General features: G+C 39.1%; 3 long non-coding RNA genes across 3 annotated transcripts; all 3 read right to left on the reverse strand.

The window, feature by feature from the left end:
* Positions 1–23,124: 23,124 nt before the first annotated feature.
* Positions 23,125–43,920, reverse strand: LOC116783468. Its single transcript, XR_004355699.1, has 3 exons — positions 43,810–43,920; positions 26,919–26,924; positions 23,125–23,136 (listed from the first exon to the last, which is right to left on the reverse strand). It is a non-coding gene; the product is annotated as an uncharacterized LOC116783468 (long non-coding RNA).
* Positions 43,921–45,582: 1,662 nt separating this feature from the next.
* On the reverse strand, positions 45,583–50,679 carry LOC116782158. Its single transcript, XR_004355158.1, has 3 exons — positions 50,558–50,679; positions 46,339–46,470; positions 45,583–45,639 (listed from the first exon to the last, which is right to left on the reverse strand). It is a non-coding gene; the product is annotated as an uncharacterized LOC116782158 (long non-coding RNA).
* A 9,559-nt stretch (positions 50,680–60,238) lies between these two features.
* LOC116782700 lies at positions 60,239–62,751 on the reverse strand. The gene is made up of 3 exons (XR_004355320.1): positions 62,272–62,751; positions 61,807–61,906; positions 60,239–60,353 (listed from the first exon to the last, which is right to left on the reverse strand). It is a non-coding gene; the product is annotated as an uncharacterized LOC116782700 (long non-coding RNA).
* Between the last annotated feature and the right edge of the window lie 9,338 nt (positions 62,752–72,089).

Genomic DNA, 72,089 nt, shown 5'->3' on the forward strand with positions numbered 1-72,089 from the left:
ATCTTTTAGGAGTTGCAGAATGCTACTGGGAGAGCAAGATGCAGGGGGTGAAGAAACCCCAATGCCCCTGTCCCTTTTGCTTATGAAATTATTATCTGTTATTAAACGTAGAGTAAGCTACAGTATCTATGGTGTGAAGATGTCTAGGATGACTGGAGGTCCTTTCTCTTCCCTAAGGAGATAATCAGGAGCTCTCATGGCAGATAAGATCCATGGAGCCAGCATAATTTTACTTTAGAGGGGAAGTTCCCCAGCAGCATGTCCTCAAGAGAAGGAGCAGTAGCACTGCAGAACCTTCTGTTTCCATCAAGAGGACAGAGGCAGTTCCTGCTTTTTCAAGAACAAATGCAGAAATCAGATTTTATTTAGCCTTGGTTTTCAAATTTACAGTCACTTATTATAAAAAATGTGTTTGATCTCAAGGCAAAATGAGAATCATATTGACTAACCTATAAACTAATCAAGCTGGGAAAAGAAAGAAAGGAAAAAAGAAATGAAGGAATACAATGTTGGTTTTGGTTTTTAATACATAGAAACTACTTAGACACTGTCATAATAAGGAACCACATAAATAGAATATAGATAGATAGATAGATGGATAGATATATAGATAGATAGATAGATAGCCAGCCAGCCAATGGAAGGAAAATGAGTAAACACTGCAGTGTTTGCTAATCAGGTCTAGTATGAACATAGAAGCTGATCAAGTAGTGCATAATTATCAGCTTAAAAATTATTGCATATAGCATTTGATTATTCATGGAAAGTTATGGGCTCAGCTGAGTGTGAGATTTTATTCATGTCTGCTGGAACTGGTTGTTTATGATGTGACATTCTTTAATGGTAAAATGAAAAACAGCACAGTTCTGTGCCAGGACACGAGAGGGTCATAGGGGGAATGAATATTTATGAAGCAAAATAAATATGAAGATGGAACTTCCCTCTCCTTTTCCCATCCCCCACTTCTATTTTTTTTACTATACAAAGTCCATGACATGTAATATACATTGGCTTATATACACCCTGGGGTAGCTCATGTCTTTGCGTTTAGCTCTGATTATGGTATGATGTTACAGGTACCATCTTTGAGAAGTGGGTGCTGTTGAAGGCATAATTTGGCCTTTACTGCTTTTAGAAGATTCATGTACTCCTGAAATGCTGCAATAAGCCAGTTTTGCAGAGCTATAGTTCTATTTTATCCATCTATTTTAAGGAAACGTAGATACCTCTTCTCATTCAAACCTCTTGCCATAGCATTTCCCTGTATTCCATACTGTGATCTGTAATGTACTTTCAGGAAGACAGGCTTTTCTACTCATTTTACAAGTGAGAACCAAAGAAGGAAACAACTAAGGTTTTCAAAACCAGACCGTAGGGTAAGAAATCAAAGAGAGATGCCTTACATCCTTAGCCTGTGCATAAAGTACCAAAGTGGATTTTGTCGTTCTATTGTTCTTTGATGCCCATTCTTTGGTGTTCCTCATCCACCTGCCAGCATAGGTGGTATTTAGCATCATACCTCAGTTTGTCAGGCTGTAATTTGGGTAGGTTTTATGCCATCTGTAATTTTAGATGCATAACTGAAGGGCTAAAGACAGCTTAGTGCACTGAGATCCCCTCCATAGAAAATGGAGAGAAAACCATACTGCTGGAAAATGTTTCAGCCCTCCTAAGTTTTGATTTAACTGTGAAGATGACAATCTCCTTTTCAAAAGCGGGAGGTCTAGAGTGAAGAGCTCCCAGGATAGGGAGACTTCCATTAGGTGACTGAAGTTGGATGGTATGCATGCAAGTGGAGTTTCTTAACAGTGAGACAAAACCTTGATGTCCTGTAGAGCCTGAACAGATCATGATGCATTATAGCAGTAATTATCAAAGAGAACTGCTCTAAGGAGAGCAGTGGGTAAAGTAAAAGCAGGGAGACTGCTAGCACTTATCTTTACTTATTCATTTGAGTAGGTATTGTACAATTTTGTCAGAAACATCTCTTTCCAACAAGAAGTCTGTTTTTCAGTCCTGGGCACAGATAGTTGCCAACTTATCAAATAATGAGGTGATTTTTGTAGTGTGCACAAATGAAGATGCAAAAAGCACATTCCTTGTAAATACATTCTCAGAGGAAAAAGAAACCAGAGTTCTGGATGAGACATGACACATGAAAGCACTCAGTCTGACTCATATTACCACTAACTCATCATCACCTTTCCCAATAAAACCAAGCTGCTTAAAAAATTGTGTTGAATATTTTTTTCCCAGGGAGGAACAATATTTCAGGTGACAGAGACAGAACACAGTAGACAGAAAAGAATTCAATATAGATAAAATACTGTGGTTTTGCTCTAGTTTTTTTCTTCACTGCAATTTGTTTTCTTCTGAATTCTTTATGGGCTGTGTTCTATAGGGGAAAAATAGCCCAAACAAAATAAGCTTTAAGAAGAAAAGTGAGTTTCAAAGACAACCTGAAATGAAGAATGAACATTCAAACAACTGGGAGGAACATCCCTCCTTTGAATTCTGGGAGTTAGTATAAACTGGCAGTACTTTCTTTCAGACCGTTCCTCACAATCATGCACAGAACTGATGAAAACTCAGAGAGGACATCAACAATGTAACCTGGAAAAAGATTGAACCCATAATCGAGCAATCAAGAGCTAATGCTTTCTGAACATGGGACGTTCGCAGAGATCAAAAGCATTGCTTCAACAGTCTGTTTATTTACTAGCAAAGGTACTTGTATTTATTGTGCTGCTGAGAACAAAGGACCAGTGCTGGTACCTGGTTGTTTTCTTTCTACAACTCTGCTGTCATCATCAATAGCTGAGACGAGTTCCTCAACAGAAATGAAAAAATGGGCTTGCTCGCTTGCCCACAGCTGGAGGAGTTGAAGAAAGAGTATTATGGTGTAACCTTTTCTTCTTGTCTCTGGCTCTCTCCCATGAAAAGAAAGAGAGGAGCCCATCTGAACTGCTCTCTTCCTTCACTGACCTAAATTCCTTAGAAAGAGTAGCAGAAATCCTCCTCTGAGATGTTGCAGTACAGGATCTCAGTTTGTGTGATCTTGGTGGGGAAAATTATAGCTGAGAACTTTCAAAAGGTGAGGTAGTTTTGTTACATCACACAGATGACTTTTATTCTCAGGAGAAGGGATTCTAATGGAAATTTTTCCCCCCATTTTATATATTCTGCATTATTGTGTTTCTTGGGATTAAGCAGAGATAACACATATTTGGCTCTGTTTCCTTGTGCAATTCACAGAAAATCAATCATTTTCTGGCACAAAACTGAGAGGACACAACTGTCCATCTAATTCTGCGTTTGGATGCTTATGAACAGTGGGTGTGGGGCACAGGGACACATGGGTTTAAATCTCTAATTCAAGAGACCACTAAAGGACATTTTCTTTTAGCATGTGACAAATCTGTTGGAATTAAGAACTTATAGTGGGTTTCTATGGGTAGGCTTGGTATTGGGGGGTGTGGGGGTGTGGGCTACTGGGGTGGCTTCTGTTAGCTAAGCTCCTAGAAACTTCCCCTGTTAGGTGGAGCCAATGCCAGTCGGCTCCAGGACGGACTTCCTGCCGCTGGCCAAGGCCAAGCCAATCAAGAGTGGTCGTAATGCCTCTGTGATAACATATTTAAGAACAGAAGGTTCTTAAAGTGAAGAATTCCAGTCAGGGAAGAGTGGAGTGAGAACATGGAAACAACAATGTAGACACCAAGGTCAGTGCAGAAGGAGGGGCAGGAGGTGCTCCAGGCACTGGAGCTGAGGTCCCTGCAGCCCGTGGTGCAGACCATGGTGGAGCAGCTGTGCCCCTGCAGCCCATGGAGGACCATCGGGGTGCAGAGACCCACCTGCAGCCCATGGAGGAGCCCATGTTGGAGCAGGTGAATGCATGAAGGAGGCTGTGACCCCATGGGAGGCCCAAGATGGAGCAGGGTCCTGCTGGGGACATGCAGCCCAATGGAGAAAGGAGCCCATGCTGGAGCAGGCTTTTCCTGGGTAGGACTTGAAACCCCTGCAAGGGACCCACACTGGTACAGCTCATTCGTGAAGGACTGCACCCCATGGAGAAATGACCCATGGGACAGCAGTTTCATGAAGAAATGTTGCCTGTGGGATGGACTCACACTGAAGAGGTCCATCAAGGACTGTTTCTTATGGGAGGGACCCCACAGGAGCAGGGGAAGGACTCCTCTTTCCGAGCAGCAGCAAAAACAACTGACTGTGACCCCCATTCCCCTTCCCCTGCACCGCTGGGGGGGAGGAGGGAGAACATGGAAGGAAAGAGGGGTGGGGGGGAAGGTGTTTTTAAGATTATTTTACTTCTCACTCTTTTGCTCTGATCCTGTTTGTAATAAATTTAATTACTATCCCCACTTTGAGACTGTTTAGCCCTTGATAGTGATCAGTAAGTAAGTGACCTCTCCCAACTCTTATCTCAACTCATGAATCCTTCACTTTTTTTCTCTCCTCTGTCCAGTTGCAGAGGGCAGTGAAACAGTGGCTTTAGTAGGTACCTGATATCCAGCCAGGGTCAGCCCACTGCAGAGCTTTAGTGGATGGGGTCAGAGCTCATCACCTTGTTTTGATCAACTGAGTGGGGGGGCTTAGGGATGCATCCATTCACTACAGCAGCATCAGGCAGCTAGAGTCTCTTGGTGAATCTCGTTCATTGTTTTACATGCTATTTATATATTTCAAAGTGTAATGAATGGAAAGATCATAAAATCATGGTGAGTGTTCATAGAATTTAGGGAAAACAAAATAAACAGTCACAGGCCCTCAGTCAAAAGAATAATAAAAAAATCCACAATTCTTGTCCAACAAGAGATGTATTTCCATGATGTACATTCTTAGTATAATTCATATCATATAAAATGAATAAACACAGGGAAAAGTCACAATGTGAACAAAAAAAGAAAAAAAAGAAGAGGAATGACTCATTCTCTGACAAAGAACAACCTTAAGAAAAATTAGTATCTGCAGGACCTGTCTGCAGAGCCTCTTCTACTGCTTAGATTCAATAAACAAAGATTTTATCTTTTAAAGTAAAACAATTTTTTTATCATGAAAAATATCCAAAGACACCAACCATGACTTATTAGGGTTTTATCTAGATAGAAAAATTAATACTCAAGGTATGTGTCAAGGTAAAAATTAGGTTTCCCTTATAACTTACACTTATCCTGCATTTCCATCTTTCCCAGTTTATTGACCTACTGACCTTACTCTAAGCAACTTACTCAGCTCTGTATGTCCTTGATATTTGAAATGATCTTCAGGATGACATCCAACATAGAAGCCAGTCTGACATAGCAGCTGAGTGGTCATAAGCTTGTCCTGGTATATATGGGGTATTTTGTCACTTTTCTGCCCATTCTAGGACATTCCACACAGCAACTGAGCACCTTTGTGTTATATCAGCTAGAACTAATGAAGTTTATCTCACCTGTCATGGGGTCTTCTTTAATTGGGGAAGGAGTAATATTTTATTTATTTATCCACTGATTCTTTGAGTTTCCTTTTTAAGGACCTCTTGTCTCAGAGGGCCCTAATGAATCTTGGAGATCCCTGTGCTGACAAGTTGCTGTCAGGGTGTTAGCCTTGTTCTTTTAGAGGCTTACCATGTTCCCTCTAGCGTGACTGAACAGCTTTTTTAGCCAATTCCTGTTAGTAGTGACTGACGAGGCCTTGGTTTGTTTTTTTTTTCTTTCTCCTTTCTCACTCTCCTTTTGGCAGCCTTTTTTTTTTGGGGGGGGGTTAAATAGAAGACCCCATGTCCTTGTTCTTCCTGTAAGTATAGGTGTATGCTAGGGCATAGCCAGCTGAGAGCAGACCCTTTGAAGAGGTTCTTGGGGGTCTATTTGTCACCTCCCCATGCCCAGGAAATATGCACCACTATATTTGTTTGCTTTCTGACAAGGTACAGTGGGACAAAAATCTCCAGATCTCTAGCGATACTGTTGTAAGCAATGATGGAAAACCCCTGCGTATCTTGGTGCTCACCACACAACCAGCCTTTTAGCAAATCAGTCAAGTAATAATGGACATAAGGAGTAACATTTCTTCCTAGAATTGATGGGAACAACCTACCCAGGCAAAGAAATTGTATTCAGGTGGAGGTGATAACTAATTTTGATCTCCCTCACTATAGTGTTTTTTTAAATATTTGGCTTTTTTGGTATATTTAACTTTCCTATTATGCTTTCTGTCATGTTCAGGAGTCTATGTGAAGAAAGTAAGGAATGTTTAGTAAGGACATTCCAGAGAAAGTGGGAATGAACTCTTTCCCAAGTGCTTCAAACATCCAAGAACATCCCTAATACATAACATGGAAATCACTATTTTGGATACTTGCAGAGAGAGAGAGAGCATTTGTAATGTATCATACACACCTTTGGTCTCCGAGAAAACAAATAATGTGAAGAGCAAAACCACATGATATAATCACAGTTCCAGCCCTATTCTGTTTCCATATTTTTTGTGGCTCCATGGGATACTTATGTTGCTGTCTTGAACGTGTTAAGTGTTATGCATGAAGTCATGTGACTTGAATTCTGGGTCAGACATAGATTAATTGATTTCTAATGGAAAAATGCATGCCTGATGCTATTCTCTCTCAACACATCCTTTCCTGTCTAGTGAGTAGTAATCTTTTATCTATCTGAAAGTTAAATCTGGAGCATTATTTACTCTTGTTGATAAAAACTTTGCAAATATAATCCTTCCTTTTCACCTTCATCACAGGGTAATATTTCCAATCCCTTTGATTTCAGTGCACAACTCCTAATTTTGAAAAACAGACTTGTGAAGAGCTGTTTCTGTGGCAGACATGCTCTGTGCTGCTTCTGTTGCATTTTTTACTAGGGTATGTACAGGTGCATACATCTAGCTAGTAAACAGAATAAGATCTTATGTTTGTCAGGAACAGACTGACTACAGCAGAGTGCGCGTCTGCTTTGGGAGCTGATAGTGAGTGTGCCACATGGTTTGCCATCGGCTTACCCCACTGAGGCTGTGCATCTCCTGCTTCCCTCACAAGGCCATTTAGAAGTGGGCTAAGTCCACGTCAGGGCTTTTCTCAAGCCTTTCCCAGCACATTTAAGATGTTAATATCTGGTGTATTGCTGTTCTTACCCTTCAGGATATGGCTGACTAGACTGGACTGAGCTGCAGTGGGATAATGTTTTGATCATTGACATGCCTTCATCATGATGTGGATTTGACAGATAAATGTCCTGACTTTGTCCTGCTGGACCACTTCTCACAGGCTGTGAAAAGTTGTATAACAAATAGACATATCTTCATTTTGCTTTTCAGTTTCATTTTGGTATTTTGCTGCTTTTAGGTCTGTTTAGACAATCAGCTCTTCAATGCAGGAGCCTGCTGTTCTAACACATCTGTAGAATATAATTTCTGTCAGTCAAAACAACAAATGAAAAGTGTGATACTTCTGATTATATTCACAGAGCGTACCCTGGTCCGGTGATAGACACAGTGCATCTGAGTCAATTGCACTGATATGTAGTACATGTAATTCTTGAGGTTTAGGCCATATCCCTCTGAAGTATGCTTGGGCAAAATATTGCTTCTTTGGCAGTGACTGAAAGAATGAGTGTTTTTGGCCTCTCTACTACTGTTCTCATGTTGCAGATCTGCTTGTCAGCAAATAACCATCTCTCCTCCATCTTTGGTGGTAAAAACACTAATAGTCAGACTTCATTTCCTGAGGATACCTTGTGATTCTAAAGAAACTAAAATGGAATTTTATTTCTAAGAAAATTGGGACTTCATTTCTTTAAAAGATGTGGTCATGGTATGTAGCTCTGGAGAGAGGGTTTGAGAGAGATATGTTTGAGGAAGCAATCTGCTTTCAAAAATGTTTACCATATAGGAGGAAAAGGAAGTACATTGTAGGATGAAAAGGAAGTACCTTCATGACTTTCACTGCATCCTTTCCCACCTGGATTAGTTTGTTCCTATGTGAAAGGGTGCAAGTCCTGTAATGGCATATGCCTCTTCTCCAGCTTTCATTACACTGGGTACAATCCCAGTCCTGATGATCCTACTTTTCTTGTGAAAGATGTTCCAACCTTTTTAATAGCTAGAGTTCAAAAGACGCTTCTGCCCCTCTGACTTATCAGTAATTGCTCTACCCCATTTACAGAAGTGTCAAGCACAGTCCAGAGGCAGACCTAAAGAAGTATTCTGCCAACACCATTCCTAGTAAATGCATGGATTTAGTTTAACCTATCTTTAGAACACACATTTTATTTCCCAATAAAGTATTCTTTTTGTGACCTCCTAATTAATAAGATTAAGGGAATTTAGCCCAGGAAACTGACAAAAGGCAGCATTCTAGGACCCTCACTGAATATTAATATCCATCTTGTAGCAAAAGCAGAACACTTGTTTGTGTATATTGGAGCCCCACTGGTTTAGGTCTTTACTAGGAAAACAACAAAGAAGAGTAAAAAAAATAACAAATTACAGCTGAAACAAATCATCAGCATTGCTGTTTTCAAATTACTATATTTCTGGGGAATTTCAGTCAGTTACATGAAAAAGAAGACACCAGTTTCAATGGAGCTTTGATAGTCAGGTTATGTTAATAATGGGAACTCATGTAAAATGCATAAGGTATACCTTACAGATGAAGAAGATTGCTAATAATTATTCTGTATGCTAAGAGTGTAGCTCTTTCTGAACTGATACATAAAGACTCCTTTACATCCCAGTCTAATTACTTATAGACAGTTGAGCACAAAATTACTTTCATCTGTTTGAACATGTGGAAGGAAAGAGATTAGAGAAGTACCTTTCAAAACAGCTGGTTGGCATGTTAAAGAAGAAAACCTACTGGTTCTTCAGTTCTGACTGAAAAGTGCATTTCTTTATAATTAGACCTATTAAAGTAAATGTCATGCAGGGGGATCCTCAGAGGGGGTGACTGGGGTTCACAGCATGAAAAGTCAGTTGCTCTCTTATGGCTGCTCTAGAAACTGGTGGAGTTTTCAAAGCTGGGAAAAGATAGGACTAGGTGTTTTGACACCTTGTGTTTTTTCCTGGCCATTTTGGTATTTCTTTTGGTGCACTGGTTCCCATGAAATAGGACAGGAAGTTCCTGACATGACAAATGGCTGTAAGCAGCCGCTACTCTGACCCTTCTTGTTGGCCTTCTCTTGCTGTCCTTAAGGAAGAAGTCAATGTGAGTAGCATAGAAAATAATCTCTTACACAGGAAAAATCATATGGAGTGTCACAAAGGGGCTGTAGGCAGATGCGTGATTAATGTCAATTTTCTATTTGTTTGCTTTAGCTGACTTCAGGGCAAGTGTTGTAGAAAAGTAACATACATACAAGGGGCTTAATCCTGTACTGACTCTAGAGCATTGAAATGGAATAACGTGCATTTGTATCAACATCAACAAGAAAAATCTCTCTCCACCTCTAGGTTCCTAATTTTGTCCAAAGCATTTTAGTGTGTCCTGGGATAATAGCAGTAGCAGCAAGTTCTTAGGAGTGCTCTCATCCAGACTTCTCTGAGCATTTCCTGAAGCAGAGACATATTGCTGTACTCTGTGCTGAGAGTGGACTCAAGACTGTATAAGACGAAGGTGCTGCCTCAGAGTTACACACAAGAACTCCAGGCTGAGTATGAACACACTAGACACCTCTCCTAATTTTTCAGGTATAGAGAAAAATAAATAGCCTCTGAAGCTCCTACACAGTGCTCTCCAGATCACTATAAAGAGAACCATGTACCTTATGTAACTTTCTCTGTGTCTGAGCCATGAGATAACTTGCTGTCTCCTGTTTGGTCTCTGCTCTGTGAGATCAGAACAGCTGGAATTGGGTTAGTATGTATAGGTTGATGAGGAAGCCAAGAATCTTCACTTTAAATCACTGTGAAGATTGTTCCTCTTCACACAGCACTCATTAGGCCACATCTAGATATTGTGTCCAGTTTTGGTCTCCCAATACAGGAAAGCCAGGGACAAAGTGGAGTGTTGGAACAGGCTGTGAGAGCTAGTCTGAGTCAGTCTAGAGAATGGAATGTCTTGGGGACACCTAACAGCCCCCCTATTACCTAAAAAGGGTCACTGAGGAGATGGAGAAGGGCCTTTCAGAGCAGTGCATGGTGGGAGGACAAGAGATAATGGCAGAAGTTGAAATAAGAGAGATTCAGACTGGGTTTAAGGAGAATTTTTTTTCCCAATGAGGGCAGCCAGAAGAGATTTAATGATTCTGCTGCTTTCTACTACATCTTCTATGAGCACAAATAGTGCCTCTAGAGCAACTAATGAGTGGTCATCATGTGACTTTTTGAACCTGATTGGGAAGTTTTGTCAGACATAACTACTCTAGGAGATCTTGGCTGAATGTGGATCTGCCTTTGAGAAAAGCTGAAAATCAATACTGAATGGTCAACCCTAAGCACAACACCTTCTTCCAGCACCTACCCTGATGATGCCTTGGGCTAAGCTTCTTGTTTCAGAAATCCAAATAATGATTGACTGATCATGAACTTCAGCATATAAAACCCTCCTGTGTCCATGTAGGATAGAATCATAGTATCATAGAATCATCAAGGTTGGAAGAGATCTTCAAGATAATCCAGTCCTATTGTCCACCTAGCACTACACTGTGAGGAAAGTTTGTGTTGAAGCCTATTTTCCAGCACTGAAATGGCACTCTATCATCTTTCATGACTGAAGTTCTTTATGCAAAAATGCTCTGGACATCAGAATCACAGAATAATTTTTGTTCTTCTGATCCAGATCTCCAACAGGTTGTTCATGTCCTTGTCCTGTCAAGTTTTGAAAATCTCTAAGAATATCTTAAAACAAAGTTTCAAGAACAAGGGAACAGATAAAATAACCACCAATTTTATCTGGTATCCTGTAACCACCAGTTTGATCTGGTATCCTGTATCCTAACACTGACAGTCACAAGTGGGTAGTATTTAGGAGATGATTAATGAGAAAGTCTGAAGTAATCCTTCCTGTTGCGTGCCTCAAGTCAGTGAGTTTTGGCTTTATTTCATGCTTATCTGGGTTCTGTGGCATGTGTTTTTTTGGATCATAAGAATTAACAGTTTATGGTAGATATGACAAAAAGGGTACATAGGCAGATACGCTGTTCAGCTCAGGCTCTTTTGCATTTCTTCCCAAGATTAATTTTCCCCTACATAGTGACAGAAAATTATAGATAACACTTTACAAAAGACTGCATCAAATAAACAAGATGTGCATGGCCTTAGTATGTACTATTGCCCCTTTTCATTAGACCAGGTCCTGTTTATGTCACGAAGGATGCCTGCTCTTTGTGTCCATCTGGGTATGCTGGTAATCAGACACTGCATGCCTGCGTGAGGCATGGTCTCTCAGCTGACACTACTTGAGGCAGTCCTAATGAAACTTCCTTGTACGGTGGCTCACAAATCCCAGCTCTTTCTGATTCCACCTTGCTTTCCACAAAGGTTTTGGTGAAGTTATTTTGCTGCTATTTGAGGAAGGATATCCAGTGCCCTCCTGAGCTTGTATCAAGAGGCTTAACCTCTTCTTTGAGAAAGCAAAAGGCAGTGTGGTACCTTGCTCCAAAGATGACTGACCCTTTCATTAGTGAAATTAGTGAAGAGGACATGGTGCAGCAGGGAGCTTGCTGAATGCTTCCTGCTAAATCTCTAGGGCAGCATAGGAGAATTACTGCCCCACAGAGCCCTGATGCTACCCAGGGTCCTGCAAACTCAATGCTTGCAGAGAAATGAAGATAACTGTTACAACAGCAGTCATGTTAATTCATGAATGAGTTGGCCTTTGTCTTTATTTCTAACTTGGTTTGAGCTTGCACCAACTTTGAATTCTTTATGGATAGAAGATACTCTTGATTAAAAGATACATCTTGATTTAAAGGACAGCTAGTGCGTTGTACACATAATACATGGCTACCAGGAGCACTACTGATTGCTGATAATTTAATTCCTATAACAGACTAGAGAAAGCTTATTACCTGGCAGCCAGTATTCAATCACTATTTTCTGAAATAAATAGCCTATCAGACAGCTAACAATAAAAAAGCAAACGTGATGTCCTTAACTTTGTGTATTTTAAATGTAATATACTGTGCTAACACAGACATTCTAAAAGCTGTCTCCCTGCTAATCCTTCTCAATGGCTTTTCCCTGTATTTGTGGTATGGTTTAAGTAAATGGTATTTCTACATTAATTTTAAAATCTGATGTATGGGCTAAAAAGATAAGTATAATAGAGTATGAAATGCACTAAAATACTGTCTTCTGTGTTATGCTTATGAGGATCATAGTTGGTTTTTATTATGCTGTAGAAAAAGAAGCATTTTAAAATAAGTAAGTACAACTGATTGTGTATTTTCTTTCATTGTCATTGTTCCTGGAACCATAGAAACAGCTAGAGAAGCAAAGACTATAGAAACACTCAGGGATCTTGGCTGCAGAGAACTAAATACTGTAAAATAAAATAATTCTCCCCATTTCCCCAATAACCCCAAGCCACGTATTCCTCTGCAGAAAACCTGGTGTTGTAATATGACAAAATGTAATAAATGGGTTAGCAGTGAGGTGGATGGAATTAAGAGGGAAGAATCTCATTCATTTTAATTAATTAATAAACCAAACTACAGCAGATCTGCGGAAAAGACATCAGTCCTTTCAGTTATGTATCCTTTACTGATATAGATTGAAGTGTGATACGACATTGGTTATAGATTAAGTATAGAGCTGCCTGTGAATTTTCAGCGTGATGTTTTGAAGAAACTTTTTTTTAAAAATCAAAACATAATTTTTAATAAAAGTCTGAAATTGTTCAGTATGCTATAAGTAAAAATTGACATAACAATTAGATGAGGAATTAGAATAGCTCAAATGAAAACATTTTATTTGTGTAAGAGATTCAAGGTATTGCATTTGAGATGAGTTGAACATAAACCTGTGTCTGCCTAAGATAGCCCAGAGAAGCAGAGGAGCTGCTCTTTGGTGTAGCCCACATTCCTATATGCTTCTAGTTGGGATTTTTGGCTAGTTCCGCGAAATATCTTTGCTCTTTCTCATTGCCTAAGAAATATGTTCAGTTGGAACATAAGTTAATCCATAGATCAGTCCAAGATTTCTTATTTAAGATTTAGAGGAAGCAACCTTTCCAAAGAAAAACAGAATGAATGTACTAAATTCAATCTAGATGTTCTAACTTTGATAATATATGATATACAATTATTCCACTGCGATATATGTACATTGCAAATATGCAACATTTTCTCTATTAGATTTAAAATTATTGTAGTTGAAAATGAGGACTGAAATCAACTTCTTCCACATTTATAACCACTTTAAAAAAATACAATGAAAGAAAAGAGAGGAAAAAATAGTGCAAATGGACTCAGAGATGGGAATATATTGTTGGACAAAACTTGTATGCAGAGATAGTAATGGCAAGATAGTGGAGTATTTCCTTATAGGTATTCTAAGGTGATGGAGATTAAGGAATCTGTCCCCTTTTACCTTCACCTTCCTTTAAAAAATCTACCTTGGCTATAACATAAAGCGCTAATAAACACTAAAGGCATTTTAAAATAAATCAAATCATAGCTTCTGCTTCCTTTTGAGTGTCCATCTGAAATAATTAGTTGCAGAAAAGTATATACATAAATTTTTATATGTATATATATAACACTTTTGGAAGAAATGGCACAGCTGCTGCCAGTTATGCCCTCTGGCACTCTGAGAGGCAGAAGCTCCTCCTGGGTTTTACAGCATGCTCTGAAGTGGAGTTGTGTTTTAATTGCTCCATCCATCCCTATTAATGGACAGGCAGAAAAGGAAAAAAAAATATGAGAAAACAGATATTTTATGCACATTGCTGTAAATACCTGTGGTTAAAAGAATATTAAGGTTGTTAAATGAAGCACAGAAAAACCAGGAAATATATGGCTTCTGGTGTAACATTAATTTAGCTTCTGCAGCCAATACCACTATGCTATGGTTCCAGGGGTCCCAGCTTCCCCAATGAATGACTGACTGGTCCTTCATGACTGTTCTATTCTTCACAGGTAGTATGGAGGTCCAAGCTTTATTTAACATATAAAATACAAACCCTGTTCTAAGTACAAGGTTATTAATTTCTTCACAATTTTTCATTTAGCCCTTCTACTACATTCTGTTAATGGTACTCATAGTACTCATGATTATAATATTTAAAGCGTTCAAGAACATTTAATGCATTTCTACAAAGTCCTGGGAGGTGGTGGGTGATTGCTGTTTTTTGTTATATGTGTTACTACACTCACAATATTCTGCATGAACAAAGAGGAAACACACTTTATATACAAAGCCAAGAATTTATTGTTGTCATAACTAAAATCTTTACAGTATGATTCAAGAATCATTTGTCCAAATTTAATTACTTCAGAAAAGAATATTTTAATACAGAAAGTCTCCTTAATAATGTAGTTAAAATTGTTATTCACACAGTGTCCTCCCCTTTTTCTGTTATTATGCTCAACATTTTCCTGCTCCTCTGGGTCCCAAGGCTGATGGTTTCATTTTGCTGTTAAGGATGTTGGGGGAGCAATGGAGACTTGTCAGCATCTAGAGCTGTTCACTGGAGAAATATGATGTTCATCTTGATGGTTTCTTCTTCCTCATTGAAGGTTTTTCTACATGCTCACTAACTTATAGTTACATATTTGCTCTTTCCTCATGGGTCTGCAGCTTTAAGTTATGTCCAAATTTACTATATATGTGCCCTTTTTGTAGGCTAGATATTACATTTTTATTGTCAGTTCTACTTAAACCCAGTTTTGTCCAGTCCCAGGTGTGCATTTCTTTAACTGTTGCTTATAGCTGTGGGTCTTGAGTGCCAAGCGCGCGACATATTTCTTATCATCCCACATAGGTATTCCTTTACATGGCATCCTGTCTCTCCTCTGCTGTCACACCAGGCCTGCATTTCTATAAACTACATCACTAGATGTTAGACTTGTAAAATCATGGAGGTACCATATAAAGATACACAAAAGTAAAACAAATTAGCCAGAGGTACCTGTTAAATTAGAAAAATTGTTGTTAATGATAAATCAAGAAAAGGAAAGTTCCCAGCTAGTCAAGAAAAGCCCAGACAGGGCAAGCCTGACAAGCTTCAGGTCTGGGAAACTCAGTGTGAAGCTGATAGTTTGCTACTAGTAAGAACTATGCCATATTACAGGGACTGAAATTACAGTGTGCATCCTGAGAAATAGATTAATTAGAAAGAAAATGCTACTTTTCTTTACAGAATGATTACTTGAACCCGTTGAAGCCCGTTTTTTTCAAACTTCAAGAAGTGTTAATTGACTGAAAGTACTTTTAGTTCCTAATTAGGTCATTACAATCATGCTGTAAACAAAGGCGATGATGAACACACACATGCTGAGTTAGGATGTTATGTCTAGTAGAAATGGACACATTAGAGGATTTTGGAGTTAGGTTGCAGCTCAAAGCCCAGAAATTCAGAGTTCCACTGGTATTGGCTGTTTTGAGCTGCTCTGGGAATGCAAAGCAGCCATAAACTTGACTTAAATGGCCAGTAAAGTGGGTTTTACTGCTGCTTTGTGTCACCAAATTGCTCCAAAGCAGCTGGAATATCCCATGAATCTGGCCCCAGATGTTTATGTGGAGTTTATTCAAACTATTCTAACCTCTTTGACATGAAATCTGCTGGAAACCTCATGAGAATAAGCTCTCTCTCCTTCTCCTGGTCTCAAACAGAAATGTCAAATGAACAGTCAGCTTTTAGTTTCATCACACTTTTGATCTGGCGAACACTGCAAATGGAAAATAAACCCACCAGAACTTACTCGAGTGTTTCAGAATTCCTCCTCAAACATAAATTAATTTTAATTCTAAGAAGATCCAATGTGTTTTGGTGGTAGTGACATAACTTTACCTATACCTAAATTCTAGTTAGTATGTTGTCTACTGCTGTATTCCAACAGGTGATCTTGTGTGGGATTGATTTCACAGGAGCTCAGACATCTGCAGCTGAGTTTAGTAACTTTTCATTCTCCTTATAGCTGATGGTGCAAGAGGTGCTACCACATCATCTCACTCATCTGGACATCTAATCTATGAGTTCAAATCAATGTTAGAATTGTTTTATAACAATTTTGAATGGAAATGTCATGCAGAAGTGCTTTCACTTCTAGTGAAATTTACAGTACCTTCATTCACACTAAATACAGACTCGTATTAAGCTGGCCCACTCAAGTCAAGGAACACCCCTGCAGAGTAAGGTACTTCTCTGTGTAAGACTCTCTCAGTCTGTCCTGTTCTGGTGCCAGCTCCAATATTGGCCTGTGCTTCTCTTATAGTGAAGTTCAAGTAGCAAGAAAGAGCTAGCTGACCCATAATCTGCATAAGGTCATAGACTGCTGTGTTGTTCAAGATAGTCTTTATCATGACACCTATGTCATCTTCAGGACTTTTCTCCTTATCAGAGGCAAGTCCAGCTTTTCATAAGATATAAATATTGTAAAATTATATAAAAATATTTCTGGCTTGAATCACTTGAAGCACAGCCAAGCAAATCACTAGGGACTGCATTGGAAGGAATGTCTTTTATTTTTTGGCAGCACAGATGAGTTAGCTGACGTAATAGAAAATATCTGTAATATATTTGATTAAAATTCCACAGCTTTTGGCAAATATTCATAAAAATGCTGAACTTTAAGTTTACACTTTACAACATACTTGAAGAAACATCCTGCAAACACAACTTTTCTCTAAATTGGAGATGCACTAACAGACAGAAAAAGGACTGCCTTTTGTGGCCAAGGTGAAGGCTAAAGTATATATTGATGAGAGAGAAGGTTTTATACACCAGTATGCAAAAGAAGTTAAAGTGGCATTTTCTTCAATGGGAATATTCAATCTAATTCTCTTTTTATGCTGTGATTAGCTGCTATATGTTATTTGATTTGCAATAATAAGGTCTTTGTATAGGTTGCATAATAATGCTTTAAAATATCTACTTGAAAAGCATGACCTTAAAAAGGAGACAGGAGGAATAGAATAGTTGAATTGTTAACAAATGAATAATTGGTTTTGAGAAATGTCAACAGAGCCTGCTTGTCTACACTACAGCCATTCCAGGAGAGGTAAATAGAGGTAGTCTTTTTGCTGAAATTATATGTGCAACATTCAGAGGAATTCTTCTAATGACTCACATGCCTGAGATTACTTGGTCTACAGTGGGTTGGAGCCAAATATGAATCCAGTAGCACACTGCCTAGTGACCAGGTTATTAGTCAAGGAATATGTTTATTTAAAATAAAAGCAGCTCCAAATTAGGTGACAGTTATTTTCTCAGTCTCTGTGTTGGACCAGTAGATAAGACCATCAGATGAAGGGAAGAATGTTCACATAGAGTTTTATGAATATTTAGCACCCAGCTGATAATAAAAAGTTTAAGGCATTCATAATTTGAAAATTTCAGTTTGGAGGACCTTGTTATGTGGAAGTTGAAAAGACTCAGCATCCCTGTACTACAGATTTCACTGTGTAAGTGGTCACAGTGGATGGAGAGTGGGAGAAGATATGGAGTGGTGTGTATAGTCACACAGTAGAAGGGGTGTTAGGACTCTCAGTGTCCTTCATGCAGTCATTGCCTGATCCTGCAGTCCACTCTGCTCTCTCTCAGATTGAATAACTCAGCTCTTCTGCTCTGCAAAGTCCCTCTATGTAATAGACTTTTTACATATACTCGAAGCAATAATCCAGTGGGTCAGGCATCAATCTATCAGTATTCTACTGATTACTGTTTTATTGAGAAGCTGGACATAACTATTAGGGATTCTGGCCCATTTTATCACTTGAAGATTAACTTATGACCTAAAATGAATCAGTTATGCTGCAAACTGTGGAAATCATCTTATCTAGTTGAAGTACCTGTCACATGCTTTTTAGATGACAGGCTTTATTTCAAAACACGCATTAGGAGAAATTGTTTGACACATGGTTTAAAAGGCTTCCAGTGCTCCTTGCTAGTTTACCCAAAGTGTCACTAGTATCTGAGTTCAGACAAAAGAGTCTAGGGTTGCAGACTCATATGCTGCATTGTGCCTTTGTCTACCAAATATCCTCACAGCCACCAGCCTACTGTGCTCTGTGTTTATGTTTTCTCTCTTTCCTGTTATCACTCAGATCAACTGCCCACCAGCAACCCCTGCAGTATCCCACTTATCCCTGCTGTACATCTGCATTAGGCAAAGTAGAGATACTTCAAAAATGTCTTTTGACTATCAAATTAGGCCTTGACTCTCATGAGGACTCCAATTTCAAGATTACACTTGTTCAGTATAAGGTCCCACATGTAGAATTAAACAGCAGGCGTCAAACAGCACTGTGTGAGAGATTTTCCTCACTCAGGACACATAGGCCATATGTCAGGACCATGACCCACATTTGTACTTTTTTACACACCTTTGTCCCATGAAAGTGGGCACATATGGCTAGTAACAACTGTGTCTGTATACAGCAACTACTGCCTGTACAGGAATCTATGTGTATGCCATTATTCTTACATAGTATTCAATATAGGGTCTTTCCATCTCTTCTGTACCTCTGTACCTCTGGAATTACCAACTGGTATACACAAGCAAGACACTAACAGTTTTTGTTGCAATCACTGAGATTTTACAAGCTGTGCAACCAATGCACCTTTTACCTTTTCACCAAAATGTTTCTATCTGAGGGCACTATGGGATGAGTATTGTAACTGATGTGAAATGTGTGTTTTGCTTTTTAATTTCTAATTGATCACAGTCTAAATATGGTAGATACTTTATATTGGATTTAATTGGTGCAGCATAAGACTCCAGTTAGAGAAAATAGAGTTATAAAAAGAATCCTACCCATTCAGTCCTAGAGACAAAGTGCCACCTATTTTTACACTTTTGAATCTGCTTGACACTGTCTTCAATTAATTAATTGATGCTTCTTCCTGATTCATGCCCCAAGATCCACTAGGCACATAATGTTTTTCCTGGTGTATTTTGTTTTTGCTTCTGAAAGACATCTCTTTGCTTGATATTGGCAGTGTGAACTGTTTGATGGGGTAGCATTTATAAACGTTATCGTTTAGAACTCGCACATCTGGCTGAAAACAATAGTTCATGCTTTCTCATAGAAGTGTTTCCAAGGCTAAAAAACTTCCATGGCATTTCTAGTTTTCTGTTTCCTAGAAAAATAATAATAAAAAAGAAAATCCTAGATATTACTGAAACAGCTTGTATTCTACTTCTCCTCTTTCATCAGTATTTATTATTTGTCATTGTCTTCACAAAATTAGGCCAACATGTTGCCATATTTGGACACATCTTTAAAGTAGCACTGAATGTTAAAAAGAGAAGAATTTCTGGATTTGAAAAAGTGTCAAGAAAAATAAAGGTGGTCTGAATAACTTTGGAAATAAATTGAAGATTCTGGATTATTAGGTTGTCTTAGGTAAACAGACATTTTTATGTTCAGCTGTGGTTTTTTAAAGGAAAGAAATGCAATTGCATAAAAATATGCAGAAGACATGTTAGGGTAGCTGCATAACCTAATGCTGGTAGATAGGCTGATTGTGAGGTGGGCAATGTTACACAAGTGTGTAGGGATATTTCTTAGTATAGTGGGAGTCTCTCTGAGTCATCCTGATGCCACACTGAAGTCAAACTGAGGTGTGCACCAGCTCTTCCCCACACATTTCCATCAGCCTTTTTTTGATAAAAAAAAAGAAATGGGGTGTTCAACCAAGAGATTGCTCATTTAAAGAAAACCAAATCCAAAGCCAGAAACATAGATAATGTGAGTGTGTTTTCTATATAGCAAGACTGAACACTTACTGGCTCTTAATAATTTGATATTAGGCAGGTTATTCTCCACAGGGTGACATGAGAATCAGTTGAGTATAGACGTGTTTTGGCCCTGAGCTAAAGTTTGAGCAACAAACAGAACTCAAGGGCTCTCAAGTTTTCCTTGGCTATTATCATGACCATTCATTCAGGGGGTTATGGAAATTTGAGCTGCACTATCTTTTGGTGTTTCCATGAAGCACAGTCATACTTCATACAGTTGGTTAAAGGATTCTCTGTGAATTAGAGTGAACCTCAAAAGTTGCTACAGATAATTGACTGGTCATCCCACAGGGACTCTGGAAATACCATTAGGGAACTGTCCAGCTAAAATTTCTCCCATGAAGAGTGTTTCACTGTGGTGTCCCTCTCAGTGCTGTTACCTGGTGCAGACAGAAAGAGCAGGCTGAGAACTGGCCATAGGTGTGCTGAGGGAGAGAGTGTAACTGCTTGCTCTGGGCTATGCCTTTCTCTCTCTGCCTAATCCTGCAAGAAACATTTGTCCTTTAGATCAGGCAATTGAGGTACATTCAGCTCCTAAAGATAGCTAAGAAGGGAATGAATACATGAGGAAAACCAAACCTCGTTTTCATTTAACTGACTAATGGAACGCACTGCCTACCTTAAAAGTGCAAACCCTGGGTGTTGATGCATGCTGGATTGAACATTAGAAAGATGGGAAGGCCACTGGAGATAGGAAAGATGGGAAGGCTATAAGTTTGGCACTTAGCTCAAGTATTCGGTTTCCCTCTGTCCATGAATTCTTCTGGTCTTCCTTGGTCAGAGATATCTTTTTCAAAAACCTTTCGTAAGTTTCAGGTGAATGTTGATGTGAAAGAGGTCTACCTGTGTGTCAACCAAAACATGAGAATTTTGAAGGAAGACTTCAGTATTCAGTCTTAATATGAAGAATTCTTTGCACACCGTTGGACATTTTGACACAAAACATATATTCTGCTTTCTTATAGGAATATGTATGTAGTGGAAACTGTCTTTTTATCTGAGTTTTCCTTTGATAATACATTTACTATTCCATTTTTTTGCCATTTTACTTCTACCCCCTTTTGACTCTGTCTATGTTCCCCTGCTTAATAATAATGTGCTCAATGTTTCTGTCTACTGCATCGTTTACAATGAGACCTTTCATTAATATCCTGTTAGACACCTTCCATGAATACCTAGAGATGAGCAACAGAGGTAGCTGAAAGAGCACACAGGCAATTCCAAGGCAGAAGTGATGTATGACAAAGCGTCTCCACTCTGCTTATGTAATTGTCTGAATCTTGATTTAAGTTTCCACTGCTGCCAGAAATGAATTATGCCATAAAATCTGTGCTCTTCCCATTTGAACTCTGGATTGCCATTAGTGATGATTTGTGCCAGATATCATTAAAATTATGCATAAAAAATATAAACTATCTGCAAAGCATTCAGAAGCTTACAGTTCCAGACCATTTTTTTGGTCGTCCAAGCTTTCTGTGTTTTTCATGTATAGAAAAAAATCCTTGTCTTGGCTCATTGAAGCTACTTTGAGGATTTTTTTCCCAATTTATTTGCCTTTTCTTCAAAAATGGGCAAGTTATTTAGGAGCTCATGTCTTATTTAAAAACCAAGTGAATTTGGTGCCCAAGCTCTTTAGCAAATCTTGGCCTGAGAGCAACTGAGTTAAGTGCACTTGAAATATGTGACTATTACTGGAAGTGGGAATAGCCAGTACTTCAGAACACTTGTCGATAAGTTTTATTTCTATGACGTATTTAATTCAGTAGAAATGTGACTGCTAGACTTGATTTTAACCAGCTATCTTGTAGGCAGATAGTATACAAATTTCTCTACACAAGATCTACTAATGTATCTTAGTTTGAATTTGTAAATCTGCCAAGTTTCACTCATTCGGAGAGAAGCTTCCTCATTTGGGATTAATTTTAAGACTCTCTTACAAAGTGTCTCAACTTGTGATGAAACATTTTGCTGTATGTGAATGAGATGTATAAAGTCTCATTCTAAAGGCCAAATTCATCTCTGGTGTACCTTCTGGGGAATTCCCATGATGCTTTGAAATCTTCCTCATTCAGATGATCACAGCTCAAGGACTCTGAACACTCCTTCAGTTTGATCCCTGTGCATTTTGCACAGAGTGCCAGTCATACAGTAGTTTTCTGAAATGTTCATATGGAGTGAGAGATGAGGTAGTCACAGATCATTTTCATTTTAGCCTAAGCCAGGATGAAAACTCTACTGATGAAGTGAATTTGACATACAGCTTAGCTATTCATACATAAGAATAATATACATTTTACAACATATATAAACACATAAAAATAGTAAAACTTCCCATTTTTCTTTGTTCCTTTCTCCAAAATAAACATATTAAGAAAGTAGCTAGTGAAAGGAGCTGCTGCTGATGTAAAGCCTTTATATATATAACTAAGACATCCACCTGCCTTTTTGAACACAATAAATGACCAGCAACAAAACCAAACAGAAAACAAAAATCAAAAAACAAGCCCCAAACAGATCATGTTTGCTGATAATATTATTCAAGACTAAGGATTCCTTTTGTCTTCTGTGTGATACTAAAACACTCTCAGGCTGATAAAATCAACAAGGACAGGGCAATTGCCATTGCTCATTTTATGACCTGGGGCATTGCTCCAGTACCTCAGACTTCCTTGGCACCATTAGTCCCTAGACTGCTTCTGCTGATCTTAAAGAGGCTTTTGTTGGTAATCAGCACAGACTCTGGAATCCCAGGACACTGCTGCTAGTTATGCTGAGCTAAAATCATAAGGAGTGCAAGCAATAACAAGCACCAAGGCCTGTGCTGACCCTTAGCAGCTGTTTATATCCAATCATAACTGAGCAAATGACTTTCCAAACGAAAAGGCATGTTTTTGGAACTGATAATAAATCAATCTTTAAAGAATGAGAAATAATTATTAGTTTTATTCTCTGCTAGGTTGTAAAAAAACCAAATAAGAACCCCTGCCTTAGAGCCAGACGGCTTTCACATATATAGAGAGATTTAAAGGGGTTGCACATCAAAAGGGGGCATTTTTAATAGTGCTCACATGACAGGCAAACACTACTGCATTTCTGAAAGTGATACACTCCAGCTTAATGAAAGGTAACTTTCAGAAAACCAACTAAATTGCCACCAAATCTCTGGCAATTAGTAAAAATAAAACTTCTAAGTTCTTAATGGGGCAAAGGAATAATAAATAACATAATTCTGATAGTGTGAATTTCAGTGTCAGGGACAACGTGGTAAAGCTGTTCTTACTTCAAAAAGTTTGAAGATAATTAATAACAGAAGAGATTTTTATAGCTGCAGGCAAGAGAAGGTAACAGTGCTCTGCATGAAGGGAGAGAGGACGCGCTGCTTCAGTGCCAAAAACCCTGTGCTGTCCTACTCCTGGCTCCTTCCAGAAGCCTTGGTGGGAAGTTGGTGCCCGTGCCTGGCCCAGCAGCATGGCTTCTAACAGGCTCCAATCCTCCTTTCCCAGCTGATGCTTCACGGGTGATTCTAGTGGGTGAGGAAGTGGGTGGACAGTCACCTGTGACCCCTTGATCACAGTAACCCTTTCCCGCCAAGACTCTACATTCAGTATTTGCAGAAGTAGCTACTTCTCTTTCTCTTCCCATGCACCAGCTTTGTAAATTAATGGAGCTTATGAGGAACATAAGAGTGAAGGCAGGATTCATGTGTTTGAATTAGTTGTTTATGTCTGTGCTGGCCAGTTTTTCTGAGAACAGTTTGTCTCAGCCTGAAGAAGATGATCTGTTCAAATGAGCTACAAAATGGAAGTACAGTCCTTTTGCTGACCTTGAAGGGAACTGATGGTACCTATTCCAGGCATAGAGATCTGTATGGCAGACATCTTGAGCTTAGGTGAAACAAAACCCCTCTAAGAGCCATCCTCATGTTTTCCTTTTGTTGGCTATGAGTCCTGGGTCAAGAAAAGGTTGGGAATATTAGACCAAGATGAGTAATATCAAGTTTGTAGCCACGGTGTTGTTTTGAACTTTTGCAGACAACTACCACACCCCTCTGATGTTTTCTTCATAACATACCAACTGCTGAGAGATTGGCACAACATTGTAACATTAATAGAAGAAATCTGGTTTGAATTCCCTTAAAGTCAATGTTCTTGTAAATCTAATAAGTACTTGGATATTGATGTGCTAGTCCCCATCTGCAGAATTTAAAAATCTGAAATTCATTTAAGTCTTATAATTAATAAACAAAAGTCCTCAGACTAAAAATGTGAAAGACATCACTAGTTACACTATATTTTTATGGTGCTATTCCTAAAAGGATATTAAAGTGCTTCAAAAGTGGCCAGATCCCTTATTATAATGTTGTAAGAGGAATGTTTTTTATCACCATTCTACAGAGAAACCAAAGAAATTAGTGATACAGGCCAAACCTTGAAATGCTTGGATATTTGCTGTATTCCCATGCTCATTGTAGGACATGAAAAGATGAGAGAGACACCACAGCAGTGGTGCAGGTAGAGCAACCTAGTCTGTGGGTCCAATGCCAGGAACAAGCACGTGTGACCTGTGCTTGTAGCTGAAGTCCAAGTGTGCAAAAGGTGCTTCAGGAATGCATTAGCAGGTGCTTTCAGGGAGTCATTTAGCAAAGCAGCCCTGAAATGTATGCTTGCCTTAATAGGTTGGTGGAAGAGGTAAGGCAGAGGCAGGGAGCACCACTGGACACTCCAGTCACCAAGGAGAGTGGGCACATTTCCTTTCTTCCCGGCAAAATTTTCTGTGGACACTGTCAGGTGCCCAGTAATAATTAGGATATGCTAATTGGCAAATGAAGTATGCTACTGATCAGATGAAACCGATGATAATAAGATTGGCAGGGGTACAGGTACCCTGACAGTTGAGTAGCAAAAACAATAGGAAGGAGAGGGTATGGGGAGGTGCCCAGTTGACCTCTCAGAAACCCTTTGTTCCCAAAAGCAAGATTGTAATTTAGAGGTACGTATGTGGGAGGTGGTGTGCTCCTCTATGGTAACCTGAATCCCTCTCATCTGGAGTTTGTCTGTAGAATAAATGCATTGTCTCTAATGGGCATGAGCTGCCCTTATCTGCCCAGTGTGACTGGCTGGGAAAATCAGACATGTGGTAGCCATAGGAATATTTGGTATGTCAAATAAACCATTCAGGAAACACAAGGGGTCATGTGGTTTATTCTACTCATTGGTGCTATTACACATGTGCAACGGAGGGACTGATCTCTCCCAAGATAAAAAAAGTATTAATGGTCACAAATGGGTATTTTCTAAGAATGTTCCAAAATTTATTGACAGACTGGAGGCCCTTGTGGGTGGCCAAAGAAAGATTTGAGAGATACAAATAGGTAAGGCAAGTGGGAAGTACTGTGGTATTGTCATTTAACTTTGATATTACCTGTTGATATTTTCTACCTTAAAAAGCCCCAGCTCACCAAAAGAGTCTGTGAGCCCCAACAGTTTACACACCTTTGGGTGTATTAAAACAAATAAATAAGCCAACCAAACAAAAACAAACAAAACAACCCCAAAACCCCCACCCTAAACCCACAACATTTTTTCTATTTGGATATTTTTCTACATTTTGTAGAATTAGCTGCAAATTACAGGTTTACTGCTGGACCTCTGGAGTGAGGCTATTTCTTAGGATCATTGAGGATTCGGGAGGCTGCTGTTGAGGTTCTTGTTCTAAATCTCTCTTACCTCTTATGAAGGTATGTGCATATTATGCTCTACGGAATTTCTGTTCGCATCTTCTGATTTCACCTCCAGAAATTTCTATGGTCTTAGTAAAGAGTGTAATGCTTCGTTAGATCATTCAGGCCAAACATAAGAATTTTTCAAAAGTGCATTCAGGTACTCCTGTCTAATTCCACAACCAGCCAGAACCTCTATGAACTTCCCTGTTCGACTGGAGGGGTCCCCAGAGCACAGAGTCATGCTTTTCTATGTGTTCAGACCTGGTTTGATCTTTTTGGGCTCATCAGCTACTACCGTACTTTGGCTTCACCCCAACCAGCTGCCAGAAAGTGATATTTCCCCATCTCAGTTCTTCTGAGGACTCGAGCTGTTTTATAGCTACCTTACAGCTCTCTTGAAGAGAGCTTTTAGCACAGGGAGGTGGTAGCTACTGCTTTCTTTTCAAAACCAGCTGGAAGAGGAAATGGTAGGGATCTGTTTTTGAAGTAGCATTTACCTGAGAACCAACAAAATGTGACAATCCTCTTCTTTTACCTACAGGAACACCTACTTAGAAAAATAGCCCAATCACCAAATTATACAGTTTGGGAAATCAATCTTCATTCCACCTCTTGAACAAAATCATGCTGAAAGAGAAAAAGAAAATTATAAAACTGAGAGGGAATAAATCTGCACTGAAGTGTTAAAGAAATTCTATACCTTGAAAGATACTCCAGCATGTTTCAACACCCCTATGTGGACTTTACAGCAGGAACCCTCTAGCAGCTGTAGATACGCTTGTGCGTTCTTCATCCCATCATTTTAGTCAGTGCCCAAAAAATAAACACTATGATACCAAAAAAAGATCATTACTGATTTTTAATCTCAAATATTTTAGGAATGCAAGAACTGTTGCAAGTTATTGGCACTGAATTTTCCTTAGCTGTTTTTGAATCCCACCTTTTGGGATGGCCTAACATGTATCTTGCTTGCATGCTTCCCGCTGGGATTTGTATCAGGTTTTAAACTGTCCCTGGTGAGGACCGTGGATTGCTAATTGTCTGTGAAGTTCTTACTGTGTGAAGTTTCTGCCAGAATTGTTTCTATCTAAATAAGATTATCCAAGGATGGGTGCTGAATTCAGTTACTGAATCCTGAAGGAGGAGCTGCTAACATTACTTCTTTCCAGCTGAGAAGCTGGAGACTCTTGTAAGATGTATAGGATTGTTCATGGTCCAGGGGACAGTGACAGCTTCAATGGGATAAGCAGGTTTTAGACTGGTGAAGTAGTACTGGGATTGCAGAACACGTCTTTCTACTTCCATTTTTCAACATGATTTTGGTTCACCTACCAATGTTTCTCCTTTTGTTTTTCCTCTATTTCACTTGTGGAAATTGAGCAGCTGGAAAACTACTTTCTTTATGCTTCCAGTGGATGACCAAAAGTGAGGTTCTAGGTGAAGTAAATATAAAAATTCAGTGGCTTAGTTTTAATGAAAATATTAAAAATTAAAATATGTATCCATATCAGTAGGACCTTGATTTTGAATAGGGTGTGTTTTTTGAGGGAGTTGAGTTATATTGAATAGTTTAAGCAGGAGTGGATGTTACGACAATGTTGTAACAATGCATTTGGCTGGCACATGTTGGGTATGGGCTCACCATCAGTGTGTGACAGCGCTGAACGGTGTGATTAGGTGGCTTTGGAGGGGAAAAGAAGAGGCTGAGCACTCCACGGTAATGTTCTCATCCCAGGACCAAGCCCAGGCTGCCCACCCATGGATGATGTCACTGTCTTTTGTGACAAAACTGGCACCAGAAACAGTTCTGTAAGCTGCAACTTTCTTTCTTCAGACACTGAGCCTCCCTGTTACCTTTGGCGCAGTAGGGCTTACAAATATGGACATGGAGGTGGACCAAAGGAGGCTAAACAACTTTTAGGGAGTCAACGGCAAAGTGAAAAAGAGTATAATTTACACAGGCTTCTTTACATTATGTTGAGAGTCTTTGTTCCTATCCCCATTATATCTAGGTGTTAAACACTGTTCTCTGCTGCATTCAGCTATGATCTTTTTCTTGTAAAGAAATAAACTATGTGAACAAGGTTGAAGACAAATTTTAAAATTTTAAACGCTGTCCTTCTTCTCAAATCTAAATCTCATGTTAGTTGTTTACATACATAATTTAATAACTTGCATATATTTTTTAATATGTTATTCTGACAGTAGAAAGTGAAATCAGATTTAGGAAAAATATTCTGGTACATGGAATCTCAAAATACACATTTGCATTGGTAAGGTACTAGTGTATATTTTGTAGGGCTTATATTGCTACTCATTGTGGTTAGTGGTTAGTATGACTATCATGTTTTTGGAGTATTACGTATCTGAGAAAATGTAATTTTTTTCTATTCCTTTTAAAATCAAATTACAATGTGACATTCAATAAAATATCTTTTGTGCAGCTAATAAAAATGAGATCCCATCTCACTGCTTTGACAAATAAACCACACAAGTCAAAATACTGCCTCTGATACAGTTTATAGCTTAAGCTTTCATGTCAGCCTTTCCTATAAAAAAGACCCATTATTTATTAATAGCCTTCTATGTCTTAAAAGTTTCTTTTTCTTGTGCGGAGAAAAAATCATTTGCCTTTTAATGGGGTGTCAGATTTGTTTTCCAAACCTTCTAAAAGGTTATCGTTGTTACATATGGACAAGTGCTTTTTTCGGAATCAATGTAAACTCTGTTACCAGGGTAATTTACTGCAGTCCCCTGGTAGCTGTACGGAAAACTTAATTTCACCGTTTTGCAAAGTGGAGGGGTGGGACTCTTTCCTTGTGGTTAACTATTTTCACATGAAGTGAAAAGAAAATGCATGCTTCTAGCACATACTAAATAACTGATGGGTTCTTACCCCCTGTTTGAGTTCAGGGCACACTGGCAGTCTGGTAGGGTTCATGGCATAGAAGGATGACTGACTGAATTAGATATACCATAAAACCTTTTAGCAATTAACCCCCAACTAACCAAAAGATTTAGGCTAATACTAACAGTGGATAATAAAAGCTAGTTAAATTTCCATCCATTACCCACACACATACACACACAAATATCTGAGCCACATTTTTTATGACAGAGAAGTCTGTACAGAGGGAAGAATATTCTATGAAGGATCCAGAGGTGTCAGGTTTGAGTCTGTCTTGCAGTTTGAGTTGAGAAATGACATGAGACACAAGCAAATATCAAATTCAGGCTTGTGCATTTAATTAGAGCTTGCATTAGCAGCTGCCTTTTTCAGGCAATAATACCAGTATTTTTTCTCTAATAAACACTACTTAAAAAAACCTCCAAAACCAGAAACCACTAGGAACTACTTATGACCTAAACAACATTTTTAGATTAAATTAGTTACTTTTTACTTGTAATTTCTATTAACTTGTTTAACTGCCTAAAATATTTGGGGATGCTACCTACATCTGCACAGAGAAGAGTGGGTTTCACAAAACAGACATCAGCTCTTCAAATGTGACATTTCATAATTTTTCCATGCACATTGGTGGATGTTCAACAGGCTGAAGACAGTTCACCACATCTGTGCTGTGCTTAAGAGGTGATCTCTGCTGGTGATCTCTGCTACTGGACTGAGGCACAGATGGCTCTCGACTTACCAAATTTTGAAACTTGCACTTGTTTTGCACAGGGGAGTGACATGCAGTGCAAAGCTCCTTCTGGATCTCAGCAAGAAAGATCTGTCAACAATTGGCATAATAAAAGATACGGTTTTATAAGGTAGAATAAAAAAGGGAATACAGATAATGGATAAATCTTATGTCACTTCAGATGTGGGGAACCCCATATTGATGCAGCATTGACAGACCTCATATGGATTTTCCCATGGCATGTTGCACAGATGCCGTCCATGGACTAGCATGATAATTCAAAGACTTCTATCCATCAATTAAATTTTGGAACAACCTTCAATAGGTTGAGTTGGGAAAAAAATCCTAAACTATGATCTATGAGTTTTAATTAAGAGTATGACAGACCTTGGTAAATTCGTGGATGAGATTATGTAGCATCCATTGCCTGAATTCAGTGACCCACTGCGTCTTATGGCAGGTATTTTATGAAGAATTCTACCATAGGAAGTTTTTAGTAAGGTGTCATTTTTATACTAAAGAAAGGTTTTGTCAGACTGTCCTGGATCATTTTCAAATACTGACACTGGGATCCAACATCATCAATGCTTGTCTGGCTGTGTTCTCAGGAGGAATACCACCCACACAGATGCTAAGAGCTACTGAGAAACCTGCTGACGTTCACTTTTTAGCAGGCTCGGTCTCCTTCTCTTCTCCCTCAGAAAATCCTAAATGTAAGGTGAATTTATGTGCATAATGACTTTGGAGTTTTGATTTCCAAGACCGGGAACATGTTTCTGGGATTATTTTTGCCCTACCATCTTCAAACCCATGCTTTTGGGAGACATTTTACAGATTATTTATTAGTGCCATTGACAGGAGAAGGAAAGGACATGCCATGTGTCAGTCATTAAGCTCCTCTCTGGAAGCTTGAATTCTGGTCACTGTTTCTTTCACAATATACGAGTCTATATGGCATACTGCATAGTAGAGGTATTCAGTGCAGTTAAAACTAATCTTGGTGTTAGTGAATCAGTGTAGACATCGTAGGGCAAAGCTTGAGCTATGTACATTCACAGATAAACTTCTACTTCATCTAGCTCATGTAGAGACCACTTGGATGTTTGTACCTTGCATTATAAGCTGAGTTTATAGTCAGAAAAACCTGTGACTGTGCTGATAAAGCACTAGGTCTCAGAGTATGAAGCTGTATTATAGTCAAGAAGCAGAATTTTGTCATATGGAGGCTGTCTGACTCTGGATCGCTGTTGTTGAAGTAGCAAGGTAACGATGCAGCAGCGTGTCCTTCAGTCATTGGACAAAAACCCCAGAATCAGTACAGACCTTGGGTCTTCCTTGTGGTAGGTATCCAAAGTGCATAAGACCCTGGCATAAAATAAAAACAGATCAAATCTATTTTCACATGCTATCATTGCACCATCCAGCTACAACATGAACATGTTCATAGTTTCATTCCCAGAATAATTTTGTAAGTTATTTGTTGTTGAAGTCTGGATTTATTGCTCTTCCTCACCTTAATGTGAGCTAATGTGTGACTGTAGCGAGCCCAGAAAATAAAAAATATTTGAACATTCACCGGTTTATTCTTCTTCTCATGATTCAGGCACCACTGCAAAACTAAAGGCCACCATTGAACAGAGGTGCTAAAGGGTAAGTCTTTCTCCAGACCAGAGCTATCACACAGGTACTCCTGTCCTGCACAGGAGCTGTGAGGTGCTGAACTATGCTCAGATCACACACAGACCCTGTGTGTTGGCTCAACTAGTTAGGACTAATGATAGAGTAGGACATCCTATATGTTGATGGCAATTTTCAGATAACTTAGCCTCTGAATTGAAATTATTTTCCAGTAAATATTAGCAAACAGACTTTTTACAAAACTGAATAATTTGTTCAAAAAGTGTAGGTTTTCTGATGGCGGCAAAAGATGAGTTCCCAGCTGAGATGGCACTTCCTGACAAATACCATATTACTCTGCCAAAGCAGAGGGCTTGTCTGTGATACTGTTGTCATAATTAATACAGTGAACCCCATTTTTTTTCTTTAGAAACTCTTCGTCTTTAGAAATTATCCTTAAAATTCTAAATATTACTACTACTTCTTTTGTCACACTGTGGCAGTCATACAACATGAAACATTTTTGCTCAGACTATTAGAATTTGGCAAAGTTACAACATCTGAAAGTGAGGTCTCATAATGGGAAGTATTAAATAACTATAAATCACTGAGCAGCTCTACCTACATAAGCTCAGAAATACAGTTGTAAAAGCAGAAAAGCTCTCCTGAAATATAACACTAGGTTTCCATGTGATTGTACTTTTTATCTGAGCTTACACTGGGGCAATGAAGTCATTGGAAGGTCAAGTGACCTACCCAAGATCACTGACTGGTAGTCAGTGACCTAGACACCATCACAGCCTGTGGAAGTTCCTGGCTCTGAGAGAAGTACAAGGTAAGTGACACTAAGGTACATCTTTTCTCAGTTTCCATTATGTTTCTAATCTCTCTTCACTACAGTAATGAATGATAATGAGTTGCAATCTTTTCTCTAGGTTACTCTTGCTGCTGCATCGGTGACACTTACTGTTACAATAAAGATATAAGTGGAGAAAAAAATTGTGCTAGGTGATATTAGGAATAAGCAAACCTAAATAACTTAGAAAAAGAACAGTGGTTGCAATAACTTCTTAGAAAGGACAGTCTTACTCAATGTGTCCGTGTCAGACAGGTCACCCTCTCCTTCATCCGGAATTGAAAATACTGTGAAAAAAATTGACATGATTCAGTAACTTCTACTTTATATAAGCAAGTCTTATTAATGAAAGGATAGAGACATGTACATAGTTGACCTGATGATATTTACTATGCAAAATCACAAACTCAGTTAACCCAGTACTGAGGATCAAGCTCTTGTTATGCAGTTGCACTTAGGTGCTGGTGAATATTAAGCATTTCGGACTCATAGAAAACCAATTTTCAAGGTTGTTCAGTGGTCATAACTCAGGTCCCTTTTTTTTGAAAGAGCTCAGCACTCAGCAAAACTTCTTCAAAAGGCAATAGACTTTCAACCCTGCTATGCACTCAGTGGCTCCCACTGGTCAGACTGTGCTCTTGGAGGCTGTTGGCTGCTGCATCCTTTATCAAAGCCTGAGTGTGCACACTATACACTTTGCCTGAGAATAAAGGGAGTGAGGAGGAAGCAGGAAAGAACATTCAGCTGTCCTGTTTCTTTTTCTTCCTCTCCATCTTTCTCTTAGCCCCTACCTCTTTTTCCACTGATACAGTACTTGCATCTCCAGCACAGTTCCAACCAGAAAGAAATAGCAACTCTGAGCCAGAGCTGGAAAATACCATGGCAGAAGAGTGTGGGTAAGGGACAGTTTTGGGGAGACATGGACAAAACCTCAGCAGTCAGCAATGTTGAGCCCCCTTGGTGCTAGTCTGGAAACATGTCCCATCCATGTGTTCTCGTAACAGTATTTTAGCCATAGTGGCAGCTGGTGAAAATTCAATAGCAATGGAATCCTTTGTGCATTTTAGCATGAGAATGTCCCATATGTTTCATGCTATCCCTTTGCATAAGATGCTATCTTATGCAATGTTCATGATCTTGCTTCTGTGTGTGTGTGCAGGCAGTTCACTATAATTAGTTTATACTACATTAGAATATTTTTTTTCCATCTCCAGGTTATGATTTCCATTGTCATCATTCCTTTAATATCTTATTTTTTGTAATTCATCTATTGGTTTCCTTTCTATGTAAAATTAGCATTAGATTCCTACAAGGGCACAAATGCAAAACCACTCACAAGCATAACAAGCCCTGTAAGGACTCATGAGTCTAATTGCTTAGAAGTCCTGGGTGTAAAGGAAAAAGGTATCTAAAAGGTCGTATGGTAGGGGAACCTGCACTGTCTGTAAACCTTGGAAACCCCATAATATATGAAGTGTGTGATGAGGTAAGGTGCAACTTGAGTTGCTCATGTTTATGTGACTCCTCCCATCTACAGTGTCACTAAACTCATCTTCTTCCTAAAAAAACAACTAACTTGCAGCTCTAGCAAACATTTTACCATGACTTTGGTTCAACTGTTGTGATGGTTCCTTCTGTGAATTGCCTTTTCTGCTGGATAAGGGGAGATATACTAAAACAATATTTGTTATATTTAGCTACTCATTTCCCAGGTCTCATTTGAGAACATCAGTCAGAAAGCCTATTATCTGTTTGAAAGACCCATTTATTACAGTCACTATTTTTCTCCTACTCTTTGGGTTAATAAAAAAAGTTTGAAATATATCTAAGATTTTAAACCTTTAATTTGATAAAGTCTGTGTTATGAAGTAGGATTTTTCAGTGGCTCATTAAAGTAATTAAAGTTAACACTTCTAGTTTAAAGCATGCTAAAAGCTTTGAAATACCCATTCTCTCTCTGTCCATTCACATGTTATATAAAGCTTTACCTCTTATGAAATACCTTATAAAATCTCTGTGGATGGTTTTGGTGGTTTCCATCATATTAGGGAGAGTCCTACCAAAGTGGCCATGCTGGTGAATCATGACCCTTGAAAGAGAGCCACAGTGAGAGTAGAATTGCTATTTTCCACACTTGAAATGCTTACTGCATCTGTTCTGTGGTGGTATACCAAGTTTTTAAAACCTAAGAGAAAGGGATTGTGAAGGTTCTTCTTTTTTGAAGGACAGTTTCTGCTCTTACCATAGTAAGCAGCAAGCAGAACTATCTAAATAATTCATTAGCTGAATTTTTATTGTTTCTCTGAATAATCTGTATAGCAACTTTTGATTTTCTTGAAGAGGTTTGTTATTCTAAGTAGTTTAATGCTACCCTATTTCTCGTCCTACAGATTTGTTTTGAGTATTTGATGTATACAAGTAGACCTTTGCTGGTTAATTTATCAGCTGCATCACATAATATTGTCCCTGTTTCTGTATGGAATGAGCATAATTCTTCAAATTGTGTATCTACTGGGAATGCAGTGTTTCTGAATTGACAATTTGTATTCTCTGAGTATACTGTAGTATTCATTTAACATTAATTTTCCATGAATGTTTCATGTACCTTGTACTGGTTAATAACATGAAGACACTTTATGTATCCAAAACTCTTTTGTGGTGTATTGGGGGAATTTGTAAAGCTGTTTTGACTACACTTCACTAGTAGTTTGCAAACAGAATTTTTCAAGTTGCTTCCAAACTCTTCTCTCTTGAACCCTGTTCTACATCCTCCATAGGCCACCATAACGTTGCTCTCAAAAATCATATTTAAAATGTAATGTCTTCTGAAAGTTGATGCAAAAAAGGGCAAAAAACTCATATTCTTCTCTATTTCAGGAGGCATTGGCCCAGCTAGGGTCAACAATTACTTGCTTACTCTAAGAAAAATTTATGAGAAAAATAAACCATAAGCTTTTATGCAAATGCTGCTTCTGGCCCTTTCCAGGGATGACTTCTACTGCTTTTCTTCCGACATGCTGGGTATGTCCATTTAGCTTCTATATACAAATATTAGGAGCTATAAAACAAGCCAATTCCTCTGTCTATGTGTCTGATTTTAAGATCCATTCACTTATTTTCTCTCTTTCCCCCTCCCCCTCACATGGGTTTTCCCTTTCCTGTAATCATACTGGTACAAGGGCTTGAGAACCACTTCCCTCTCTGATTAAATTTAAGCAACGAGACCTGCTGGATCTTGGGCTGGCAATGCTGGAATTGGCTGTCCATCACCCTCTCTCTCCATAAGCCCTTGGTACCTGGCAAGTGCCCTGAGATACTGCACAACTATATTCTGAGGGATTGGGGCCTTTCAGGACTACCACTTTCCATAAACATATCTTTGATGGGGCTGTCATCAGCCATCTGAGACAGCCCTTCTGGGAATGCCATCAGAGCGTGGCAGTTAAGCAGCTGTACAGAGTCTTTGAAGTACCTGTGGAAGCTCAGTATGAGGAGCTGGATAATCGCAAGGCTCACAACACTTCTACGTTTTAGGTGCTTGTAAAGATAATTTCAATAGGGCTGCACATTATTCATTTATAGGGAAGTCTGGTGGCTGCAGAAATCCTAAATCACAGCATTGGCTTCCTGCTTGATGCTAATTTGGGCCCGTTCCAGCCAATGGAGTTCCTTTTCCATTGTGTCATTTAATTACACATTTACCCACACTTCTCAGCTAGTAAGAGCCTTAATATATGGCCTCTTAATCTAATACTGTTCTATTAAAAACTACACTCAGTATTTTAAAGTGTTAGACAACAGATGGAATTGACAGTTTTAATAGGTAGCAACTAACATCATCTCCCAATCTACACCTCTGTATTGGATTTCAAGCAACTGATATCACTGTGGACATGTGCAGATATGGAGCTTGCATTTAAAGGCAGAAATTCAATCAATAACCTGTCTCTCAACAAAGCTTACTAGATTATATCAGTTAGAAGTGACCATCTGGCCTAATCTTGGGAGTTCTGAGATATCATGTAGATCTTTTTCGCTAATGTCATTTTTATTTGGTTAACATTAATAAACCATAGCAAACATTGCAAATCTTGCAATCTGAAGCTGTAACTCAATTTTTGCCTTTAACATGAGACAAGTCAAACATCTGCTTCTCTAGGGGGAACGTGTGCGAGAGCCAGCAAAAGAAAGATGCAATCGCTCTGAAGATTTTACTGCCTTTCTAGGTGTTGTGAAATGATGAAAAGTGGCAGTCTTTTTTATTTACTAAAAGAAAAGTGTGTCACTAAAAGATATCCAACAACTAATGTGATTATTTCTGTGAATACAAAATATGAAGGGAAATATGTAGATAGCATTCTGGGGGTTAAAGTTTCAGAGTATTCTATGGCTGCTATAAAAGAAGAATGTACATTACATATTCATATACTAGATTTATGCTACAAATAAAGTCTAACTTTTAATCTGGTACAGTCAATATATATCACATATCTGTGATCAGTCGTTTAACGCTGTCACAGCCAGAATGCATAAACTCCGAAAAGGCTTTTTTAATACCAGAGTTAAGAACATTCTTTTCCATTTCTTTGCTACATTAAATTTAATTTCAAATTCTATTTTGTGTTTGGCTGAGTACCAGCACCATTAGAAGTTCAGAAATGTTCTGTTCACAAAAAAGAAAAATAAACATCAGTGTCCCAGGTCTAATTATAACTTTGTACTTGTAAGTGGCACAATAGTGATTCAATTATGTAAATTATTGTCATTGGATTTTGATCTTGCAAAATAAAAAGCAGGACTGATTCCTAAATGGATCTGATGAAATCAACCCCCTTGAAATTCTGGAGATTCTTCTTTTTGGCTTTGTTCCATTGCTGATAAATTGAAATTTTTAAAATTTCAAACGATGGAGTGCATCATGAATACCTATAGGTAGGGAGGTGACATTGCTAAAAAGAAACAATGTCAGAAGAAACTGAAAGAAAAAAAAAGAATATTTTGGAACTTCATTGAAGTAGTACCTCTTATTAGTACCTCTAATGGGGTCTTGCTTTAGGGTGCTTGGGACCCAGAAATCAAAGACATGTATCCTTCTCTGGACATTGGTACTCAGAACTGTAAAAAGCTGGTCAAGCCATTTCAGCCTAGTGTGCCCTCATTTCTCCTTCTAAAAATGATGAGAATGATTGTTACCCGCCTTTATTTTTGGAAACTAAGTTTTATCATTTAATGCCTTCTAAAGATCCAGGCTGTTTTGCTGTTATGAAGTATTTCACTCACAAAATGGAACTAGCTGACTCTGAGAACAAAAAAAATCCTACCTTGCCTCCCTTAAAGCAAAATCTGGAACACAGGCAAACCCCTTAAATTCCTAAAATAATAGAAAAAGGTAGAATGTCAGTAGTGTTATTGTAAAAAGATTTGAAAACCAGGGTGAAAATAGAATCTGGAAAAACTGCAAAATCAGGGAATAGTACCCCCGACAAGTTAAATACTTTTTTTTGGAAAAACAAAATTTTGGTAAAGATTGTCCTTGAAATATCTTGGATGTGATTTTTTTTGGGAAATAATATTTTATTTTTGTGGTTTACTTTCCTCTTTTTTGGTGAAAGCTGAGAATCTGCAGTGGATTTCAGTTCCTGATTTTTTTTTTTTTGGTCAGCCTTCTTATTCAAGTACGTAAAAAATATTGTTTCTTTCAAAATATATCACAGGCGATGCTAACAGTTTCAGCCAGATCTAACAAGGGAATGGAATTTTGCATAGCAAAGAGAGTCTTAAGATGTCTTCTTTTTCTTTTATTGTTACCTGTGAATCCAGCAGAATCCTGAAACTGGCACTGGTCAGCTGTCCTCTTGAGTGAAGATGAAATTTTTGCCATGTTTGTTTACAAGAAAACAACTGAATACTTTTGCAGGAAGAAACCCCTACATTTATCCATTGCTAGTAGTTCATTGACCAGCAGTAGAACACAGCCAATGGCTTCTTCCATGCTAGCAGGCTATGCACATATAGTCCTTTTTTAAACTCTCTGTTTCTCACTGTAGTTAATAAATAAGGATGCGGATGAGAGATTCATAGTTAATTTTCAGTAGCTAGCACAGCATGTCTCAGCCTATAAAGTTCTGGAAGTCTCAGTCTGTGAATTCCTTGATACTGACAAGCCAAACAGCTTAGAAATTATAATTATAAGTTACAAGTGTCTTAAGGGTTGTTCTTCTGACATAAAACTAATTTCATGTTTTTATTCATAATGTGAAATAGATGAGAGGATGGGACCTTATTTAGATTGAGCTCCCAGAGATATCACAGGCTCTGTGTCCTGATTATAATGGGAAAAGATCACTTACTTCATTCCTTGTAGCTGGTTGATTCTTTCTTTGTGCCTTTTTTTTTTTTTTCACAATCAGGCTAACAAAAAAGTGAGATTTCTTCCACTTTTCAGCCCAGCTTTTTTCATAGGCAGATATCTACTGGTGACTGTTGTTTTTTTCCTTAATGGTAGTCATACTAGGGCATATCAGGTTCTCTCCTTGTGAACTGGTTCCAGCTTGACACCTCCTTTTGCATGAGTGATGTACACCTGTACTATTTTCTTTGGCCAAGTAACTTCATGAATAGAGAAGTGAGAAGGTGAGACCTGGAAGGAGCCATGGAAAATGCAGCCTCAGAGGGAGAGGACAGTCCCTGTCACCATTTCCCTGGAAGAAAGCATGGTATTCCGAAGACAACAACTCACTGCCCAAAACTACTCCAGGTCTTCAAAGGCTGGGGGTGTCTGAGGGGCATCCTGCGGGTGTTCTGGCATCCCCAGTCTCATTAAAGCTGTGTCACCAAAGCCAACACCAGTCCCATTTTGGCATACATGCTGGGATTGGCAGTTGCTGGGAGGCCTGGGGTGAACAAAAGCACAAACATGGGGACAAAGTTGATTCCTTCCACAAACCTCTATATAATCAATATAGAGGGAGGAAGGCAGGCCAATGTCTATAAGATAGTAGTGAGAGAGAGAATGGGTTTCCATTTGCTGACTGAGGTCTGCCAAAGTCTTCCCTCCCTGCTTCAGGAAACAGATTTGGCTCATGTTCACTGCTGCTGATTAGGAATTACTCTGCTGCAGTAGTTGAGTCGTTCTGGCCTTCAAGTGCTTAAATGAGCTGCAGTAGTTCCAATCTTAATTTTGCATGTGTAATCGAGGATTTGCATTACTTAAAAATCCAATAATTCCCACATGGATGTGCAATGTCAGCATCAACAAATTCAGATATTGAACAGGTAGTATAACTTTAGCTAGGATAAGTGAAGTTCCTTACATCCGTCTCAGAAAACTCCATGGTTTTATATCTACTGGACTTAGTCAGATCCTTCTTCAGAGAGGTTTGAAGTGGAAGCTATCTCAGAAGGATGTTGTGAGGTTATGCAGAGAGAAAATTAGAAGGGCCAAACGTCAACCAGAACTTAATCTGGCTACTGCTGTAAAAGACAAAAAAAATATTTTTTACAAATAATGTAACAAAAGGATGGCTAAGGAAACTCTCCATCTTTTATTGGGTCCAGGGGAAAACATAGAAACAAAGGACAAGGAAAAGGCTGAGGTACTTAATGCCTTCTCTGCCCCAGTCTTTTATAGTTGTCCAAGTTGTTGTCTAGGTATCCAGCTCCCTGAGCTGGAAGATAGGGACAGGGAGCAGAATGAAGACCCCATATTTCAGGGCAAAACAGTCAGCAACCTGTTGTGCCATTTAGACACACACAAGTCTGTGTGGCTGGATGAGATCCACCCGAGGGTACTGAGAGAGCTGATGGAAATGCTCACTGAGATACTTTCTATCATCTACCCACAGTCCTATCTTATTGGGGAAGTCCCAGTTATCTGGAAGTCGGCAAATGCCCATCTACAGGAAGGGTTGTAAGAAGGATTTGAGGAACTACAGCACTGTCAGTCTGACCTTACTGCTGGGGAAGGTCATGGAGCAGACCAACTTAAGTGCCATCACATGGCACGTGCAGGACAACCAAGGGATCAGGTCCAGCCAGCATGGGTTTATGAAAGGCGGGTCCTCCTTGACCAACCTGATCACATTCTGTGATAGGTAGACTCTCTTAGTGGATGAGGGAAAGGTTGTGGACGTGGTTTACCTGGACTTTAATAAACCTTTGACACCATTTCCCACAGCATTCTCCTGGGGAAACTGGCTGCTCATGGCTTGGATGAGTGCATAGTTCCCTGGGTAAAAAACTGGCTGGATGGCTGGGTTCAGAGTGTGTTGGTGGAGTTATATCCAGGTGGTGGCCAGTCACAGGTGGTGTTCCTCAGGGCTCAGTATTGGGGCCAGCCCCGTTTAATATCTTTCTTGATGATCTTGGCCAGGTGATTGAATTCACCCTCAGTTAGTTTGCAAATGGCCCCATGTTGAGTGTTGGTCTGCTGGAGGGTAGGAAATCTCTGCAGAGGCATCTAGACAGGCTGGATTGATGGGCTGCAGCCAATGGTATGAGGTTCATTAAAGTGAAGTGCCATGTCCTGCACTGCAGTCATGACAACACCATGCGTCTCTACATGAGCCAGCAGTGTGCCCAGGTGGCCAAGAAGGCCAATGGCATCCTGGTCTGTATCAAAACTAGTGTGGCCAGCAGGATCAGGGGAGCAATTGTCCCTCTGTACTCAGCACTGGTGAGGCCACACTTTAAATCCTGTGTTCAGTTTTGGACCCCTCACTACAAGAAAGACATTGAGGTGCTGGAGTGTGTCCAGAGAAGGGCAATGGAGATGGTGAAGGGTCAGGAGAACAAGTCTAATGAGGAGTGGCTAAGGGAGCTGGGGTTGTTTAGCCTGAAGAACTTGGGGAGAACTTGTTCTCTACAACTACTTGAAAGAAAATTGTAGTGAAGTGGGGTTTGATCTTTTCTCCCAAGTAGCAGGTTTAGGTCAGATATCAGGAAAAAAGTTTTTCACCAAAATGTTTGTTGAGAGAAGTGGTAGAATCACCATCCCTGGAGGTGTTTAAAAGCTATGTAGATATGGCACTTTGGGACATAGTTTATTGGTGGACTCAACAGTGCTGTATCAATGGTTGGAACTGATGACTTTAGACACCTTTTCCAGCCTTGAAAATTCTACAACTCTATGATTCTAGTTTTAACTATCTAAAAGTGAGGTGCCAAGTCTAATCAGGTTGTAAACTGGAATGATTTTGTTGTGACTTGGTCTTTCTGTAGAAAAAACATTAAATCTCTTATTCTATTCTGAAAGAACCATAAATTAAGTGAAAAATAATGTGTTTTGACAATTTTCTTTTAGGTTTTCAGAAACAGTTCTTTACTAAAGAAGGAGACTAACATAATTGCCAAAGTCTTCTTGTGTCAGCAAATGTCTAAGAACTGAAAGATCATGGAGAAAATATTTTCTTTTCCTCCACTCTTCCACAAATGTAGTTTCAGAAAGTCAGGATTGCAACATACGAGCAGCAAAGAAGAGATTCAATATATGCATTGGCTTTCTCATGCTGTGAGAGGCTAGTGGGAAATTTTTCATAGTCAGTTGTCACATTTCTGCAGCCTTAATTTGCTTGAAAAATAGGAATCCTTTCTTTTTTTTGTCTTTCAGCATGGAATAAGAAGTTTAAAGAACCTCATCATGGTTTCAACATTCATCCAAGATTAATTTAAAGAGGACTTCTGGACATGGATTTTTCTGACATAAGGTCTCCACCACAGAAAGATACAGAATTTTACAAAGTTATTTGCAATATTTACTTGCATGTGATAATGAACCAAGGCATGGCTGAACTGCATGCTACTTTCTATTTCTGTTACTGACTTCCTGTGCAGGCTTGAGCAATTTGCTTCAGCTCTTTGGCTACAGTCGTGGAGTAGACCACAGGACTCCATCCCAAACTCAGCTTACACCTCCCGTGTGAATGCAGACCTGTGTAGAGGTCTATGCTAGATCTCAATCCAAATCCATTATATGACTGTAAGAGAGAGAGTGAAACTTAAGGTTCACTGTTTTGGAGACTGGGTGGGATACTGGGTGGCCTGAGCTTTGCTAGGCCACCTTCTGCAGGTGTCCCGAAGTTAGCAACAGACATGCACAGAGATGAGCCAGGATTTCAGTTTCGAGTCAGTACAGTGTTAATGTGAAGTTTCACTTTCTGATACCTTGTCTGCGTTCACCTCTTTGGACAAGAGATACTTGGGAAACAGGAGCCTCTTTCGATGTCCTTTTATGTTTTCTATTATTATTATTATTACTACTATTATTATTACTGTTATTACATCACAATAAATTATGATCAGTAATAATAAATTTGCTTTACCACACCACTAAAAGTTGTTAGTTATCTTGGGTAGTCTTTTTCTGAGTTATCTTTCACTTTCTTTTTCATTTTGGTCAGGTTTTTATTGTCCTTGTGAGACTTGGATTAGACTGTGATGCATGGCTTGCTGGGCTAAGGCAGATTGTGGATGATAAATAGCAAAGAAAAACAACCTACAGTTGCTGGAAAATGCACTACAACCTCTGTGTTTGCAAAGACAAAATCTTAGAAGGTCAACTGATAGAAAGGCTTTCAAGATATTCAGAAGATAGATTTCTGTAAGGGAAATGCAAAGCAACTACAGGATATGTTTGAAAGGTGAGATTTGGTTAGTTCATAGAATCACAGAATATGCTGAGCTGGAAGGGACCCACAAGGATCATTGAGTCCAACTCCTGGCCCTGCACAGGACACCCTAAGAATCACACCATGTGCCTGAGAGCGTTGCATAAATTCTTCTTGAACTCAGACAGACTTCATGCTGTGACCACCTCCTTGGGGAGTCTGTTTCAATACCCAACCACTCTGGATGAAAAATCTTTTCCTGATATTCAACCTATACTGCTCCTGACATAGGTTCATGTTGTTTCCTTGAGTCCTGTCGCTGGTCATGAGAGGGAAGAGATGCGTACCCACCCTTCTACTTCCCCTCATAAAGTTCCTGAAGACTGCAATGAGGTCTCTTGTCAGTCTCCTCTTCTCCGGGCAGAACAAACCAAGTGTCCTCAGCTGCTCCTCATAAGGTTTCTCCTCCAGACCCTTCATCATCCTCATAGCCCTCATTTGGATGGTCTCCCATAGCTTAATGTCTTTTTTATATTGTGGTGCACAGTCTGCACACAATATTCAAGGTGAGGCCACACCAGTGCAGAGTAGATTGGGACAATCACAGAATCACAGAATATGCTGAGTTGGAAGGGACTCGCAAGGACCATAGAGTCCAACCCTTATCCCTGCACAGAATCACCCCCAAGAGTCACACCATGCGCCTGAGAGTATTGTCCAAACACTTGAACTGTATCACCTCCCTTGAACTGACTGGCGATGCTTTGCCTGATGCACTCCCAGACATGGTTGGCCCTCCTGGCTGCCAGGGCACTGCTGACTCATATTCAACTTGCCATCAACCAGGGCCTCCACCCAGGTCCCTGTCTACAGCACTGCTTTCCAGCCTCTCCTTCCCTAGTCTATACACACAACCAGGGTTGCCCCATCCCTGGTGCAGAATCCAGCACTTGCCATTGGTAAACATCATAGAACTGGTGATTGTCCATCTCTCTAATTTGTCAAGGTCTCTCTGCAGGGCCTCCCTGCCCTTGAGGGACTTGAGAGCTCCTCCCAGTTTAATGTCATCAGCAAACTTACTTAGTTCTAGTCCTGCATCAAAGTCATTAATGAAGATGTTGAAGGGCACAGGGCCTAAGATGTTCCCTGTGGAACCCCACTGATGATAGGTCGCCAGTCTGATGTTACTCCATTCACTATAACTCTTTGTGCCTGACCTGTGGGCCAAGTGCTCACCCATCAAGTAACATGGTTATCCAGCAGTGTGCTGGACATTTTGTCCAGAATGATACTGTGAGAGACAATATCAAAAGCTTTGCTGAAATCCAAAAAGATTACACCTGCTGGTTTTCCTAAATCAATTAGGTGGGTTACCCTGTTGTAAAAGGAAATGAGATTTGTCAAGTAGGACTTCACTCCTCACAAAGCTGTGCTGGTAGTGACAGATGACTGAGTTGTCCACCAGGTGTTTTTCAACACTTCCCAGAATAACCTTCTCCATAACTTTACCAGGCACTGAAGTGAGACTGACAGGCCTGTAGTTTCCAGGGTCCTGCTTCTTGCCCTTCTTGAAAATTGGAATGATGTTTTCCAGCTTCCAGTCAGCTGGGACCTCTCTGGATTCCTAAGACTGCTCAAAAATCATTGAGAGAAGTTTTGTGATTACATCAGCCAGGTCCTTGAGGATTCTTGGATGAATCCCATCAGGCTCCATAGATTTGTTTGGATCCAGCTGGAGCAGCAGATACCATACAATTTCAGTGTTGACTGGGAGTTGATCGTTCTCACAGTCATGGTCCTCCAGCTCAGAGCACTGATATCCCCTCGGTCTGTCATCCGTGTAGAAGACAGAGGCAAAGAAAGCATTAAACACCTCTGCCTTGTCTCTGTCCCTGTTTGTGAGGTGACCATCCTCATCCTGTAATAAGCTGATGATATTTCCATACTGCCTGTTGACTGTAATATATTTGAAAAAACTCTTTTTATTGCGCCTCACATTTTTCTGGCCAGCTTCATCTCCAGCTGTGCTTTGGCTGTACAAATTTTCTCCCTACAGTGGCAAGCAGCATGTCTGTATTCTTCCCATGTCACTTGACCTTGCTTCCACTGGACATACACCTTTTTTTCCATCTTATTTCCAAGAGAAGATCCCTGTTCAGCTAAGTTAACCTTCTATTTCTCCTGCTTGACTTCTGACATTTGGGAATTGCTGCTCCTGTGCCCTTAAGAGGTGATTGAAAAGTGACCAGTACTGATGGACCCCAGGACCGGCAAAAACATTTTCCCAGGGGATTGATCTTACTAACTCCCTGAGCAGTTTGAAGTCTGCTCTCCTCATATCAAGAGTTGAGGTTTTTATGTAATGTTCATTACATAGAGACACTGCTTGGAAGAGAGTTCTCCTCCACCTGGATGAGTTTTTGGTCACAAGAGCAGGGAAAAGCCAAAGGGAAAAGAGAAAAGGGAAAAGGAAAAAAAAAAGAAAAAAGGAAAGAGATATAAGGAAAATGCAAAAAGGATAAAGGAATTTTAAGCATTCCTTACACGGAAAATACCTCAAAACTGAAATAAATACAATGATAGTTCTTGGGTCTAGATCCTTCAGTCTGAAGTAGTGAGGCTAGAAAAAAATGAGTGCAAGCTGGGAACGGAGGTCACTGTGTTGTGTGGAGGGGGCAACTGGGCAGAGAAAATGTTACACAGAGGGAAATGGAAGTAGAAAAACAGAGAAAATGACAAGAAGGAGTAGCAATAAGAAGACGAGGAAGAGATGGAAACAAAGGACGAGAAGTGCTTGATGAGAGACTGCAGTTCCGAAAACCTTATAATTGAGAAACTTGACAATGACTTCAGGTGCCACAGGAAAGGTTGATCTTCACTTTTGTTCAGACCACCCTGAACACCTCTAGGATGTCCCACAGTAGATACTGTAGAGGTGTGCTTAAGTCCCTAGGTTGTATTCAGCCCAATTTGATCATAAGTAAGTGGAATTTAACATTCCCTCAATATCATGCCTGACAGTCCAACTTGATATATATGAACAAAACAAGATCACTGTCTCCACTACTAATAAATGTTCAAAGTGTAGGATTTTTGGTGGAGGTTAAGGAGAAATATACACTGTATAACATTAATTGCATATCTCTTAAGCATGAAACCCTGATATATTATGACTTTTAAAAAATATATAACAATAGTATATTGCACACATTTCAGAAGAAAATTATGTCTTTACCTGGAAAATCTACTTTGTCTGACAAGCTGATGTAATCATTTTAGTGAAGGAGGAGGGCTGCAGAGAGGAAACCTGCAAAGATTTGAAGGTTGGAAATGATGAACAAAAGGCTGAGGGTTTACTTTGCATGCAAATGAGTAATTCATCACAAATCCATAAACCAATTAGTAATGAACTAATGATATTGCTTAACAACTGTATTTTTGATTAACATATAAATAATTTAGGTGAGTATTTCTTTGGTCATGCCAGTTTCTGCTATTATTTACTGGCCTTGTCGTGACCGCTCTCAGATCACATGCCCCTTATGAAACATTTCCCAATCTATTGCAAGGACCAGTTTGTTTTAATGCGCTCAGTTAACACCGCTAGAGCTATTAACAAGCTTATTAGCATAATCCATTGTGATATATCATTGTATAAAAGTTCAGCTCCTCAACTGAATGGGACTAGGAAATGGCTTTGAAGATTTTATGATACAATAACTATCCATTTGATAAGCAATTAAAAAGATACTCTGAGACATTAAGAGTGAAGACAATGGCAACATGAGGAAAAGAGGAGGGGGTTGAGAACAGAAGCTGATGCCTGGTGCGAGAACCATGTAAGTCGTGTTGCTCCTGCTCCTTAGCCACAAATTGCATGCTGCTGCTGGGCTCTAAAGCTACAGTAACAAGTTGGGCCTGACTTTGTCTTTTTAAGCTAGGCAAAAAAAGAACAAAGCAGTTTAAGGCTCAGTATCTTCTGCGAGCTCACCCATGATCACTTCCTCAGACGCTCTAAAGAACGTTTTCATACACAGCTGAAACTCTGATTTTATGTTGACTTTTTCTTCTTTTAAATTTTAAGTTCCTTTTCTTATGTGTCTGCATTATCTTTGGTGAACTTCTGCAGAAAGAAACAGAATAAAGGTTGCTGAACACATTACTACACATTATTGTTCAAAACTCGCTTTGTATATGGCTCTATTGTGCTTTTAAAATGAACATGCAATGAAAATAGTAGCATCTCTATTGCGAAAAAAGTAGCTTTTCAAGTGTTGCTTTCTCTGATATGCAATAGCTCTGATATGCTAATATTTTGTTCAGCTCAGTCCTGATTCTCCAGGGGTTATTTGACCAAAATGTCCACTGTCTATATAATAAGAAATATTCATGATATCATGCATTCACACAGAATTTTTCTACTGGCTTACTTCGATGTCTTACATACATTAATTAATTCTTCCTCCTGATAAGGAATGGAATAGAAAGCTGACTTCTGAAGGCAGCGTGATCTAGTGTTTTGCACAGAAAATGGAGATTTGGTTTCCAGTCTTACTGATATTGCCAATTTCCTAAGCCAATTTTCTAAGACTCAGTTTACCTGTTTTAAAAACTGGTATCAAAACATACAGGTTTTCAGAGTCCTGTGGCATTTGTGTATGAAAAACATTTACATCCTAATTGAGAGGTGTTACATGGAATGTGATAGCTAAGGCAATAAGTTTTAAATAATTTATCTTATGTCCCAAATGAAGTTGCATTAAGAGGGAGACATTTTATTCTTAACTGTTTCATATTTGATATCTTTTTGAACAGTCTTAAGAATTGTACGGCAACTGAAAGCATACTCAGGCTGAACCATTTCCTGATATACAATTCTCCCTGCAAACAGATTTTTTGAAGATAGATACATGGGAAGGAATCCAGTGTCTTTGTGAAAGCCAGAGGGATGCTCCTGCCCACTGCAGAGGCATATGTGTGTGTCACTCTTGTGACTAACCACATTTATCAGCTACCTCAGAATAGGAAGGGTTAGGGGTTTTTTGGCATTTTCTTTGAATTCATTTTACTAGGACACACTTTAAAAGCTATTTTTATGGTTGAAAATCTAAATTTTGGGGAATGAAATGTTAGACCAAAAACTGGCAGTTTCTTAGTAAATTGTGGCTCTATCTCTGTTGTCTAAAGAATGAGCGCTGTAAGAAAGTGTTCTTGACGTCCAGACGTAATAATCAAGCAAATATCCTCATAAAGGCAAAACTAACTGTGGTAGATGGAATAGTCGTTTGCATTTACTGAATACGGAGAACACACACATTAAAAAAGTCCAACAGGTAATGTAACATACTCTAATAAGGTGAAGAATTAGTCCAGAAAATGTATTGCTTCTGAGCACTCAGCTATACAAATTTAATATCACTGTAGAAACCATGCTACACTAACTAGAGGTGTGAACTAGTGCATTTTGAGAAATTATTTATCTGAGCAGAAGTTGTGGACCAAGGTCAGCGCAGCCACTCTTATCTATGGATACATGCACCTGAAAATTCTCCAGCCATCAGGAGAAATTTGGGGTAGCTTTGAGTAGGCACAGAGGCTCCACAACCCTTCCCCTTTTGATGAGTGTGATCAGAGCTAATGAAGTAAAGGAAAATTAGCTGAATCTTCTCCAGATCCTGGTTATTGATAGGTCCTGGGAGAGCTCCTTAGAGTTGCTCAGAGTTAGTTGAGGAAGAGCTGGCCTGAGAATGCCCCACTTGCATTGTGTCCTGCACACTTCTGTACCATCTGAGAATTAGGGAAGCACAATGGCAGAGTAAAATCACTTTTGTCTCCCAGTCTGAAGTCCAGCATCCTCTGAGCCTCTCTGAAACATGAGGACTCTGGCTTTATATATCTATTTGTTTGCCAAGAGATTGGATGAGATATAGGGTGTCATCACTTTAAAGCTGGTTCAGACTCAAAACTGTGGGTTTCATTTGAGTGTTATGTGAAGTATCATATACCTCTGGCCAAGGAACTGCAGCTCATTTAGTAGATAAATTGAGATGAGAAAAATGGCACAATTTAAATATCAGCTATCAACAGAAAAAGGGGAGGGGAAGAGAGAGAGAGAGAGAAGGAGCCCATCTTCTTTTATTACAGCCATCTTAGTGCTTCGACAACAGGTAGTAGTATTACATATTCCCTTTCCACTTTAAAGCTCTGGTAATTTCCTTCCTCGTGTCGGGGCAATTTTATTCATTGTTTCCTTGCAGCAGTGATTGATGTTCTGAGCTGCTAATCTCTCTGAGTGATAACTATTTTCATGTAAGTCCATGAGTCTATGACACAGGCTGCTCGGCCAGGGCTACTGCTGACTACTTATTTTGTGCCTCATTTACATTTCAATCTTGGCCTCATGAATGTAAAACCTAGGCTGCAAATTAATAACAGGAAGAATATTAGACCGCTCCAGAGTGGGGGAACAATGCAAATCCACCAGAGCACAAGGCTTTACCATTGTGTTCCAGGAGGGACTCATTTATTGGCCGGCACTGAATGACATTACAGAGAATGGCATATCCAGAGTGACACAAATTTATTTCTGTCCCCAGCGCTCCAGTATATTTTCATAGAATCAGGGGGCTATTTGTCTAGGGACAATTTAGTTTCCATGAAAAATTTAAATGGTTTCTGTGGAGATAGTGGAGTGAAATTTAATTTGTTTCTCATTTACTACAGCAGGTATGAAAAGGAGAAAAATTGGATGTCTGATGGGCTGAAATTGGTGCTGTCCCTCCCCACTATCCCCAAAAGGCCTGTGGGCCTATATCATAGAGATTGAGCAAGACTACCTCATCCCTCCCCTTAGAGAATGGTAACCTTAAACCAACTTACAGAAAACCTTTGGGGAGGCTGCCAATCACCCTGAAAACAACATTTCCATCGATCCCCTGTCTGTGTGATTTATGGCTTCATTTTACGGTAATTGAGAATTAGTGAGAAGATTAGCAAGGCTCAACACTTCACCTTGATATGCACACTAAGCACCGTAATTTGTCACTAAGGGATGTCGGACACTTTTTTAGTTACACGGGGTTCCCATCTAATTGAATTTGGAGATAACATGGAAATTAATTTGACACAGGAAAATTTTGAATACAGCCATTTCCTCTATTGTAATGCACAATACTGGGCTGCATTCAGGGGCAGCTATATTGATCCTGATCACTTTCAATTGTGGCCAGCTGAAGGATGGAATACACTAAATCTTATTTAAGCTCATATGAAAGCAGTTCATCTGCAGCAATCTGTGGCAGATAAAGAATATTACCTTTCATTTTGTCTGACTGCATCAAGATGAAGTTTTGAAAATTTACTTCTTGCAGCAAATATACCAAATGTCTAAAGTCAACAGTTACAATTCAATTACAGACCAGCTCTTGTGGGCTGTTTACAGGGTAATTTGCTACTTAGGCAGCAAATGAAAATACTAACTATACTCTCCATGCATAGAGAAGTTACAGCACACAGAGAAGCCCCAGGAAAGGCAAAGAAAAAAGATTCCAAACTTCTCGGCAATTTAAAGCACTGCACATTGCATTAGTCTCATTATAGCTTGAGTGGTTTCATACACAATCATTTTTTGTTTGTTACTGAGCCATTTTGTGGGAAGTTTATTTTATCTTGGAGGCTTAGCATCAGAGTCACAAAGAGGTTACATGGTACAGACTCTTCATATTTGAGAGACACTCTACCACAAGACTTTCCTGCATTTACATTTCTGTTTTATTCCAACTTTATTCCAATTTTATTCTTTATAATTCCCCTTTATGCTGTACTTTATCCTTCAAATAAGGACTTCAGTTTCAAATAAGGACTTCGGTTTCAACAAATTGCTGAGGAAGATTATTCCCTGAGAAAGGTGCTCCCTGCTGTGAATAGTGGAAGCAGATCTTGGCACTTTATGCCAGAGGGTGCGTGGCTGGGATATTTATAGACATTCTTTAACAGACCATCTGGCTTGCTTTGTTCATATCTGTTTTAGTGATAATTGGCCTGAGATGAGCTGTAATCAAGATATATTATTCATTACCTATTATTATTACATGATGGATGTTAATCCGATCATCATTACATCGCTGTTTGGAAAGACTTTTGAAAGGTTTAATCATAATAGTTTAAAGCTGTTATTTATGCAACCCTGTTCTGTAGTCATGGGTACATACCTGCTTCTCTGAACATTGAGGACATTCCCCAGTGTACAGGCATCAAGAGGTGGAATTTAATGGTCAGAGATACGTAGATGTGGTCAATAGGTTTAACCTGTATCTCTCAAGATGTGGTCATACGACTTAGAAGAAATGTTATGCTGAAAGCTGTCCTCATCCAAATGCCAAATTCCTTGGAGTTACTGATGGCAAATGACAATTGTTGTCAGCACTTTTATATGCCTTCAGTACTTCAGTCTCCTGTAGGCATATTATCTGGTTTCAGGAGTTTACCTGCAGGTGGTCTTCTGCAGGAGATGATGAGTGGCATTGCTCAGAGAGGTCAACCTGTTAGAAATGACCTTGTGATTTTTACTCATTTTATAGCTGGAAAAGTTGTTTCTCAAAATAGTAATTTGATGAATATTATTAACTGTGTGCATATGCATATGTAATTCTCCTATCACATTTTCATTGGTTTTCAGTAATGTAACGTAAAAAGGGGCTAACATGACAAAAATATCACTTATAATAAGCTTAAGAAATTTGGATCATTTTAGCCAGGATTTACTTTCATATTTGGATGTCTTTTGGATTATACTAGAGACATAGATATCTCCAATACAATGAGGAACATATTAACATAATAAAAAACTTACTAATACAACAAAATATCCGTATTTGATTTATATGCCATGTTATAGTATCTAAAAAACCTCACCCTTTTCTTCCCTTCTGAATAGCAAGCAGTAAGGTATGATGTCATAGTTGTCTGTCTTTTTATGTCTTCATAAAATATTTTTGTATTTACTCCAGAGTTTCTTTCCACTGCCTGCAAGTGTATTCACTTAAAGATCTTCCATTCCAAGACAAATTAGAGAATTTGCTTTATATGGTGATAGTCCCACAGATGTTTGTATCTTTCCTGAGCTGGGCTGAAAAGCTGTAGTCACTATTTTTTCTCTACCCCAGAGCAGAGCAGAGAAGAGCAGAGAAGAGAGAGAAACGAAAAAGAAGGAAAGGTGAAAAGAGAAAGAAGTAAAGAGAAAATAATTAAAAGAGAAAGAGATAGCTAAAGTGTGGAGGATTGAAAGAGTGAGTGGAGGAAAGAAAATAAGGATGAAAGAAAGAGAAGAAAGAGGATACAAAACCATGGGGATAACCATAGTTTTGCCTCGAGTAAAAAATATACTTGTGTCTGAAGTCAAATCACCTTAGGCTTTGATTTTATTAATTTTCAGAAACTGGAGGTTATGTACAAAGGGATTCAAATGAATTGTAGCTATTTTCTTTCAAAATGACTATCCTCAACAACCTTCACTCTGTTGTTACTCTAAGACTGTAAGTGTTTCTATATCAGACACACTGTGGTCTTTGAACACGAATTTCCCTGAGTCTTGAGGGTTATAATTCTATGTGTGGATCTCAACACCACTGAGCATTTTGGTTCCAAGCATCACCAAAGCAGAAGGGACATTCTTTGTCATTTAACTCCTTTGACGGGTTTGATACAAGATTCATTCTTGTGATGTAGTTCACACTCTGTTTTGAAATATAGCTTTTCAAAGAAATTGCTTAGTGGTTAGAACCTTTCCAGGAAGTGAAATTTCTGGTCCAATTTCTGCCTTTGCCTGAAGAAGTTAAATTCCACCCCAAATCACTCACCTTATCACAAGAACACTGGATGCTCTATGCATGTATACCTAGACATATGGAATGAATTTTCCAGCCAAGAGGGAGCAAATCTGAGTGTTTCTACCAGCTGGACTGGAAATGGATCCATGGGTAAGGAGAAAGGGGTTCACTTCCATGTGAAATGTTTCTGTTTTCTACACTAGGTTCATTAGTTCTCCAAATAGGGTCTCTAAATTTTATAGTAATGAAATAAAATTTTACATGTATTTCTCTAGCTCTACTATAGAACTTTTAGTATTTGCAGGGCAGCATAAGTCAACATGGCTATCGTGTATTCTGTGTCGACATCTTCTTCCCTAAAGGAGATCAGTCTTTTGGAGATATATTCAAAGACTTTAAAATGTGTATGCACACAAATGTTCTGTTTATGTTAGTAAAGATGGTGCTATAAAAACATGACTTGCCCTTGGAGTGGAAGGTGATGAGTATGCTATGGTGATTAGTTCCCAAAAGATATCCCTCATACTTGGGATGGCTGCTAAGAATGTTCCAACAAGTGGTAGTGAGTGGTGTGGACAACTCCCTTATCTGACAACTTAAAGCTATATTTTAATCTTCTTGGCCAGTGTCACCAAGAGACTTACAGTAGGGCCATGAGTTGGACTCAGTGATCCTTGTGGACCCTTCCAGCTCAGCATATTCTGTGATTCTGTGAGATACGGACAAATTCTTTGAAGATAATAATTTAATTAAGCCTCCTGGAACAAGCAGAGCACAGGGACATAGCAGCTAATGCTGTCAGTCTTGATAATAAGATGTGGACAAGGGGGAAAGATTTTAAAATAAAAGATTTAGATTAGATATCAGGAAAAAATTCTTCACCCAGAGAGAAGTGAGGCATGGGAATAGGTTGCCCAGAGAAGCTGTGGATCTCTCATCCCTGAAGGTTTTCAAGGCCAGACTGGATGGTACCCTGAGCAGCCTGATCTAGTGAATGTCATCCCTGCCCCACGGCAGAGGTATTGGAACTGGATGATCTTTAAGATTCTTTCCAATCCAAACCTTTCTACAATTCTATGATTCTTTCTATGTGGTGCAGTGTTCACTGTCAGCCAGTGTTTCCTAACTACTGTATGATAAGTTACAGCATTTTGCTGTAGTCTGGTTGAGGAGTGCCATGACTGTCATGTTGTCAGTTTTTGAGATTATATGAAGTTCAGATAAATACATATGAGTGCTCTGATTTGAAAGTCTGCTATTAAGAAAGATTCTTAATGTGATCCTGTGCTGGTGGATTTATTCAAATAAAAAAAAATTCCACAAGAGAAGAGCAAATCATGCTGGAGACTTTTGAAAATTACTTTCTTTTACCTTTCATATCTTTATTTTCTCAGCATCACCTGATGGCTTCCAGAGTATGAACTGAGCTGAGCTGAGCTCTCTTTTTTAAGGTACTAGACTGTCCAGGTGACTGTTTTGTGTTTATTTATGATGAAGGAAAGGTAGATCTGGATACCACATATAATAATTTATAATGCCGTAAGATGTTTTAAGGCTCATCTGAAAATTTTGAGTGTAAATTTAAGTACAGATATTGTACTATTTTGAGACTCAATTCAATCCACACATAACTGAGCAAAATTCTTTTTATTTCTATCAACATATAATTGCTGAAGGGCCCACAATTTTTTCAAGAGTCTTTTTTGCTTCTCAGTGTTTCACCTCTGCCATGGATGAACAGTCACAAGGGATTAAAATGAACTAAGGAACCACAACCTTGTCTGACAGTATTCCAATTCTAAAATAAAGTTGCCCAAGCTTCTTTGCTGTTTTTACTTTCTTTACGGTTTTGATTACTCAGCTTAAAATAGAAGAGGTCAGATATGTGTCATGATGAAAAATGCTGAAGATGTTTGTGGAACTGGAAATTTAATAGCCATATTGGTCTTCCAATGACAAGTTCAACTGAAAGCAATAAAGCAGTTTTCTCCACTCCCCATATTCCCTAATGGTCCTCCCTAATAGCTGTGTGTTCTGAGAACATCTTCAGCTTTGCAAATGTTCTCTTCCTCACTAACTATCATGATTGTCTCCAGTTTGGGCACTGCCTTTCAACATTCCTGAATATCCTTGTTTTTTGGGTGACATTCAGTGTAATCCAAGGGAACATAGGAGAGCAGAAACACCTGGGCCATCAAGCAAATTGTTGAGAATACAGGGACTGCAATGAGTTGCACTCTCCCTCTGCTTGTGAAGAAATCACAAAATTGCTCTGCAACACTAGATGAAAGAGATGTCAGTCAGACATTCTGACTGACATTCAGACAGAGGCATTCTGCCTCTGTGGTCAGAACGAAAGAACAACAGGTACAGAAGCAGTAGGAAGTAGGAAGAACAAAACTAACTTAGGAAGCCTCAGAGCTACAGTGGAGGTAATGCAAAAAACCAACCAAACAACATGAATGCTTTCAAAGAAATTCACATAAGATGTTCCTTAAATGTAATTATGGAATGGGATATAGTTTATCATCGTGACTAGGGGCTTTGCCTATCTGCGCTAAAATGTGTGTAAGGGCTGTACTTCTGTAATTAGTACTGCACCTGCCCAGGGGAAAGCACTCAAAGGAGGGACATTGGTTTGAAAGTAGAAATGATCTATTATACTTGAGAGGATTTGGTCTCCATCAGTTTCACGCTGTTTCACTAAATTGGACTTCCATGCCTGTCCCAAATTCCAGCATTGCAAAGACAAAAGTCAGACCTGGGTTCCCACACATATCCTGTTTCCCATGGGGCATGAAGGAAAGAGTCTCAGCTGCACTGGGCAGCAGGAAAGCTGTGATTCTTCCAGCAACCTGCTCTAAAGTGGCTGCTGTCCTTCCCTCCCATGGGTGTGGTGTCACTTGCCACATAAGCTGGATATTCCTTTGATTGGAAGAGAAGGGAGAAGTAGGAAGGAAACATTCTGGGTAGTCTCTGTCTGCCTTTTCCTGCTCTCCCACTTTCTGCTGTGGATATTTTGGGTCAGCTCTGCTTGAGAGCAAAAGCTGAAAAGCTAACTGTGTTGGTTCTGAGCATTTATCAGATGAGTGAGGTGCTTCAAGCAAGAGCTCAAATAATTGCGTTTCCAACATTTTGGATGAAGATAGGAATTATCTTGAAGTGCTATTATTAACAAATCATTTTTATAGGTGTCCAGATAATGCAAACTTGCACAGTGACACAAGTGTGTAAATCACCAAACTTTTATCCCTCATGAGATGACTTCCAATGTTCCTCAGGTTCACAGCAGATGCTAATGCTTTGTTTCCCTGTGCTTTGCACCTGGAGTTTCTCAGGGACTGTGAAGCCACCCTGTGTTTGATGGGAGCAGTCAGAGGGGGATGGGGTTGAGCATCAGGAGAAAGTGTAACTGAGAGACTGATAGAGACATCCTGACAGCTAGAATGGGTCATCAATAGATCCATCATGCCAGTAATTTGCAACAAATTTAACATACATCACTTTAGTCAGGCCATGCTGTATCTGTCTTGTCACAGCATCAGAGTGAATAACACTTAAATCGGGTGTCACCGTTGACCTCTCTGACCCTTGAATTGACACTGCTGTTTGAGCTTGGCCTAGCTGGCAGCAGATGTAGGGAAGATTAGTACAAAAAGTGGGGGTGTACTGAAGGAGGACAGAGCATAACAATACAGCTTAACCAGGCAAACAAATGGTATCTCTGGATTTTCTCCCAGTCTTGCTTTGCTTGATGAAGTGTTGGCATTTGTTTGGACCTATTTCCAGCATTCTTTAGTCACATTAACTGTGTATATTTTTCATTCTGATTGATTCTGTATGTATGCATGAATATGCAATAAAATTTGTAGACTTCAAGGTGACCACCATGAAAACTAAAGTCCTACAGAAGATGTAGAACACAAACTGTAGTAAAACTAAATTATTGTCTTCTATGTTCAAAACATGACACGCAGCCTGAAACATGAATAGATGCTTTGACTGCATTGCCACTTTCAACATGTCAGTGCAGACCTAGCCCTGTAGGAAATGACCAAGCTTCACAAAAAAGTGTGTCTCAGAAAGAGAGCAGGAGAGACCAAGACCCTCATCAAACCCCAAAATCCTGTGCTGAGTTGGGACATGTTAAAAAACCTCCTAGATTATCCTATGGAGAATGAAGGGCCTTCCGGCAAGCACAGCCAGTCTGGAGCTTGGGGGAATATTCTTCTGACATCAAATCTGAAGACTGAATTAGCTCAGAACCTGTGAGCAAGGCTCACCAACCAGCTAAACGACATATTTTCATTCATCCAAGAGAAGCTGTTTCCCCCATTTTCAATCTTAATGAATACCTTCCATAGACTTCTATAGTTGTTTCTACAGACTAGCATGGAAATGACTACAAACCTGTTAATTCTCCCTGGTGCTAGAAACTAGACACCCTCCAGACCCAGACAGAGCCTACTGAGTCTGCCAGCATTTATTTTTGAATCAGCACATGATAGAATTACACGATTTGTTTGCTCACCCGAAAGGCACTTTAGAGCCATTCATGGTATGTGTGCGACTGGATGCTGGGTGGGCTTTTCCACTTCAGTCATTCATCCTTCTAAACAAATATGTGGCTATGGGCTGAAATTGGATTTTTTTTCTTCAGGCATTGTTCTTAAATGGGTGACTTTTAATTAATGGACTTTGAATGGCAATAAAGGGAGAAGCTGTCTGAGCAGGTAATTGGAAGTTACAAAATTAAAATGTATATGACTTGTATAACAGCTTGTTCTTTTTTTCTGACAATCTGCTTGATGTTTGATATCTTGGTTAAACTGATTTATCACATCACTAAATATCCTTCAACTGGAAGAATAAGAAGCTCTTTGATTATTCTGTGTGTCCTATAATGTTCACATTTAATGAATATTTGAAGGTGGAAACATATCAAAAGTGACAGAAATAACAAGAAAATTATAAAAGGTTAGAGAAATTAATGTTTTATGCAAAGAAAGACAATTTATTTCTTTTGCATTATTGCTGCTTTTAGGAAAGACTGGTAGTAAAGTGAAATGTATTTGTTAGTTAGTTGTCCAGAATGTTAATCAGATTCTACTTTATTGCTTTCTGAGTATGAAGGTGACACCCCAGACACACACTGACACTACCATGAGTATTTCTTCTGTCTTTCTCAGAAGGACTATCTTCAAAGGGTCTGAGTTAGGCCTTAGTCTTATTTACAGCAAGGGCTACTCAGAGCAGATTATAATATGTGTAGTATCTTTAGAATGAATTGCATCAAAATTATTCATGTTTGTAATTTCTTTTTTATAATTAGCAACTGAATCAGCGTACACTGTGTTTGAATTTCTGTGTTGCTTGGGCAGCGAGAGACAAAAAAGTGGAGACAAATCAGTACCTGGCAAGCCATGTTTCACTCAGGATTTCTGGGATTTGAGAGCTGAATGGAACTGAAATTACATCAGGAAGGTGAAGACCTCTGTCCCATTGTCCACATGTCCTATATTGCACCGTGAAGATAGGTATCAGAGGAGCTGGGGATCATACAGAGGTGGGCATGGGACACATGTGAGTTCACATACAGCTCATAACCATGTATGAACTGGGGTTAGCCACGACGGGGAGTCCTGGTTCTTGGGATAATGTAGCCCTTTACATTTTGCATAGGTATGTTCTCCCCTTCTTTCTACTTGATCTTTAAAAAAATTTTTTTATAGTGCATTTTACTTAAACCTGTTTCTTCCCTCATTAATTTTGATGTGAAAGGAGGAAGGAAAAGAATGTGTCTGACAAAGGACCTTTCATGTGTATGTGCAGTGGGTTTGGGGTTTGCTGGTGGACCCAGCAAGGAGTCATAGTACGCATCTGAAGGCAAGTTTGAGACTTTCTCTGAATTCTTCCTATAGGCAGCCCTTGGGAGTATGTAACAGTTGTTCAGGATAGGAGGTAAGAGACAACCAGAAAGGATGCTAACTGCGTGGTCCCCTTGGTGCAATCAACTGCAGTAACTGGCCTAACTTACCTGTGTGAGCTTGGTGGCTCTTTGTTGAATACTTTCTGGCCATCACTGTATTTCTATTACCGGGGGAAGGTATTCATTAAGTTAGCTGTGAATACTCCTACTTTTGGAATATATGAGCACATAGATTTCCTTTTCCTCGAAGGAATGTCAATCTTAGGTCTAAACATTTAAAATTCCAGTATAGGAATAGAGCCAGAGTACCTCATGAAAATTGGGATTTCTTTGCTTTATGGCCCTATTTTTCCCTTTGGTCCAGCCTCCTTCACTGGATAAAATTTCCTGTAACAGACTATGAGTTTGCCTCAAATATGAACCCCTTCACCACCAGGCTTTCTGCTATTGTGGACAGGGGCACGCAATTAGCCAGGGTGACACCTCCAAATAAAAGTGATGGTATGAAGCATTTACATTCTAATTCCTGTAATATATTCATATGGCACTACCTCAAGGAAGCTATTCAATTTTGGGAGAGGATGTGCATGGCAATGTTTTTTTTCAAATGTGTTATTAAGTAGAAAGTTGGTAAATAAATGATCCAATTCTTGTGGTAGCTCTACTCTTCTGGCCTAATGTGGGTAGACGAGAGTGCTAAGACATTAGTAGAATCATACCTTCCATTAGACCAGGTTGCTCAAAGCCCTGTACAGTCTGGCATTGAACACTTCCAGGGATGGGACATCTATAACTATGGGCAACCTCTTCCAGTGCCTCAACACCCTCACAGTAAAGAATTTTTTCCTTATACCTAATCTAAACTTACCCTCTTTTAGTCTGAAGCCATTCTCCCTTTTTTTTATCACTACATGCTCTTTTAAAACTCCCTCTGCAGCTTTCATGTAGGCCCCTGTTAGGTACTGGAAAGCTGCTATAAGGTGCCCCCAGAGACTTCTCTCCTCCGGGCTGAACAACCCCAACTCTCTCAGCCTGTCTTCATAGGAGAGGTGCTCCAGCCCTGTGATCATTTTTGCAGCACTCCTCTGGAGCCACTCCAACAGGTCTGCCACCGTGTTTGTTCTGGTAGGTGTTAATACCCACATTCTTTACTGTCTTCACAGGAAATTAAGCTGAAAAGTTACAAAGGGGAAAGATAGAGAAACTTTGCGTGGAGAGCTGTGTGACTGTGCTGCACCTAATTCCACTCTCTAAATAGATTACAGATAATTTTTTGGCTCTGAATTCACTCCCATGAGGTAATTGCATTCTTTATTTTCACACTTTACAAATAAAAGTCTGGGATTCTATCCCAGTCTCTTTCTCTCCTTTCTCCCATACCAAAACAGAGCCTTTGTAGCCACAGCCCTCTTCTGCTTAGAAACCTGAGATGTTTAGAAGCAGTACTTGACAGAAAAGGGAGCCAACTTCACTTAAATGCAGTTTGTGGTAATGCTCTTGGTAATACTGTGTGTATACCTATAAAGGAGACAGCTCATGTGGGGAAGCACTTTCCCTCTGAAGCCTGGCACCTCAGCATCTCTCCTCTCCTCCAGGTAAAAAAAAAGGAAGCTTGCGGTTGGTCCTGGCCTCCTTGCAACAGCCCTTCAGCCTCTTGCTGCTGCTGGCAGGAGAGGCTCTCATGCCATCCATGCATGTCCGTACCAGCCCGAGAGGCTGTGAAGAATGGCTGGAGGGAGCACAGCAGTGCAGGTCTCCTGTGGGACTGAGCAGGACTGTTGCTATACTCATGGGAGAATTATGGTCCAGCCAAGAAAGGGAGACAGTGTGCACTCATTCTTTATCCTGCTCCTAGGGGAGTGCTAATCCTACTCCTTGTGAGGGCTGCTAGCAGGCATGATGTGGGCACTGAGGTCCTGACACCAGTGATATTCCCACTCACAGACACCAAAGGTATTGGCACATCCTACTCAACCTTCAGGACGGAAGGATCACTGTACAGTCTCATGCATTTCTTAAATCCTCATGCTAAAGGTCTCAAGCTAGGCTGTTCCCACTGACTTGGCCTTCTTAAATAAATGTATCCCTTCTCTTGTTTTCTTATCAATTGTTCAGTGATTCACCTGGTGTTTTTCAATTTCTTTATTTCAAAATTTTTGCAATGCATTGTTTAAAATCAGAGGCATGGAAAGAACTCCTAAGTGTAAGTCTCACAGTGGTTTGTTCTCTGCAGCCCTTCTTTGCTCTTTTCTGCCATGGGAACAAATAAGGTGATGATAAAATAATCATTTGGTCCAGCTTTATATGCCTGTTTAATTCTAAAATTAAAAGATTCATAAATAACTTTCTCTTGTCAAAATCATATTTTATGCTTCAGTTTTCAAGAGTTTTAGATTTGAATTGAACCTTGCTGTTTAGTCTCTGATTTATACTGAAGTGATTAAACCTCTGATTTATACTGAATACTTCCATATTAAAAAATAATAAAGGTGTGCTAAAACCTTTTCCCAATAATCAGTTTTATTAGGTACATCAGGTGTTACTGTAGCATAGATATACAGTAGTTTAGGTACATTGCAAACAGCATCTTATAGTATCAGACAAAGAGAACCTTTTACAAACCCCATGTCTCTAATTTCATTTTAGAAAATTAGATACTCAGAATTTTGCATAAGATAACTGTATTACTGGGATGCAATTTGGCCCAGGTTTCTAGCTTTAGTGCATGTGGCTCCCTAATAAAAAGTGTCAGTTAAAATGAAAATACAGCTTGGGTAATTAAATTTAATTGGATCTTGTCACTTTAAATCCTCTTCGTTTTTGAGTGTTTCTACAGAATTGCAGCTTCTGGTTTGCTAATTTCTTTATTGCAAGCTGTGCTCTGAACCTGACTGTCCTATAATAAAGTGGGACCTTGTTTTTGTAGAGGGCTTTGAACCATGACTGTAATAACAAACAAAAGAAGGGTGGGAGCTAATTTATTGCCAAAAAGAAAACCTCTCGTTTATTTTCTACATGTTCGGTTAGTGAAAAATAATGGGTCTGAATTTATTAACTCTTTAATTTTCCTGCCAGTTGAGCACCATTTTGCATAAGCTCTCACGAATACTATGGTATGATGCTATGCCTGTGACAGGCAGCAGCAGCAATTATCATACTTTTCTATACTGGAGTTTTTTTGGGCAAGCAGTAGGGATTAGGTGAATTGCAGTATTCATATGTAGGTCAAGCAGGGTACAGGCAGCCACAATGCAAATGATGTGTACTGCCTGCCAATAGCCACTGTGCTGATTCGCAGGGATCACCTTCTCCAGGGTGAGAGGTAATTCTGTTTCTTTATTACACATTGCACACGCATAGCATCCAAAGGCAAGGAAGATTTAAGTGCAGGTGATGAAGAGATAAAATATTGGCCATACCAAGAGACACATCATAAAAATGATCAGTCTGTCAAATTGTACAACTGCTAATGCCCATATTTCAAATTAAAGACAGTTGAATGAATTTGTACACTCGGATTTTATGCGTGAAATGCAGTATCATCGCATCCTTGATTAGAAGACAGGTCACTTAACACCGATATCTCAGAACGACAAAAGATGTAGGACTGTCCTTCACAGCACAGTAGTGGTCCCCTGATTTTCTGCTAAAGCAGATGGATATGATGTAATTACATTTTGCAAAGTGCTGGCAATACAAGTACCTCAAACAGGATCGCTATGCCAGTGCAGTCACACCGTTTATAACCTCTTCTGTTCCAGAGGTGTGCCTCACATTTTACTGATAAGCCTGGGAGGAAATCTCTGCAACCAGATACAGAAGGCTCTGTTTAGTTGCCTGCACATGGGTGTTGACCAAGTTTCAAGCTGGCTTCCTGCAAAGTCTCCAAAACTTAGCAAAAGCCTTTTCCCTCCCCTCCCCTTTTGGGCAAAGGAAAGAAAAACTGTAGAAACTGAAAGAAACCAAAACCAAGCAAATTATACCAAAATATATATATATTTTTTACATATATCACAGTTATATACAGTGAGAATTCTTTGTACAACCCCCCAAAAAAAAAGGAAACAGAAAAGGGGAAAAGGGACAAAAACGGACAAAACCAAACCGGATACGCACAACCAAAGCCCAGGAACTAACAAAATAAAGAACTAGAAAAATGAAATCTCACCACTTCCCTCAAGGAAAGCAGGGTTGCCAGACACAGTCAAATCTCTCCACCTCCCACATGGCAGGCATCAGCAGTGGCTGCAGGCCTCAGCTTCCAGATAAGTGAGACCAATGCAGCGACTTACTGTTCCCGAGCCTCACTGGAAGAGAAGAGAGCGAAGGCTTCTCTTTCTTTCTCATTTGTACCTCTGATTACATAAAGGATAGCATGGAATACTGGGAGCATAGGGTACTTCCCTGGTTACAAGCTGGTCTCCAGGAAGGCCTAGACTGAAGCTATCACAGGTGTCTAGGCCTAGCTGAGGTGCCTGAGGTTATATGAGTTATCTGCACAGAGCTGAAAGACACTGGACCCTTAAAGTAAGATGCAGAGTGCGGATGAAGATGTATCTTCATGCATTGGTATCTATATGGGAAATACATTCCTAAGTGTGTATTTTAACTAATGAAGCTCTAGCCTTTGGTTCAGATGCCCCCAAACAAGTGGTAGCTGGGATGTCCTAGCTTACCTCACCTGACCTCTACCTGCTGGTCCAGAAGAGCATAACCATTACATGTTCCTGTTTTATATCTATTGCATCTATCTTGGTAATCCAGGAGAGTTCATCCAGCACTAATTATCTACCTGTCTTTAGGAAACTAAATCTAGGCCTAGAGATCCCTTTGTTCCATAAAAGCTGGGCACTTAAATTTAAGGGTCTGTAGCCTGAAGCTGTACAACTGCTATTTTTGCAGACCAGCTCATCATGGGAACATGTGGAGCATGAACACATGCCTCTTCCCATGCTTGGTCTCCCTCTCTGTTGTGCGTTGACCACCTTGTTCCCCTGAGCAGCACCTGGCTGGGGCTGATGTTCCATCATTTCCTTCTCATTCATCTGCTGCTTTTCCCAAGGCAAGTGCATCATGACTTCCCAAGGAGATAACACTTTCCTAACCTGCATGCATGGCTGAATTAGGAGAGCTGAAGGAGGCACCTGGAGGCAGGAACAACCCATCCTTTCTGAAATAGGTGGCACTCACCATCTTTGGAAGATCTGCTTTTTCCATTCATTATAGCTGGAACCTGGATGACTAGTTTGTAGTATTCACCTAAATTGTAGATTCCTAAATTAATGGATCTAAGATGAGATGAATCTCATATTGTCTGTGTTTCTATATCTTATTGATGGAGTCACAGAATTTCTATCTGCGTAAAATAGTACAGTCAGATCAAGGCAGTAATAATACACCCCAGTAATTAATTACAGGGATCAGATTCACTATAAGAAAATGTCCTGGCTTGATGTTGCTGAAAATAGTGGTCAAACATCCCATCACTTTCAAAGAAGTCAGAATAAATTATTTCACAGTGTTTTCTGGATTTGTACAGTGTTTTATAATTTTATTAGGGGAACACATAAGTAAAGACAGTCTTATTTTCATACTTGCCTTTTTGTCATTGCTTGTTTTAGAGCCTCTGGAAAGCAATAGACTATAAAGATCTATTTAAAGAGATTACATGCTTTATTTATACATGGAACAGATGAATGGATGGATAAAATAATTTATGATTTCTTACAGCTACCACTTAACCAGCATGACTCATCAGACTGTAGTAAGTCTGCTAGTAAGTCTGTCTAATTCTTTTTTTCTGTCACATTTGGGCCTTGGGATCAAGATTGAGATTGCATTTCATTTTGCAGATGAACTATTTTATCTTAATTTATGAGAATGATAGATGGAAACAATGGTTCTCATGTTTAGTGTTTTACATCAGACACATAGGATGGACTATACAAATACGTCTTGTAGCATTGCGTAATTTTCACTTTCTTTTTTTCCTTTTTTCCCTGATTTTCAAAGCATTGAATCTCATTCACAATGGAATAGCATTTTAAAAATATTCAAATTTATGATGTCAATGTTGGTAAGGTATTGATTTGTCCAATTTTCCTTTTCCTTCTGCCAAAAATAGACAGATACCTGAATTCCAGTTAACTCTCATGAGGTTCTAAGCTCCAAGTTTATTTGACACTGCTTGGAAAACGCTATCCTGTAATTTTAAGTACTTTAATGGAAGACATTTCAGCTAGGTCCACTTTCTTTTCTGTTGCAAGAAATTTTATTAGACTTCCCTGACACTTGGCTGGGACCTGATCCACCTTGTTTATGGTTTAATATATAGTCTTCATTAAAACCAGTACTAGCAAATTGGCCTCTAAAAAAGGGCAAAAATACTGTACCCTGTAACCAGGAGCATGGCTATAGAGATTAAACTGCATTAGCAACTACAGTACTGGAATTAATGCTGTGTGATTAATTTGCCCCTTTTAGTGAGCAATGTCTATTTTTCTGTACTGCTAAATAGCTCTTTAAGGATATATGATTACAAATTTACAGACTGTTTTTTGAGGCCTTATCTCTGCCTCTTTGATCTTTAAGGGTTTACAGCAATCTGCTACTAAATTTTTGCAACATAGCGAGAGTAATTATTTTAAATTTATGGATGATTTCCTATTCGATCACTTTTGTCCTAGATTAGAAACCACCTGAACGACAGTTTAAAAATCATGATAACAAATCTTACGTGACCTCTTCATCATCATAATTTAATACAGACTCTTAAATGAACATTTTTAGTAGCTGATTGTTCAGCACTTGCACATTATCATGAAATATTCAATTTCAGGAAAAAACTCTGTTGGGAATAGGGGGAGCTCAATGCATATATGCAAGAGATATACAATGCACTGTCTGAGATCTCCGGGGACACTTGATAACTCAGGTGTTTCCTTCTGGCCTTATGTTTTCATCTGGGCAAGCATCCTCTTTTGGGTCCAGCAATGCTGGATGTTGCTGTTTGTATAGCTCTTGCAACTGCTTTTCTGTAGAACAGCTCCTGGTTTCTGCCAAGGAGGAATTCATGTGAACATCTACATTTTGCTGCACATTGTGTTTGCTTGAACAGACAGTTGTACCATTTAAGCTAGTCACAATCACCTTGCCTACGGTGAATGAGGGAGAGCAAGCAGTTTGCTGGAAGAGCTAACCATCTTGAGGATGGACCAAAATGAGTGGCCACCAGCACACTTCACTCCGGAGTAGTACTTTTTAAACTTTTGAATTAAAATAATTGATTCTTATTCATGTAATTAGTGCTGATGACTTTTGTGGGACTATTACCACCTGTGAGAGTACCACTTAATTGATATACTATAGTACCACTTAATTGATACTATAGTTTTCCTTCCAAGATGTTTCACAAGTTTGAAAGACACTAGATCAGTTACTAGTTACCTCCTGATCTCCCTGATAGTTCTCAGGAAGAGGAAGGAAGTGTCTCTCTGCAGGTTCCCACTGCTCTATTGCAGTACAAACTAGATTTGCTGCACTGCTCCCACTGAGTCACCTGTTTTCACACCTTGAATGTCAGCATAGCTAGCAGCCTTGATGCCAGCACAACCTTGCTTCTGGCCACGTAATATCATCTAGACTGAGAATTGTACTTGAATGAATAGCTCATGATCTGCATGTTGCTCAAGTGCTTTGTGAGCCAACAAGAAACCAAACTGTAGACCTGCTATGCTCAGATCACCTAAAGGCAAAAGCCACTATGTCCCACCAGCAATTCCCTGAGTCAGGTTGTCTGTTATACTTTGGCAAGAATGAATCCAGTGGCAGCTGCCAAATGTAATTGGCAGGATGCACTTACTGCATGCCAAAAGGACTAAGTGCCCTGCTATGTTACATTGATATTGCTGGTGAAGGCATGGAACCCAGCTGGTTCTGTGCCTCCTATAAGTATGACTGAGAAGGGTAATTTTGCATGACAAACATATTCCTTGAATGTTACCCTCTATCCGCTGGGACAGAAAACCATCTCTTCATTCTGGGCCATGATTATGATCTTTGGTTTTCTTCATGCAGCAGTTTATGCAATTACCGTGTTCGTGCCCCTCTCTCTTTAATAACTTTGGAAACTCCTTAATAACTTTGGAAGCCCCAGCCAATTTCAGCCATAGCTGACAGGGGGGAAAAGATCTGAGAGATATTAATTTCCTCAAAGTTTGAATAAAATAGTTATATACAGAACCTTTCTAGAGAGTCCACTAAGACAAAAACTCGATCCGTTATAGAGACCAGACTCTGAGCAAGAGGGAAATATAGTGAACATCCCAGCTGTAGGGAAAACTTCAGTCAGCCTTTGCCTTTTATAGCTGACTAATAGATCAGTTGTATCACAAATGTGCAGGAATCCAGATTCTGTCAGCTGTGTTGTTCACCAAATTATATCTGCATTAATCATCCACCACAAGAAACTTGTAAGTCAGTCACAGGTGATGAGCATATGTACCTATTTTTTCTAAAAAACCTCCACCCTTATTGGATGTATTTTCGCACATTGGCTCCCTCTTTGGTAGTCCTTTTCTCCTTCTAACCACCTAAAAGACTTTGGTTGGTTTAATAACCTGGTGGTCAGCCACCTGGTGTAATTTCACAGGTCTGTGCTGCTTCCCTGGCCCAACAGTATTATGTCAGGTAGTATTACAAATGAAGTGCATACAGAGAGATAGGTCGGTGCAACTCTCAAGTAACCAAGCAAACCCAACAACAAAGACCAGTGTTCATCCTTTCACCCCTAAACTCAAAGACTGGTAACAAAGAAAATTGATTCCAGTGTGGGAACTGGGGGTGTAAGGAGGAAATCCTGAAAAAAACCAAGGAAGTTTAATGTTACATACAATTGCCAATATTTTCAAAACAGGTGCAGAATGTGGTACACAGCTGGAGTGGCCTTAGTCTGATCTACCTGGGTGGACCTGCACAGCCCTGCCCAGCAGTTTAGCCTATGCCGACACAGACCCCAAGGCAAGCTTGCACTTCCTTGGCCATGGATCTGAGTAAGGGGCTGTGTAAAGGCTTGGTCCCTCCTGGGGGAGCTTCAGAGAAAGAGACAATTCATTGAGCTGTCCCACAGGAGCAGACACTGTGTAGATGTCTCCTGTGGTCACTGAATTCACCTGCATCTTCTCTGAGCTTTCTACTTAGATAATACCAGTGCTGGGGCTGTTCTTATGTTTCTGTGCCATTCAGAGGGCTTTTCTCAAGGAGGGATTCGTCAGTCCCCTTTAAAATAAGGTCAACATACAGCAGCACTGAAGATTTTGTCTTCTAAGTGACTTGCACCCCTTGATAAGGTAATGTACTGGAAACGTATGTCACTGTGATATTTCTGAATGGATAAATAATGTATGATTCTGGCAAATGAAAGTTTTGAACTCGAGAGGAATCAGTGGCATTTTTTAAATAATTTAGGAAGTGCTCATAAAAGAGAAAAATGAGGAAAAGGCCTTTAATAAATGTCACATTTGGCATCATAACCTCTTTAGAATGACTGGTATTTTTTATGAACTTCATGTGGATAAGAATTTATTTGAATGTGGAAGTATCTGCTTTCTTTGTAAAACTTGAAACCATTTCTTACAAGAGAAGAAATTCTCATTGAAGTTTGAAAGGAAGATATTCAGTGGCTACTGGAAAATTAATGGTCAATACTGACAATTATTATTTGCTTATGCAGAACTACAAGTGTTAGCTAGTTTACTGAGCAGTTAATAGAATGCATGACTGAACTAAGAGTCTTTTCAGTTGTATGCTCTTTATTCTGTTCTTTCATTCATGCCATATCTGTTTCCATGCCAAAAAGTGACCATGCTGACTAATGTTTTTTAGAAAAAATCAATATCCTTTGATATCTCTACCAAAAACTCTTCACATGGGTTAACTCAGATGGGTAAAGAGACTGGAATACTTACATAAAACCCCCATGAAGTTTCTCATTCCTGAGATAAATGACCTAAATATGGTTTTATAGAAGTTGTTTATCTCTTACTTTGAAAAGGTTCCTCTTGGGTGCCTATGCTTAGTGACTTCTTCCTCACCCAACACTTTTGTTTGCAAATGACTTTGCAATTGAAAGAATGTACAGTTTAAGGGTCAATGATGGAAGTCACACAAGGAAATCTAATAGGTCTTCCACAGAGATTCTAGTTTAGTTTAGTTTAATTTAATTTTGTTTTGTTTTGGGGAGTTCAGTTCCTTTTATTATCTAATATACTTATAATTACTATTATTATCTAATCATAGTACTATTTTTGGCCTCTACAATATCATACACAAAATCCAATAGCAGTTCTCTACACCATCTGATTCAGATTAGCTTAAATTATTTTTCCTCCCCTTTTCTGTGAATTTCTGTTTACACTGTATTTAGAAATCCATGCGTTTGGTTCATGTAGATTCTGTCAATGCAGGATGGGAAAGGGATAGTACGTGGACTTTTTTCCTACAGTAATTTTAGTCCTTTGATTCTTGGTGAGGTCTTACATTATTTTTTCCAGAATGTCTTTTTAGGAGTAATGTCACTGAAGTAGTGAAATATGTAGGAGAACTGATTTTGTTGTTGATGGCAATAGCTGATGCCTCTCTTTTTTTTCAAGAAAACATTTTTTGATTGTGTGTGATTGTTCCACAGTCTTCTTTTTGTTAAGATTATTGAAAGGGTGTGATGTGTCTCATCTCATCTCTTTGACCTTGGTCAGGAAACGTGGATAAAGTTTGGGAATTAGGGAAATTTTCTCCAAGTGATGGCTGAGGAACTTCTGTGTCTGCCTGGGGTGTTAGTGATCACAACAGATTAGTGATTTATCTGAGATCTAAGATTGAATTTGAGTCATCATACATGAAGGTACCAAGCAGTATTCCCCAGAAATGCTATTGTAGACTCACGTTCAGTCTTGTCTCCCTGTTAAATGCATGTGTGTATTGACGTAGAAGGTAGATGCCTTGATTGTGGGGTTTACAGTATGCTAAAGACATCTTACTACAAATCTGCATTTGAATTGAAGATGCCAGTTCTGTCAAATGTGTTAAGCAGTGCCTGGATGAAACTGGAGCATGGGACAAGAGTTACATGGTATAATTTTGTCATAACGTATCACTTGTCTCAAGAATAACCCCAAACATTATGAGTGCGATTAATGGCTTGACATTTTTATTGATGCTTTTTGTAATGTAAATTTAGATATATTGATTAGAGAACTCAGCTTTGATCCAACATCTTTTGAATTCAACAGAAAGATTCCCAGTGGTTTAAAAGACTTTCCACTAGTTTAACTAACTACCAAATCCTGTTTAAAAACTGATCCTATTAATTTCAGTTGTTGTTGTACAGTATCTCCTATATAATTCAAAATTATGTTTGAATGAACAGTTCCTGTATTGGAAGTTTTTTTCAGAATGGAAATGTAATAATTTTCTGATTTTTTTAAGAAAGGAGTCAAGGGGCATTGCAAATTTTGTGAACATAAAGGTAATGACTTAAGAAGAGGAAATATTTTAATTTTATACATTATTGATTTAATTTACAGGACTTGGATCATTAGATTTTCTATGACCGATGTCTGAAAAGTGTTGCATACACTTTCACGTATATAAATACTTAGGCATGTACATTTATGTATGTGCATGCAAATGAAACTTCTAACAATATCAGCCATTTCCCCATAAAACAAACTTACATATAAACAATGTTTTGATGCATGGCATTTTATTTATCCCTTTTTCCATTTTATTCAGTATTATTCATGTGTATTGGTGTAAATGCTGTTGAAGACAGCAGCATTTTTCCTAATGTATATTAGAACAGGTATTGTCAGGACGTGGACTGGTCACTTGTATTTAGCCTTGTTTCCTCTAACATAACCTACCCAGCACTAAATATTCCATATCTTCCACTTTCCTAAACAGAAAAGTTCCTTACAAAAGCAAATAATGAGCAGTTCATGAACACTTTGACTTTAAAATCTCGTTAAACACCCCATATCCAAATAATAGAAAAAATGATGTTGCTACTCTAATCTAAATGCATAAATCATGTCTGCAAAATTATTTCTCATGAAACATATTTGTCTTTATTTTTTTCCCATTTTTTTCTTTAAACTTACATACATATACACACATCTATTACTGATGCAGGTAAGCTACAACTGTTTTTGAATGTGAAATTGAACTAGCAGCCTTTGATCTGAACTACAGGCTGATCTGAATTCAAGAAAAGGCTGCTGCTAAGCCACATTCCCATTCAATCCATTAAACCATTCACTTCCATGCTCCTCATCACACTGACTCCTAATTTGACAATGACAAAGAGCTCCACGGTGATTTTAAATTTCATAATTTTAATCTGTCAAGTCTGACATTTAATTAGTGCCCTTCTAACCTGTGCCCGCTCACTTGAAGGTTACTGTTGGTTTTCCTTTAGAAATTTTTCCTCTGGAAGAGTGGATTAATAAATATGTACATAACTGGCAGGGATAAAGACAATACACACACAATGGTCTATTAGTTCCAAATCTAGACAGATGAGGTTAATAATATTTTAAAGTGCTGCTTTATTGTATTAAGAGTGATTAAGCCCTTGGCTCAACCCTGTATGAGTTGTTCATTCAAAACATAAAATATAAGGTCTATTAAGCAAAGTCTAGCGAGAATGGTTACCCAAACTACAGTAGTAGTGTGTTCATAAGGCATACTACAGGAATGCAGAATTTCTGAGATATAATTTTTTGACTTAGCAAACACAGTGGAACATGCTAGGCTCACTAAACAGACTAATTAGATTTTGATCACTAGTCGGTCTATGAGAACCTGCCTTATAGTCTAAAATCTAGTGCAATTTAATGCTCTGGTATTTCATTTTCTGGAGGATTGAATTCAAATGTAAGTTAGGTCACTTGTTAAAAATGAGTTTGCTGTTCTTAGATCAGCCCCACAAGGACATAAATCCCAATCACAAAAATATGCCACCATTCGTTAGCGCTAGCAGAGTGGTCAATCAGAGTCCTCAGGGAACAAACCTCAGCCAAGCTTTCCAGCACTATACGTGGCTGCAGTCAGTAATGTATGATGTTCATTATATTGTCACTAAATATTGAACATCTAGAAGTGAAGATAGGAATAAAAGAATATCCCTTCTTAAAGCAGGCATTAGACAAAAAACATCTGAGAGAGTACAGGGATACCATGAGCCTCTAGTTCTCAGTTGGGCATGCCCCTTTTCTTCACTCTGCCACAGTGCTTATGCTTCAGAAAATAATGAGTCTATATGAATACTGTTATTTTATTTACTAAAGAAGATACCACCATGATATAGCAGCTTATCTGGCAAGTCAGACTCCTTCTAATACAATTTAACGTTAAGTGAGGCTTCTCCAGAATTTTTTTAGAAGATCCAGAAGAAACAAATAACACAAAGTTTTCTTTAAATACTAGTGGTGTCAAAACCAAATTGGATGCCGATTTTTACCCTCCTACTTTCACCTAGATTCCTCTCTCAAAGTAGTTATGGTTAACTGTTGCTGGAGTCAAACAAGAGCTGGCAAATGTGAGTATGAGTAACCTTTTAAAAAAACCAAAATGACACAAAAAATGATTCACCTTTGCCTTTATATAATGTATTGATTTAGGTGCACAGGGTGATATATGCCAGTATCTCAGGATTAACCTCTCCCTCTGGATACTGTTCTTCCACTGTAGGAAGAACAGGAAACAACATTTCTAAAAAGTTTCTGCACGTTTCTTGAATTTCCATTATTTAGTTAAACAGAAATGTACAATAAAACCCAGTATATTATGCTAAAATATTTTCAAGGAAATTCTGGGGGAGATCGATGTTGGATTTGAAACTAAAGGTAACTGCTGCGCACTGTGGAACAAACATATATGACACATATCTAGAATTTACTGCCATTCATTTCTCATTCTCTTCATTCTCGA

This window comes from Chiroxiphia lanceolata, chromosome 2 (genome assembly GCF_009829145.1).
Source record: "Chiroxiphia lanceolata isolate bChiLan1 chromosome 2, bChiLan1.pri, whole genome shotgun sequence".
Lineage (NCBI taxonomy): Eukaryota > Metazoa > Chordata > Aves > Passeriformes > Pipridae > Chiroxiphia > Chiroxiphia lanceolata.